The sequence below is a fragment of the Eleutherodactylus coqui genome, chromosome 5 (genome assembly GCF_035609145.1).
Source record: "Eleutherodactylus coqui strain aEleCoq1 chromosome 5, aEleCoq1.hap1, whole genome shotgun sequence".
Classification (NCBI taxonomy): Eukaryota; Metazoa; Chordata; class Amphibia; order Anura; family Eleutherodactylidae; genus Eleutherodactylus; species Eleutherodactylus coqui.
The window spans coordinates 217,695,835-217,767,923 of NC_089841.1; the positions used below are offsets into that span (position 1 = coordinate 217,695,835).

General features: G+C 43.1%; 2 protein-coding genes across 4 annotated transcripts in view; both read left to right on the forward strand.

Moving 5' to 3' along the window:
- Positions 1–28,453: 28,453 nt before the first annotated feature.
- Positions 28,454–52,398, forward strand: VLDLR (very low density lipoprotein receptor). Of its 3 annotated transcripts, XM_066604228.1 has the most exons (19): positions 28,454–28,855; positions 38,737–38,856; positions 39,214–39,336; positions 40,259–40,381; positions 41,134–41,505; positions 42,570–42,692; positions 42,802–42,924; positions 43,904–44,023; positions 44,237–44,362; positions 44,483–44,654; positions 45,731–45,955; positions 47,007–47,125; positions 47,476–47,615; positions 47,691–47,832; positions 47,919–48,062; positions 48,869–48,928; positions 50,102–50,179; positions 50,343–50,512; positions 51,668–52,398. In XM_066604228.1, exons 1-19 carry the CDS (start codon positions 28,783–28,785, stop codon positions 51,701–51,703), a joined length of 2,589 nt encoding a protein of 862 aa, XP_066460325.1. In that variant the 5' UTR covers positions 28,454–28,782; the 3' UTR covers positions 51,704–52,398. The 3 variants fall into 3 exon arrangements, with proteins under 3 accessions (XP_066460325.1, XP_066460326.1, XP_066460327.1); XM_066604229.1 differs by lacking the exon at positions 48,869–48,928; XM_066604230.1 differs by lacking the exon at positions 40,259–40,381.
- Positions 52,399–65,043: 12,645 nt separating this feature from the next.
- KCNV2 (potassium voltage-gated channel modifier subfamily V member 2) overlaps positions 65,044–72,089 on the forward strand; it is a 13,043-nt gene continuing 5,997 nt past the window's right edge. The window contains exon 1 of the mRNA XM_066605010.1: positions 65,044–66,441. Within this exon, the coding sequence (XP_066461107.1) occupies positions 65,044–66,441 (1,398 nt within the window). The remainder of the gene's footprint in view (positions 66,442–72,089) is intronic.

The window sequence follows — 72,089 nt, forward strand, 5'->3', positions numbered from 1 at the left end:
ATCTTATTGAAACCTATACAGATCTACCCAATTTTAGTTTTAAGAAAGATGAAAATAAAAATCATCAACTCACCACATTTGCCGATATTCCACCCGGGGTGCTCGGTAGCTTGAGTACACTAATTCAATCCAGAGTCGTAAAGAAGAAATCCAGCACTCCACGAAGATCAAACATAATCTTGCAGTTTATTAATTTACACAGCACATAGAATCATCTTCACCCTTAAGCATCTTATTGTTGAATATGATTCTATGTGCTGCGAAAATTAATTAATTGCAAGATTGTATTGGATGCTGGTGGAGTGCTGGATTTCTCCTCTATGACTGTCACTTTTAGTCTTGTTTCCTCATATAATGGAAAGATATCTGATTTATGCCACTATGTTACAGCACATGCCCTTAGTTTGTACCATTTTATGACTCCATTGACTCTCTTTTCCCTCTACTCCCTCCTGTTCCGCTATATAGGCTCTTCTTAGTTCTGGTGTGAATGTGTGAGGTGAGCGGTCCCCACTGCTTAGTGTCAATCAAGTCTGACATCACCCAATGGCAGTGAGAAGTGGGGACCGACCACTTGACACATTCATAGCTCTGGGAGCAGAAAGTAAGGAGAGCCTTTATGAGGGTATGGGAGAGAGTAGAGGGAAAAGACGTACATCACTGGAGTCAGAAGGGTCGTGACTGCGAAGGTATGCAACTAATCCCGCTGACTTGAGAGCAATGACAGGTCATCTTTAAAAGTTGACGAGATATAGACTATAGCTCATTCATTTCAATAGATCACAAATAAACATGCTTTATACTTATAATATATTGGGGTATGGCGACGCAAGGCTCAGGTTACGATGCAGCAGGTGGAGTAACCAAAGTGTAAAATATTTATTGGAGAACACAGAAATAAAATTAAACCATTGGATTTTTCTTCTACGACTTTCTAGACACTCTCTGCTATAACCTAATGGTCCACTTTGATTGAATGATTAATTGTTCACAAAATCATTCAAACGAATGAAAATGAATGATAACCGTTCAATTTAAACACAGCCAACAACTAAATAACCATCGTGAGGTTCTCGTTCGTCCTTCAGTTTCAGCCGGCATAACAATCAGCGCGACTCGTGCATTTTTTGGGCAGTTTAAACACTGATCGTTCCGTATTTCACATAGGAATGTGAAACACTAAGCGATTAATGAATGAGAACTGCATGATTCTGAAAGTGAATCGTGCAGTCTAAACAGGCTGCCCAAGTGCGAACAAGCTGGTGATATCAATAGCTCGTCCCCTTGGGCAAACGAGAATCATGAGATTCTCGTTGAGTGTAAAAGGGCCAGAAAGCACAGTAATACTTTTGAGCAATAGCAATATGTTGCCATGATCAATACAATCCCCTTAATTAGGATGCCTCAGCATTCAATTTGGTCCATTTGTGCAAAGCACTCGTTTGTGCGCTTTCTGGTTTTGACCTTTTGCCTGACTCAGACTATCCTGATTTCTGACCTCAGTTCTGTATTAACCCCTTAATGACATGGCCTATTTTGGCGTTGAGGACCAAGCGATTTTTTGGTATTTTTCCATCTCCATTTTTCAAAAGCCATAACTTTTTTATTTTTCCGTGGACGCGGCCGTGTAAGGGCTTGTTTTTTGCGTGGCGATCTGTAGTTTTTATCGGTGCCACTTTTGGGTATATAGACAATATCGTAAATTTTTTTTTTTTTTTTTTAATGATAACAGGGAGAGAAAACGCATCAATTCTGCCATAGATTTTTTTTTTTTTTTTTACAGCGTTAATCATGCAGCATAAATGACACACTAAATTTTTTCTGCGGGTTGGTACGGTAACAACGATACCAAAATTGTTATATTTTTTTTGGTTTTTACACTTTTTTGCAATAAAACCCCCTTTTTTTGGAAATCTTTTTTTTTTCTCTATAGCTGCATTCAAAGTCCTGTAACTTTTTTATTTTTCTATGTACGGAGCTCTTTAAGGGCTTATTTTTTGTGAGACGAGCTGTAGTTTTTATTGGTACCATTTTGGGAAATGTACGGCTTTTTTGATCACTTTTATTGCATTTTTTGTGAGGCAAAATGCTAAAAATTAGTATTTTGCCTCTGTTTTTTAGCGTTTTTTTTTACGCTTTTTGTCGTACAAAATAAAAAGCATGTTCAACTTTTTGTACACGTCGTTACGGACGCGTCAATACCCAATATGTGGGGTTTTAGTTTTTTTTCCCTTTTTTTATGCTAATATTAGAAAAAGCATAAAAAAGGGGTTTTTTACATTTTTTTTTTTACATTTTTCTTTTTTTTACACTTTTCTTTTTTTTTTTTTATACTATTTGAGTCCCTCTGAGGGACTTACATCACTGTGCCTATGATCGCTGTCATAAGGCATGGCAGAGCTACTGCTCTGCCATGCCTTATCGCTTGTACAGCGATTATAGGCACAGGCAATACAGGACGCCAGTGTCTGGCGTCCTGTTGCCATGGTGACAGGCCGGGCTCTCGCGATAACATCGCGAGTTCCAGCCGGAGACACACAGGGATCGCGATCCCTCTGTGAACTCTTTCCCTGCCGCGATCTACTTAGATCGCGGCAGGGAAGGGGTTAACAGCGGCGGGCGCATCTCCGATGTCCCCCCGCTGTTGGAGCGGGACGCCGGCTGTGACTGACAGCCGGCTCCCGCTGCGGGATAGCGCGGGATCTTATGTGATCCCGTGCTATCTCCAGGACGTACCAGGTACGTCATGTTGCGGGAAGTACCAGGCTGCCATGACGTACCAGGTACGTCCAGGAGCGGGAAGGAGTTAAAGATTCTGGAATTGCTTGCTGTTTTCCCTGACCCCCAGCATGGACCTCGTTATTGCACCTTTGCTGCCAGCCCTGATCACAGCCTGTATTCTTGCAAGGCTCCAGTTTATACCTTCAGGAACTGCGCCTTGGCCAAGTGCAGCGTCAGCAACATATTACTAGGACTGTCTGTGTGTGTAATGGCTTGTGGACCCCACAGCAAAGTCAGTAAAATACGTTTGTGTGAGCTAGTGAGCACCGGGCCAACATAAACATGACCCAGAGTGAAAGGGAACACCAGGTGAAACTACCACACACGGATTAACACCTCTCCCTATCTTCTACTAGGGTAAGTGTTACTGACCTACCTGAGCGGGGGCATCACCCCAATAAAGGGTGGCCCAGCGGCCTTCGGATCTGGGCCCTTGATGCTCCTAGGAACCCACGCACCCAGGCTAGAACGCATATGTATGCCACCACCAACAGGGACAACTGGACAGGATAAGCTGACAAGGAGCCAGAATCACACCATACAGCAGTCAATACACAAACATTAGTTGCAGATGTAAATGCTATAAATGGCAGGTATTTGTTGACATTTGGGCTAAAATATGGAAGTTAGTGGCCCATGTCATGCCTCCTGGCTATACCACTAGTCCCCACACTAACAAGGAGTCCAGCAACATAACCAAACAAAACCCAAGACACAAACCTTTCTTGCAGCCACCACACATAGAACCTGCTCACACCACACACAGAGAGAGAATGAGAACAGAGAAAGCCGAACACACTGACACCTGGGAAGACAGCTTTATGTGTTCTGACCATGAGTGATTGGCTGACTGGAGACACACACACACACCCAGCCAGCACAATCAGCACCACCTGTGGAGCTATGCTGCTAGAAACACTGTGGTACAACAGATCCCAGCCAGCACAACCCTAACACAGTATTACATTTAGAGGTATCAAGTGTGAAAAATGGGTTTTCACTGGTGCTGGCACCTCAAATAGTCCAAAGTCAAACTGGTGAGTGGTAAAGCGGATCCATATCTGTCTGCGTGACAAACAGATTATTGAACATAACACACAGTTTTTCTTCTCTGGCTGTGACTTGTACACCTCTAGAGTCAGTTTCCTGCTTTTTCCTTGTAAAAAAGGAGCTCAAGCAATGAAACAGTTTCTCTAACAGTCTGTTCTCACTAACTCAATCTGTAGATAATGCAGCAGGCCTGGTATTTGGTAACTCTCTTTCTTTTTGTGTGCACACATATAGACCTTATCAGAGGCTGGCCTCACTTACATTTCAATGCTAAGAACGTTCCATCTTGTACTGCTCAGAGCTAGTCCGTTGCTTTATCTGGTCCTAGGAGCACTTGTGCAAGTGCAGTTTCTTCAGCTTCTGTCTCTGGCATAGCACTCTACCCACTTGGAGCTGCATTGGTATTGCTTCTCCCAGGTCTCAGGCAGCACAGGCTTCTGCACCTTTGGTCTTGTGTCAGCTCACTATGCAGAAAAAAATTGTCATTTTTCATAGCAGAGCAACAACCAATCAGCCAGTGTCCAGTGAACGTGTTCAGTTCCGTTTCACCAAACTTTGCCACACGCTATGATTTTAGGGCAATTTCTAGCACATATTTTCCATTATACCTCTGTGGTCCCAATATACATTAGTGTAGGTCCTTACATACTCATACATGTTGTTTATAAATGAATTGAGCTTTGATTTTCCTAACGTTTTTGCTCATGAATGTATCCACCCAGTATTTATTTGTGTGAATAAATGTCTGTTTATCACCAACAAGCATGTTTTTTTTTCTTCATTTCCCCCCAAAATCGATGATTTGGGTAATATATTAAAATTAATGAGCTGTTGTGTCATTTCTGGTGGCTTCTCTTAAAAAAATTTTGTTCAATGGTATATCGTGATAAGGGTGGATCAAGAAGCCACTCTTGGGCCAAGTTCACCCAATCTATCTCTACTGCTATTATGCATGTAAATTGCACATATTATAGTGATATATGCGCACATCCATCGACATCCAGCACCATCCTATACATAATGTAATATTGAGAAATCATCTAAAGGACCTTAAATATGTCACTAATGCTACACTTACCATACCAACTATGTGACAATGATTAGCTTGTAAGACATATAATTGAAAGTACCAAAATACACAAAGAACAAACCTACCAGTTCTACCGGCTCCCTCTACAATGAAAGGCTACAATGTTGAATGTACAGAAACCTCACGTATAATTTAATATAATTAGTAATTAACTTCAGCCTCTAATGACATTACAGAAACTAGCAATTTCAGCTTCAACCAGAAGTCATTTCATTTTTTTCCGTTGTTTACAGAACTGCTGTGAACGATTACATTGGAAAGAACAACCTCAAGACATAAAATGACCATTGTGAAACAGTTTGCAATAAATAGCAGTAACCTACCTCTATAATAAAGAAATAAAGAATAGTACCATGTAACTACTTGTAGTGCATGAAATATACTTTGAGCCGTTGGAGCTATATGAACTATAAGACATTTAGCCTTGTAGTTAATAGTCCTGTTTTTGAGTAATAGTCTAACAATTTCAGGACTAGCTTTGCAGTCCTCATCTAAAGGTTATTGCGTTAAAGGGGTTGTGCCAAATTTAAAGTGTGCTTAACTTTCAATATGACATTTCAGAAAAAGCTGCTGTGCGTGTATGATGAGGAATAACACTGTATCTGGCCATTATATTACTTGTATCCTGCATTATTTCCCCCTGCAGGGTGTACATCTGATTCTTAATTCTCTCATGATGGTTAAATGAGTCTGATGTGCTGTGTTCTAAAGACTGTAAAGAGAACTTCAGATTCTGGTTTCCAATTGTCTGTAACACTTACCCTTTTCATCATGGAGGACACTACAGCAGTACTGTGCAGTGGAGATGTGATTTTAGTAGCTAAAACAATGTAAACAGTCACTTACTATTAGTTGCAGGCAAACCTACGTGTGTCCTTTCTCCTCTCTCCTATACTTCCTATACATTCAATGGACAAAATGACGCATCCCTTCCTCTACCTTTTTGGTCAGATCTTTACAGTAATTTTCCAACATAAAAATGTAAGTTTAGGTAAATAAATAGCAGTTTTGCTAATTATCAAGCTGCTGTCATATAAGTACAAGTTGTTTGAAAAGTTAGTAATCTTTTAAAACTTCTTTCTATCACTTTTACTGGATCAAATTGTTATGCGGTCACCATGATTTACTAGGGCGCGAAAGGTTGTAGAAAAGAAACCTCATTACAGGAGGAACAGCTGGATTTAGAATGGAAGGACATGTTTTCGAAAATATCTCTGAATATGCAAATAGAGCTCATTGCCGAGCACTGCTGGTCCTGGAATAGAACGTATACTTTATGTATGGTAAAAATAATGAAAAAAATGAGCACAAAAAGTAGAGAATAGTGGGACTGCATGAAATAACAAGTGCAATGCTAATACAAATGAGTTATGTAAGGTAAACTAAATTATATATCTAATAATAGGCTGTAAATATGCAGGGAGTCTGCTGACACCAATTAGCGTAATAAAGGGTTTGATACTGGCAATGTCACAGTCCTTGTTTGTGTTGTCTAGGGCTTTCAAAATACACATTGCACTTCATGTTAGCTAAATGAATTGCCCTTCGGATTCAAGAAAGCCTAAAAATAACAAAGTATAAACTACATACAGTAAATTGCCGCTTTATCAGTTGATTTAAAAGTCACAATATCTACATGAGAAGTAAAAATCACATTGAAAACCATGACAACCAAAAAGAAGACAACTATATACTGTATATAAAACTGATTTTATACTAGATTTTTTAAAACAAGACACTGTAAGGGCTTATTCACACGAGCGTATATCGGCAGCCGTTTTCATGGCCGGTCGACGTACACTACCATCTGATGCATTGGATTCCAATGCATCAGATCACACAGGCGTATTCCTGCGGTGTAAAAGCGCGCGGTCGGCAAATATAGCGCTGGGTGCTTTTATGCTGGGTAGGAAAGATAGTCCTGGAACTATTTTCTCGGACGGAATACATTGGCCGCTGCATAGACTCCTATGGGAGCCAATGACAGCGGCTGGAGAAGGGAGGTGAGAGGGAGTTTAGCAGCGGGACTGCTAAACTTCCTCCCCCTTCTCTCCTTCTCTCTCCTCCCTTCCGGCTGCAATATGCAACTAAGCTCTGCCCCGTTCCCTCCCATTGCTGGCTGCGGACAAGGTGAGGGGGCGGTAGTTTAGCTCCGCCCCCATTTCGCCTCCTCCCATTGCAAACAGCCGGATGGGAGGAGAGAGGCAGAGAGCCGGTGAGGGGGAGGGAGGCATTGCGGCCTCGCGTTTATGCGCTGGGCTCGGGCCATCTGAATGGGGGACAGATGTTAGATTTTGTTCATGCACTTTTACAGTGCCGGCAGGTGCCCATAAAAATGCCTACGGCCATGTGAATCCAGCCTAAGGTAGTAATTCCGAGCTGGGGTGCCGCATCACACTGGTTGAGAATCACTCAGCCGACATTAAATGGGACCCCAATCTGCAATTACAAGTACAGCTGCCATTGATTTCAATGAGAGCTGCGCCTGCAGTTATGAGTGTCGGCCACTACACAGGGGTCAGAGCAGCTCTCCCACTCTGACCCCGGCAGGCACTGCCTGGTAAACCTCTTTAGGCTGGATCCACATGAGGCAGATTTGCTGCAGCATTTACAGTAGCAGCACAATGGATGAAATTTTGAAAATCTCACCAACAAGTTGTGGAAATAATTTGCAGAAAACCTGTGCGAAAATGGAAATGCGGTACGGAATTTAATTCCGCAGCATGTCAATTTAATCACTATTTCTGCTGCGGAATACTTCTCTCGGCAATGAGGGGGTGAGTTCTGCACAAAATACACGATAAAACCTGTGTCAAAACCCACACCAAATGGTGTGGGTTTTGAGGCAGACTTTTCGCTGCTGATCTGTGTAGAATATCCTCTGAGACACAGAGTCAAAATATGCACCATCGGCTCAGAAGATACGGCTCTCTCTTTGACTGCATGCTCTCGGCGCCTCCTTTACTGGGTACGTGTTGGGTATTATTGTACGTTGTCACCACCAGAAAAATTGGTGGTGACAAGATACATGCCCACAAGAAAACACCTCCAGTGTGATTGGCTGTGCTGGAGAATGGCAGGCCATGATCTCCCCTTCTGTGTCGTTGCACTCAAGGGGAAGAGGCGGGACGGGACGGGAGCTAGTTCATTGAGCTCCCGCCCCCTCTCCGCCCCTCACCACTGTTTGAAATGGGAAGGCCGGGACGGGGGCAGGGCTAAGTTAATTGCAAACAGTGGCAAGGAGCAAAGAGGGGGCGGGAGCTCAATGCACTAGCCTCCGTCCCGCCTCCTCCCCTTGCAGAGAGGGGCAGCGTATATCGGTCAGGAGTGAAAACCCGATTGATATACGCTCATCTGAATAAACCCTAAGGCCTATTTAGACACAGTGTTATCGCTCAAATTCGCTCAAAGACATCTTTTGAGTGATAATCGTTGTGTGCATTTACACGGCAAGATAATCACTCAAAATTCGCTCCAACGGCAATTTGACTAACAGTTTTGAGCGTTCACTTTGCATAAGTGTGTAAATGAAGGCCCACGCTGTATGCAGAAGACAAGCGGGACCGCTATCTTCTCCATACAGCTGTTGTCTTCTCTGAGCTCTCAGCTGGAATACAGCTGAGCGCTTCGTGCGGGGTATGCAGAACACAGCTGGATCACTGTTTTTTGCATACTCCTGCTGTGTTCACGGAGAGCACAGCTGGTATACAGCTGAGTGCTCTGAGCGGGGGTATACAGAAGACAGCTGGACCGCTGGTTTTCTTCATACTCCTGATGTGTTCTCCGAGCGGGATACCAGCTGAAACAATAGTATCAGCGGTATCCCACTGAGAACTCAGTGCACGGTCCTGATAAGACTCATTGTTGTCTTTCAGCTTGCTGAAAGACAACGATGAGTGAATTGTTAACGAAAACTGCCTGATGTCCGTGCGTTTAGACCCAACGATTCCCACTCAAAAGAAGGCTTTGAGCGAATTTAGAGCGAGAATCGTTGGGTCTAAATGGGCCTTTAAATTCCTCTTTCCCATGATGTATATCTATGTTGTGAGGTGTGAAGGGTTAAACAATACTTTTTTGTTACAAAATGGTAACTTGTGTGACCCCGTGTTGATCAACTATCATCTATAGGTGAATCTGGCAGCATGTCTTCAATTTCCCCGCATTGTCAGCACTAGGAAAATTAAGCATTGCACAGTGAGTGCTCATTGAAATCGATAGGCGGAGGTCAGAGAACTGACTCAGCCATCGAAGAATATCCCATTTCTTTTCCTTAAGAAGCTCTTAGGTTGCTTTCACAGTATGCTCTGGGTCACTATTCATCTACAGTGTGAAGTGCTGTTCTATTATTTTTGCAAGATTTAACTGAATCTGAGCGAAAAGTCTTTTTCTACATCTTCAGAGTTCACCCTGCCACTTCTACCCGCAGTCACGTCATCCATAGACACCAGTGAGCCATTAGCAGCCACACATCCATGCCATAGCACAGCCTCTACCATGTCTGATAGATGATGTGGTATGCTTCAGACTCTGAGCCCGTCCTTTCCTTCTTCATACTGTTCTTTACCCACAGTTCCGGCATAAGTTCATCTTGATTGTATGTGTCCACCGAATATTGTGGCTGAAAATATATTCTGAATATAGCTCATATTTGTAAGTGTGCATTAGTCATGGGAATGCTGTTGATTCATTCTTCTCCTATCTTTGTCTTCTTCTATGCATTTTTTACTCTTAATCATTCAAACATCTGTCATTAAAATGCTAATCCTCTTAACAGAAGAATCGCTGTGATTTTCTTCACTGCTGGAACCAGGGGCTGGCTGGCAAATTTTAGCCTGGGGGGCAAGCTCACATCACTAGCCCATGAGTAGTGGCCCATACTTATAGGGATTTTCCCATCTCAGGGCCTTATCCTGTCTCTCCGTTCTCATCCTGCTGACTGCCACATGCAGGCTCCCAGAGGCGGCCTGGTTTTACGGAAACAGCCAAGCACCCAGTGTGATATTGTTTCCATAACTCTCATAGAAGTGAATGAAAGTTAAGTAACTTAGCACAGCATAACTGGTCAGATGTGGAGACAGTGTAGTTAATTTTGTTATGTTTTACACATAACTTTCATTCACTTCTATGGGAGTTATGGAAACAGTATAGCACAGACGGATAGGCTGTTTCTATAAAAGCTGTCTACCGCTGGGATCCTGGATGTGGTGGCCTGCAGGGTAAGGACAGGGTAAGGCATGGAGATGGAAATACCCCTTTCCCTGTTTATCTTCACCTGCTGCAGAAGTAACTGGGATTAAGGCTTCCACGGGCCATGAGCTGTATAAAGAGTTTGCCCCCTCCAAATGATCTAAATGACGATGATCTGACACTTAATGAATAGATAATGCAACAGAGCCAGAATTGCTACATAGATGTGAGAGCAGATCTGAGTTTAGTACATAGATATGAGAACAGAACCAAGTTAACTACATAGATATCAGAACAGAACCAAGCTTACTACATAGATATCAGAACAGAACCAAGCTTAGTACATAGATATTAGAACCCAACCAAGTTAACTACATAGATATGAGAACAGAAACAAGCTTACTACATAAATATGATACCCAAACCAAGCTTACAACATAGATATGAGAAAAGAAAGTAGCTTAAATGGGTTGACCGAGATAAAAGTTTTTTTGCCAAACAGGTCTCCTAGTGTATAAACATAATAAAGACCTCATACTTATGTCTCCTTGCTTGTTCCTCACCGGCGGATTTGGGTCCTCCTGTTGAGGTCATGTTTGCTGGTTGCAGTCAGCCTGTGCCATCACGTAAACAGGCTGCTGCAGCCAACGGCAGAGCTCAGTGATCATCGCTGATCTCTGTCATGGACTGCAGCAGCAGGTTATGGGACAGCACAAGCTGACTGCAGCCCATAAAGTAAACAGCACAGCAGAGACCCAGAGCTGTCATTGGGGGATAAGGGGGGAGTGGTGAGTATGTGGTCTTTATTATGTTTAGTGGAAGACCAGTTTGTATACAACTTTTTTTTAATCTTAGACAACCCCCTTAAGTTTGCATCTGTGAGAAGAAAAATACACCGACTACTAGTGTAAAAAAGTAAAATATTGGATCCATCGAAAATAGCATATATTTGGCATACAGCTGTGTCCGCTGTTTATGCATTCCTGTCTGCGGATTTTGCTGTGGATCCATGGTAATGAAATATAAGCCCTACCCCGAAAATAATCTCTAAGGCTTCATGTCCACAGGGAAAGTCAGGCCCGCTACGGATTCTCCATGGAGAATCAATAGCGGGTCCCTCCTGCCCCGCGGACATGAGCGCTAAAAAGAAGAATTATTAACTTACCCGCAGTGGACCGGGAAGGTCTTCTCTTCTTCACGGCCGGATCTTCTTTCTTCGGCCGGCGGATGTACTCGGCACGTCAGCGGCGTGCCGCGCGCATGCGCCGGGCACATCCGCTGGCCCGAAGCAAGAAGATCCGGCCGTGAGGAAGAGAAGACGTGCCCGGTCCGCTGCAGGTACGTTATTCTTATTTTAGGTCACCCGCGGATCTGGACGGCTTCCATAGGCTTCAATAGAAGCCCGCGGGAGCCGTCCCCGCGGGAGACCCGCATGAAAATGGAGCATGTCGAGTTTTTTTTCATGCTCCATTTTTTTTTAATCCCCTTTTATTGACCATCCGCAGGTATTTATCTACCCGCCGGTGGTCAATGCATCCCTATGGGGTGCGGATCCGCAGGCGGGAGAAGAGTTAAAATCCGCTGCGGATTTTAATTCTTCTTTTGTCAGTGGACATGAGGCCTGAGGCCTCATGTCCACGGGAAAAATCAGGCCCGCTCCGGATTCTCCATGGAGAATCCGGAGCGGGTCCCTCCTGCCCCGCGGACATGAGCATGCGCCGGCCCGAAGAAAAAAGATCCGGCCGCGACGGAGAGAAGATGGCGCTGCAGCGAAGGGAAGAACCGGAGCGGGTGAGTAAAATCCGATTTTTGTCTCCCGCGGATCCGGACGGCTTCCATAGGCTTCAATAGAAGCCCGCGGGAGACCCGCACGAAAATGGAGCATGGTCCAGATTTTTTCATGCTCCATTTTTTTTAAATCACTTTTATTGACCATCCGTGGGTATTTATCTACCCGCGGGTGGTCAATGCATCCCTATGGGATGCGGATCCGCATGCAGGAGAAGAGTTAAAATCCGCTGCGGATTTTAATTCTTCTTTTGCCCGTGGACATGAGGCCTAACTGTAGAAAAAAAAAAATAATAATAATACATCACCTTAGAAGCGCTGTCATCTCCGGCATGTCTTTTAGCGGGTCCCTGGCACTCTTCTTCAGCTTCTCTTCTGGCTGGGAATTTAAAAAATCCCTGCCTCCTGAAAGCGCTGCCTCTGATTGGCTGAGCGCTGTGACCAATCAGAGGCAGTGTTCAGCGATTATATTATCCATCTTGCCTTTGTTCTCTAATGTTTCTTTTTTGTACTTTTCTCCGTATCTTCTATTTCAACAAATGTCCAGGTGCCCGAATTTATGAAGGAACTCAAAGGAATGCAAGGTCACTGTGAAAAACCTCCCTTATAGAAATTATTTTTGTATAACTAGATTGGAACTACCTACAGCCCACTGGAAAAGAAGGGGAAAGGAAACGATAAGTGATAAAAGCAAGGAATAGATATCTGCATAATTAGCCAGAATAGCGAAACTGGTGAATTTTTTTTTCTATTTGATATGTGAATCTCTCTCTCTTATATACATTAGGGTGAATGTACTTTGTATCTATATATGTGTTTGTGTATATATGATATATATAAGTATCTCCATATAATACTTTATACTAATTTAACCATGTAAATCCTAACTAATAGATGATTGCTAAATATTAGCAGTAACCCCAAACCAACAGAAGATAGATAACATATATGTAGTATGTGACTGGAAATAGAATTACCTCTGGAAACTTATACATTAACTAATTATGTATCAAGCCTAGAAATAGTTAATATAACAAACTGTGCATGACTCAAGGAAAGATTTGCTTGGACACTGATGTCACGGCACTTGCTGAGTTTTAATAACAAATGATAACAAATGAATTGTAATAAGCTAGACAGACAAAAAGAAAATCACAGAAAGCGGCCATATACTCACTGATATGCTGATGCGAGAGGGCAGGCAGGTACACCGCTTATTCTCAGCATGCAGAGAGCCGGACTGTTAAATGGGCAAGCAAGAAACACATGTGAGGACACTAATGAGCCAAAAACAAACCCTCTTTAATACTGAGGGGGGTGGCTGCTTATTGTTTACTCCTGCAAAGAAAAGTAGATACAGGGTGTCAGACCGCATAGTATTTGTACTGCACCAATGCAGGCTTACAACCTATTAGTGATGCTCTATCTGAATCCAGCAGGTTGCCCTGCACCCCAAAATCAACCCACACCAGCACTGGCACCCTGGGCTCCCCCAGCATTAAAAGCCGCGCTGCATGTTATAAACAAATACTGATAAATGCGAGGTATTAGCTGATAATTTGGCCAAAATATGTGAGCTCACAACCCTTGTCCTATGTTGTGAGCTCACGTATTTTATATTTTTGTAATAGGCTATACATATTTATAAGTAAAGTGTGTTGATAGCTTGCATTCAATGTTTTTGTCTAGAAAATCTCTAAATATGCTGCTGGTTCAAAATAAAGTAGAAATTGTCTTGATTACATAAAGTTCTGTGTGTGACCAGTCAATCATTCTGTGAGCAGCTCGTACTTAACCCTTTTGAATTCGGAGTATATATATATATATATATATATATATACACATACACAGGACATACACCCTGACATATTTTAGGCATACCTATACTGCAACAGTGCAGCATTATGCTCAGTGCGGCCTGGAGAAGTGACGAGCTGAGAGAGCTGTTTTTCTCTGTTGGCGAGCTGAGGAGAGGAGCCGCTGCCTCCAGGAACAGCCTCTCCTTCCCCAACATAACCATCACTGTGACCCGCCACATGAGAGCCACATCTGTGGGGTGTTTGGGCAGCCATGTGCTAATAGACTGAGGGCACCTGCATCTTACTGATGAAGCAGCTGAAGCTCAGTCAACCCAGTGCCGCGCCAGATCCACATCAGCGAGGGTCAGTCAGGAAGAGCAGCCCTACACATCTTCTGGGGCACCTCTAGTGTTAAATAAATGTATCCCATTCACATATGTAAAATGTGTATACTCTTTTAGCATAAATGGGGTTCTGTTAGGCAAACGCGCGGTCTCTATAACAAGATCTATGTTTTTCGAACTTGTTTTATTGAAGAATAACATATTCCACTTACACAAACAAATACAGTTACAATGCATCATTTCAAAACACATAATATGTTCAGTATATTTAAAATGATGAAATGTATTATAACAATTACTAAAATCTTAAAATATATTAATTTCTTTGTGGAAGCCGATATATTGATTTAGTCATAACAAATATAGTTCAGATAGTTTGTGTTACTTGATAGTATTATGAGAATATTAATTGGTCTAGTAGGAATTGATGAGCATTTTGAGTGAAACCACTATTTACGGAATTACACCATTTATCACATACCTTGAGAAGTTTTTCAGGGCATTTTCAGTTTTTGTAATTAGTTTTTTTCATATGAGATGATTGTATTTACCATGTTTTGCCATTCTGCCATTCAGCCACCATTGGATGTCACCTGTCCTTCCCTGTCAAACGCCGATAACTGGTTGAAATCTCTTCTCTGCGTCATAGAGGCGTCTAGTGGCCAACAAGATCTACACAAGAGGAAGAAGAGGCCACTACACACAAGGAGCCTCCGAGAGCCTTTTATAGGCCAAGGGGGGAACCACTTTTAGGACCTCAGGTGGAAAGGCTGTTCATCTAATCACTCTACAACTCTAATCACTTGTATATCTGCCTGAGATGGAACTGCATGCCGAGTTTTGCAGCAAAACGACAACTTCTTCTAGGGGCTTGATTTTTTTTTTCTCACAAAGAGTGTATATTAGAGATGAGCGAGCGTACTCGCTAAGGGCAAATACTCGAGCAAGTAGTGCCTTATGCAAGTACCTGCCCGCTCGTCTCTAAAGATTCGGGTGCCGGCGGGGGAGAGCGGTGAGTTGTGGGAGTGAGCAGGGAGGAGCGGGGGGGAGAGAGTGAGAGAGAGATCTCCTCCCCGCTCTGTCCCGCTCCCCGCCGGCACCCGAATCTTTAGAGACAAGCGGGCAGGTACTCGCATAAGGCACTACCCGCTCAAGTACTTTGCCTTAGCGATTACGCTCGCTCATCTCTAGTGTATATTACAGGAATGCCCACCACACTGATGTGAGGACCAATGAGTGACAAGAGTCCCTGAAAACACAGGGTGAGCAGATGCTCCAGCTACTGAACTACATATTGATTTCAGGTTGTAGTGTATTGCCAGCACAAGACAGATGCTAAGATTGACTAATCTACTGGTATATTTTTAATGCAAGGACAAAGTCGTGCAGATTTACTAATAATAATAGTTAGACTTTACAAACCTAGACTAGACAGTCTTAAAATGCACCACTTTATCATAGATGACCCATGCTGGATGGTAAAGTGGCCCATCTTTAGGTTTCCAAGTCTTACTTTATAATACCTATCAGTTGGCTTAGTTTTGCAACACTTTTGGCACATTAAATTTCAGTTAGACCACACCCTTTCATGTGGAGCCACACCTCTTTCTTGCAAAGCCACGGCCCTAAAGTGAGTACACGTGTCCAAAACATATCATAAAGGTGGTGCAAAGTAAGTTAGACAGTTTTCTGGTGGAATTTGTGAAAGAAAAGGTGTGCATTCATATAAGGAAGTAAGCATACCCAGCGGATTCACCAGAACTTACATAGCGACTTCCAGCTCTGACTCATACTGGGGAGTGCAGTGGATACCTCTCTACATCGTCCAAATGCCCTAATAATACATATAAACTGGGGTTGCCATTATGAGACAGACCCTATAAGATTTCCTAATTTCCAAATGATTGTTGTAATATGCAGTATATTATTATTTTAGATGGCCAGCCTCTTATGATGGGTGGAAGATGTGTCATGTACATGCAATGGGGTTTTGCAGAGAGCAGGATGAAGAATAATCCATACAGCAAGTACATTATATTGAAAATCCTTATATGTACAGAAAAAAATGTCACTAAAATTGCATAATATGGTACAACTTTCTACACTATAACATGCAATTTACAGCAGCTGTACACTGTTGTCATTTTTGTGACCAGATCTAATGTTTTGCCGGCATGATCCCATTGGTGCATTACTGATATTGTAAGTTTCTAGTGATACTTCAGATCTCTGGTGTATGGTTCGATAATTCAATAAGTACAAGTCTTGCTACACTATTGACATTCTTCTGTTTTGGTGGCTGCTTGCTGTTCTAGTACATAAATACTAGAATAGAAATAAGAATGTTAGTTCTTCAAATGTTTATTTTCTGCTCTTCTAAAATTCTGTAAATGTTAAATTTATTCAACATAATATAATATTAATCAAACAATTCAAGAAAGTCATTAAAGGGAACTAAGTTATGGGGCCTTTAGGAGACATGACAGAGAGCTGGGTGATGTATTTTTTATACTCGCCGGCTGCCAAGATCCAGCACTGTCACCTTCTGAAGTCGGCGCAGCGCAAGAAAATCTGACTGTTTTCAGATAACCATGCACATGTTCTCCCATACAAGTCTATGAGAGAGCATATACATAGGACTATGAAAAGTGTCAGGTTTTTCTACGGCTTGCAATCTTCAACAGGGAACGGCGCTGGACCGTAGGAGTGGATGAATATAAAAAATACATCATTTGGCTCCCTGTCACCTCCTCTGGTTATAACCCTAGATAACGACAAGGCTATGTTCACATCTATGCTACAGTCTGTGGCGTTAGTCCAGCAGAAAATCCCAGGCAAAATAGCGCGGCATGCTTTGCTACTTTGTTTGTGAAAATGGCAGCAATCTCTGTTTGGCGTTGTCTGTTTCGGTCATAGGCGTGATTCAGCTTCCACTTTCCTGCTCTTGTAACAAAGCAGGAAAACAGAATGCCAAACATTGGTATAAACCTATCCTAATAGGCCATTCAGACTTAGAAGAAAGTTGACGGACGTCCCGTTTGGTCACTCTTATGGCTACCATGCACCTGGGTACGAGACTAAAGCTGCCCTATACACAAGAGTCAAGAGTAGCAAGGGTCAAAAGTAGTATTTATTTAAATATATTAATACTAAGTGGGGCCCACTTTGCCTCTCCGTGGCATACTTTCTGCTAATATCTGATACACTTCAGCTGGTATTTCCTTCCATTCATCCTGCAAATGATTTCAAAGAAGATCCACTGGCCTGTCTACAATGCTGAAAGGAGCGTTGTCATTGGACAGTTGTGCACTGGAAAACTGCTCCATGCAGTGACAAATCACACTACTCCATCTTCAAATCAAATGGACGTACCTGGGTGCGGAGGATGTATAGGGAACGCCTTTTGCCTGAGTGCATTGTGCGAACAGTTAAGTACAGCAGAGGTTCCGTTATTGTCTGTGGATGTTTATGTGGCATGGTCTTGGTCCATTGGTTATGGCAAGAACCATGAACTCAAAGATGTACCTTGACATTCTAGACAACAATATGCTGCCGACGGTGTGACAATACTCTGGTAATGGTCAGCAGTACTATCAACAAAACAATGCACTTTTTCACAAGTCCAATGCTGTTCTACTTTCGTTTGAGGATATAGATGTTCCACGATTTGACTAGTTTGCACAGAGTGTTGACCTGAGCCCTATTGAGCAGCTTTGGAATGAACTGGAACGTTCAGTCAGGAAGTATGAACAGCATCCATCTTCTTTGAAGGCACTTGACAGACATTTGCAGGATGAATGGAGGGAAATACCAGCTGAAATGTATCAGACATTAGTAGAAAGTATGGCATTGAGAGTATCCAATGTCATTAGGGCCAAAGAAAGTCCCACTAAGTATTAACATATATAAATAAATAATAGTTTTGATTCTTGCTCAGGTGTCCAATTTCTTTTGGTAGGATAGCATATTAGACAATCAGCAATTTCAATGGGATCCACCAACAACCTAATGCATATGTAGACATTCCAACTGGATTCAATATTCCCCATAATCATTGTCTGGGATAAAACTGGCTCAGTAGGTGTCAAGTAGCCATTTATGCCCTCCTTATGACAGTAAACAAGCACCCTTGGACACTCATGCACGGTTAGGAGGCAGCAGGACAACTGTGCTCAGCCCGCATAAGAATTGGAAACTACTGAAAGGGATATTACTAGTCCCCAAAAACAAAACTCATTAGAGACTTACATTCATTAAAAAATATAGTTATTGATTTTAAAAAATGCCCTAAACCTAACTTGTAATGTTTTATTCAGTGCCATGGAGTTAGAGTCCCTTTCTAAAGGAGTCGGAGTCGGTAGAAATGCACCAACTCCAGCCTATATATATATATATATATATATATATATGGTATAATTAATTCAATGCCGTATTTGTGGCATCTTTCACTTCGCAGGAATTTAGCAAAGTTTGTGTTGTGAAATTGTATTGCAATAAACATTTTATGTTCTATCTAAATAGCTTATTTTAGGTAATGGTGATGAGAAGCCGGATGTTACCATTTTAAAACAGTTATCACTTAAAAACATGAGTCATATTTGAAGGAGTCGGAGTCTGGGAAAATTGAGGAGTCTGAGATTTGGCTTACCAACTCTACAGCCTTGGTTTTATCTCGCCTCTACGTCTGATGCCAATCAGTTCCTAATCTGTTTTGTATCATTGTCTGCATTTAATGCAACATCTAATTGCTGAATATAATATCTTGATTATACATTGATTTCAAAGCACGCTAATATGGAAAACAAAGCCACAGCTCAAAAAGCTATAGAGAGCAGACCCTGTATGGCCCACCGGGAGCATGCACGCCATTTCCAGCTATTGGTCTTTGTAGGACGTGATCCTGGTCAGGCACCAGTGTGTAAAGCAGCAGCCCCTCGCCTCTGGTAACTATGTGCTTACAAAGAGCCCCTGTCACCTTTCAATGCCCAATAGGAAAATAGGCATTCATTACTATGCAGCCCTGTGTATAAAGCCCAGCCCTCACACAATGCTCCCCACACAAGCAGACAGTCAACATGCCGCGCTCTATATACAAACAGCCCTACACCATAATGAGCCATTCACATCAACCCTTCTAATTATGCAAAAGTGTGTGCATCATGTCCCATGCCACAAAAATAGTATCAGTCTGCACAATATCTGCCACCCAACAGGGGGGTGATCAGATGACAGTGCTGACTAATGGCAGCATTTATCACTTACTAGGTAAACAATAGCTGGCATTTCAAGAAGAAATCTTAGCTTTTTTTGACAGACAAGATTATGGTACATTGTACGCTCTCGTAATTACAATGTATCAAACAGTCACAATGTTGACACCGCAGCATCACCTTGTACCCGATCATTAACTTGCAAATGTGCCTTCATATCTTCTATGTCATAGCTGCATACATTAAATGGGAGTATGTGCACTCTTTATTAAATGTCTTCTGGCGCATCATCTGTGTTCCAGGGAGGGATGTACGACGCACAATGTATCATTTGGCCATTTTTGTGAATAAGGCTGATGGCATTTCAGTTCCGTAGATGTTGAAAGGTCTTCATACATACTATACGACTGTCTTAGGGCAGCCGCAACGGGCGGGAGCGCATTTAGGTGTTTTTGTACATTGCATGTCACGTCTTTGCACGTGCAACTGTGTTTTTTGTGTACCCAAATTGTACGCATGCAAAAAAGAAACCGCAGCCATGGTCCGCTACATTGCAGTGATTAATTAGCCTAATTAGTTTCATTTGTTCTATTTTCCTGTGCAAATGCGCACCAAAATGGGACATGCTGCAGATAATTTTGCATAATGGAATCGAACATGCAAAATACACACTACTGAAGGAACTCATTGAAATCGTGCTTGCACAAATACAGTCATGTGAATTTAGCCTAAGGGCTCATGTCCACGGGCAAAATGAGATTTAAAATCCGCAGCGGATCTCCCGCGCGCGGATCCGCACCCCATAGGGATGCATTGACCACCCGCGGGTAGATAAATACCCGCGGATCGTCAATAAAAGTGATTTTAAAAAAAAATGGAGCATGAAAAAATCTGGACCATGCTCCATTTTCATGCGGGTCTCCCGCGGGGACGGCTCCCGCGGGCTTCTATTGAAGCCTATGGAAGCCGTCCGGATCCGCGGGAGACCTAAAATAGGAATTTAAAGCATTTACTCACCCGCAGCGGGCCGCGAAGCTCTGCTCTTCCTCACGGCCGCATCTCCCTTGCTTCGGCTCGGCGGATGTGCCCGGCGCATGCGCGCGGCACGTCGACGACGTGCCGGCGACGTGCCGCCGGCGTCAGGAATTCATCCGCCGGCCGAAAATGAAGATCCGGCCGTGAGGAAGAGCAGAGCTTCGCCGCCCGCTACGGATAGGTAAATGCTTTTAAATTGCTATTTTCAGCCCTCATGTCCGCGGGGCAGGAGGGACCCGCTGCAGATTCTACATGTAGAATCTGCAGCGGATCTGATTTTCCCCGTGGACATGAGGCCTAAGGCCTCTCTCACACGAACGTATTGTCGTTGTGCGCCGCATCCGCAACACGCAATGCCGATAGTCCACTGATTTCTATTGGGCCACCACTCACACTTGCATTTTTTTGTGCGCATATTAGGGCTCATGCCCACGGCATTTTACACATTACAGCCCATACACTATGCCCGCAGAGAGACAGCAGAGACCGTGTAATGGCGGAGTATGGCACCGCGCGTGCCCGGGAATCTGACGTCACTGACATGCACAGTGTGATTAATTTTGTTTAAATTCCCCGCTCTGTTCAGACTGTATTGCGTAGTGACGAGACAGGAGAGCCGAGTGTGGAGGCACATCGGCAACTACAGCGTTTCTTTGAAATATAACCCACACCGTGAAAATAGTCCATAACTGCAGTAAAAAAAAAAAAAATAATAATAATACATCACCAATCAGAGGCTGTCATTCAATGAATGGCTGAGCGCTGCCTCTGATTGGTCACAGCACTCAGCCAATCAGAGGCAGTGCTTTCAGGAGGCGGGGATTTTTCAATCCTTGGCCAGAAGAGAAGCAGAAAAAGAGTGCTGGGGACCTGCTAGAAGACGCGCCGGAGATGACAGCGCTACTAAGGTCATGTATTATTTTTTACAAAAAAAAAATTCTACAGTTATGGACTATTTTCAGCGTAGGAATTATATTTCAAGCCCCCACACCACGCAAAAATCCTCGCCGCGGGGAGTTCCCTGCCCCTGCTGTAATGGAAGAGGATGGCGATCATTGGTCTAAATTCGGACGGTGCTGCTGCCGCCGGCCCCATTGGGAACAATGGGTGAGATCACAAAAAAATGGATATACTGCAATTTAGTTTTAATGCTGCATCGCAAGCGATAAAACATCGCAAATGTGCATGGAGCCATTGGAAGCCATCGGATTCATAATTTTGCAATTTTAAGCAGCCTTGCAGCGCTGGGAAATCGTGTGTTTTTTATCGTCAGTGTGAAGGCGCCCTTACCGTATGGAGAGTTTTTCCAAATTATTCTCATCATAGTAAAAGTGATTCCAGATAAGGCTGGGTTCACACGGGGTGACATTGCCGCACAGAAATTCAGTACGCATTTTTAAACCTGAGACTAAGCAGCAAAGTGGACAAAATTTGCAAAAAACTCGTTCACACATTGCTGACAGTTCCCTGTGGACAAGCCACACGTAACCTGATATGCAGTGTGGAATTCAAATCCGTGACACGTCAATTGTATCGCCGTTTCCACTGCAGGCTCTCTTCTTTCTATAGCGAGAGATTTCCGCAGTGGAATACAGGCGGAAAGGCCGCTTCAAACCCGCGTCATTTAGCGTGTGTTTTGAAGTTGTCTTTCCGCTGCAAAAATCTTGCGGAATTTCCTCGTGCTCCTGCTGCGGACATCCCGCGAAATTTCCGTCCCGTGGGCACCCAGCCTACAGCTGTGTGACGCTAGGGCATAAGCGCATTTACACAATGGGCGCTGCATATCTGCACTTCCATGTGCGTATTTTACTGTACATGTGCAAGCGCAAAGTCCGCGCATTTGCAAAAGATGATGCAATCATGCTCTCATTTATTGAAATGGGCAATTAGTGTAATTAGTTCAATATGTGTTCTTTCCCTGTGTGAGACCGTTATCACACAGCCGAGAAATTCGCGCGAGATTTTGCGTTGCAAGACGTACAAATCTCGCACGAACATGAATCCCATTCCTTTGAATGGGGTCATATACAAATTGTGGCGCGTCCTATCTTTAGGCATGCCCTCGCATCCGCGGGAAAATCGCATGTTGGCGAGTGCGATATTACACTTGCCCATGTAAAATCAGCTTAAATACAGAGGAAAATAGAGCATGCTGGATTTTGTTTACGCGAACAAGATGCATGCGCAAAATATGCTTATTTTACCAAACCTATTGAAATCAATTGATTCTATTCACTGCGTATAGTGCGTGCAAATTTATCGTGTGTAATACGCTGCGCAAATAGGTTTGTGTGACTCCGGCCTTATATTGTACAGCTCCAGTGTTAGGTCCGACTCACATGAAGTAGAGCTGCTGCAGAAATGTCTGAGGTTGGGCTCATACTGCGCTTCAGCGTATGCCCACATTTTCTCAATCCCCAAAAATGGCATTCAGATGAAACCGTGAATGGAGCCGTAGACTCTAATCAGTCAGAGACCAAGAGGTTTCCATTCCTTCACTCCTCCTTTCAGGACAGAACAGTGATAGTCAATAGGGATGAGCGAGCATACTCGCTAAGGCAAACTACTCGAGCGAGTAGTGCCTTATGTGAGTACCTGCCCGCTTGTCTCTAAAGATTCGGGTGCCGACGGGGGTCAGGGAGCGGCGGGGGAGAGCGGGGTGGAACGGAGGGGAGAACTCTCTCTCACTCTCTCCCCCCTGCTCACTCCTGCAACTCACCGCTCTCCCCCGCCGGCACCCGACTCTTTAGAGACGAGCGGGCAGGTACTCGCATAAGGCACTACTCGATCGAGTAGTTTGCCTTAGCGAGTACGCTCGCTCATCTCTAATAGTCAACCATCCTCTTCTGTCCTCCAAGATAAAGGGAAAGGAGTGAAAACCTGTTCAAATGCAGACTGCTGGTCTCCGACTAATCCGAGTCTCTACTTCATCTGGCTCCAATTTTCAGCGATTCAAATGGAACTCAAGGACAGAAAGTCTGTCCACACAGTGAAACGCGGTGTGAACGCAGCCTTAGCTGTGCCAGTCACTTGATTACCGCGTGCGAAAATCAAGTATATGCTGCAAAAAACAATCATTTACACGTATGGAATAAAGTTCTGCATAAATTCACGCACAGCCGATTTGTTACGGAAATTTCACTGACTGTCCCATTCGTCTGAGTAGACCTTAGGGTGTGTTCACACGGGCGAGTTTCACATGCGAGTTCCATCCAACAGCAATATGGACTGTACTTACACGTGCTAATGACACATTGATATCAGGGTGCCTTCACACTTGCGATCGCGATATCGCTGTGTTTTTTTAAACGCAAATGTCAATAGGATTTTCTAATGTTAAAAACGCATCGCCCAAAAATCACGAAGCACAAACTTGCAATTTTTGTGCGACGTGTTTTTAACATTAGAAAGTTAAAAAATGCAGCAATATCGCGATCACAGGTGTGAAGGCACCCCGAGTTATTTTTCTCTTGCAGTGATGCTGAAAAATTAAAAACTTGCTGCTTGTAGTATTTTGGGGCGATTCCTCGTTAGGAGTCGCCCATTATTTCTTTTTTTTTTTTTAATCACACCACAGTCGCTTGCCATGTGATTTGCGTGCGAATGCGATTTTTACCACTGAAAACTTTGGAAGCACTTGCGATTTTTTTAGGCAAAACCGCATGATGCTCGCATCCAGAGTCACAATCTTTAGAAGTGCGCTATTGGTCAGAGTTTCTCAGAGCGATATTGCGCTCACCCGTGTGATTGCACCCTCAGGGCTCCTTCACACTGGCGAGGGTGATATGGGGCCATGAATCACAACCCTATATCGCCCTCGTAATTCTTCTGAAATCCCCTGTATGCAAGGCGTTTTCACATGGAAACAGCCATGCATCCCCGGCACGGCTGTCACAGCTGCGGCAGGAGACTGTGATGTTCTGCCACCGACCCAATGGAAAACATGTGGTAACCCATGGATGTGACAGCCTGACATCTCTGCGGGGCTGAAGGAATTCCCTGCTGCAGCTGTCAAAGCCGCGGCAGGGGATCGCGATGGTCTCCCATTGATTTCAATGGGCCAGTGCTGCTGCCGCCGGCCCCATTGAAGCCAATAGGAGATATCGCAAAAAGAAAGGCGATCCTGTGATTTTTTTTCACGCAGCATCGCAGGAGTGAAAACATCGCATATGAGAATGAAACCACTGAAAATTTATGGTTTCAGAATAATGCAATTTCACCCACTCTTGCATTGCGCAAAAATCAAGCGATCTTCTCGCCCGTGTGAAGGCACCCTTACAGAGATCCATATCCTTACCACTGAGAAAAAAACACATCCAGGTGGAGTGAAGTTATTTACGGCTGCAGACATTTCAGTGGCATTCGATATGCTGCCAGCTTGCATTATTATCCGGAGCTTCTTTCAGAGTTCTATGGACTTCGGAGCTGAAATCTGTCTCAAGACTCTTCGCTGGTTCGATACTGATTTTTCACACAGCTCATTCTGGTGATTTGCATTCTGGGAAGTGTTAGGTTATACAGACATTATATAGTATGGTTACATTCACACGGCAAGCGCAATATGAGGCCAAGAGACTTGGCCCACTATTGCGCTTCCCAACATGCGATTTTCACAGCGATGCAAAGAGTTTTTGATTAACAAAACGTTGATGTGAAATTTTAATTTTCACGTGTGTGAAAGGATCGCAAGTGTTTCCTATTGACTTCAATGGGAAGCATCGCACACGCATGCACATTGCGCAGCATACGAGTGCCATGTGATGTCTTTTATGGTCCCGGGAAAAAATAAATCGCACATGCGAATAAGTCCTTTTAATAGATGGATTGCGATTTTCATGCGATGGGATGAAGTTCTATTGATTTTCAAACTACAAAATCGCGGCAAAATCGTGTGAGAAAATTGCAAGCGGCAGCGATATTTATGCAAGAAGAAGCAGCGTTGACGCTCAAAAAAATGCGGGAAAAAAGGTGCGATTTTGCAGCGATTTTCTTGCAGTGATATTGCGATCGCCTGTGTAAAACTACCCTTAAATTGGGTGTTACATAGGAGAACTATCGCCCCAAAATTTGCTTAAATTAGCAATTTTCAGCAACAGTTATCGCATGCAAACACGCGACCCTGAGCGAGAAATTGTTCAGTAGTCGCTAGTCATTGCGTTTCAGTCCACCAAGACGTAGCGACTAGTGACCGATTTCTCGCTCAATATGAACAGGCCAGACTGCCTGTTCGCAGTGAATGGAGACTGGCGGCTGGAAGAGATCTCCAGCACGCTCCGCCGTCATGCACTGTGTGACCATCAGTCTACGGATGACTGTTGGCCCCTTATTCACCTGACAGTCGTCCCGTGAAAAGCCAGCCTAAGGACTTGTTCACACGAGCCTATTTGCATAGCATATTACACGCGCAAATTTTGCATGTGTAATACGCAGTGAATAGAGCCCACTGATTTTAATGGGTTTGTTCCCACATTTTTTTCGCAGCGTATTACGCACACAGTTTGTACGTGAGTAGAGCCCTTTGATTTGAATGGGTTTATTCACAGAAGCATAATTTTTACGACAATGTTTGATAGCATGAAAAAATACGTGCCATGTCCTATCTTGGTGAGTATTACATCATGCCCGCTGCCTTGGGGTCACACTGGATTCGGACCTCTTCTTTACCCCCATACCAAATCTCTGGCCTAAACATGCCACCTGCATCTCACGAATATTGCTATAAGCTGAAGACACTCGTTGTAGCTTGCATCTTCAAAGGAGCAGGCTCACAGCCGAGGAGATAGAGGGGTAGATTGAGGCCTTGTCACCGGGCTCTACCATCTCCTCCCCTGGGGGTAGCACAGGACCCGTCTAAGTTACTGCTGGGAGAGTTTCACAGGGTAATCCAAGATGTGATTTATCTTTAGTCCTTGTTGACAAAACTTCTAAACACTTACTCCCCCTCTGGTTGCTTTTCAGGGCTTACCCATCCCGGTGCACTCAGAATACCTAAGACATCACTTTCTTTGAAAAGCGTGTATGAAAAGTGGTACGGCGATAACCACTGGAGAATACTGTTAGGCTGGACAAAACCCAGGGTTCACTAACATTGTTATGAGGTGCTTACATAATTCTTCTCCCCAATGACTTAAGAAGACTGACAAAAAATAGAAGAAAAATACTTATGGAGGTGCCCCATTAACTCTGGGCCACTACGCGCTCTCATCCATTGCTGACTCAATTACTGCAACTCGCTGTTCATTGGCCTTCCCCGCACTAGACTCTCCCCTCTCCAATCCATACTAAACGCAGTAGCCAGGCTCATCTTCCTATCCAGCTACTTCTCAGACGTCTCTGGACTGTGCCAGTCATTGTACTGGCTACACATCCACTACTGAACTAAATTCAAACTTCACACTCTCACCCATAGTGCTCTCCATGGAGCCGCGCCACCGTACATCGCTTCCCTCCTGTCCGTATATATCACCATTCCTGTACGGTCCGATCTGCCAACACACTCAGACTAAACACTCCTCTAATACAAACCTCACATGCTCGCCTCCAGGACTTCTCTAGAGCAGCACCCATCCTCTGGAACGCTCTACCCCAAAACATTTAAACAATCCCAGACATACGGAACTTCAGACACACCTCTTCATAGAAGCATACCAACCCTTAGGATCTAGTTCCCCACCCCAATATGCCCCCTGCCCCTCCATATGGCTTTCCACTTTTGTCTATCATGTACCCTTCCTGCCTGGCACCTCCTGCACTACCCCAAACTGTATATCACGTTATCATCGCATTGCTGTGTTCCCCCTTGCTCCACCGCCTATCCTTGTACCTTCTGTATCGCCCCACCCCCTTTGTTTCCAAATAATTGAATACCACATGTAACTTGTAATTTCTGCAATTTTCGTATTGTTTGCATGTGCCTCGAAAGCGCTGCGGAATAAGTTGGCGCTATACAAATAAAGGTTATTATTATTACACATGGTAAAACCCCTGAGAATTCAATGGGCATGCGCAAATACACGTGAAATACACGGGACATCTGCGCATTTACGAACAGGATCAATGTGATTTCTGGGATTCTTTTTTGCGTGCGCAGGTATGCAGTGTATTTGCGCATACAAAAACGCCAAAGGGACGGAATTCGCTTATGCCGGTGTGAAGCGTGTCCCCTCGTTAGCGAGCTTTTAGACGGAGTGATTTATTGTTTGCACGCGAGCGATGTCAGAGTTCGCAGATAAATTGTTCGCTCGCTAAATCGTTAACAGGCGCTTTATAACACCGCTTTCACGCGGCCGAGAAAATCTCATACGAATATGAACCCCATCTTTCATTCATATTAGTTCCCACAGGGAAAAAAATCGCGGCACATCCAATGTTCGGTCGCTGCCTCGCCTATTGTTTTCAGTGGGGCGGCAAAAGCATCAGACGGCCTGCGATGAGCACGGGAGTGCGATCCGATGAAAATAATGGCAGACGCTTCCCGCTCCTCCCTCCCTAAAGTGATGCGCGGCGTTAACACGAAAACACCTTGCGATCGCAGGTAAATTGCGCACGCGCCATCGGGTCGAGTTTCACGGCCGATCTCGTGCTCGTCTGTGTGAGAGCGCCCTCAGTGCTTTTTTTTTAATGTAGCGATTTAATATTTGCACGAGCGAACTGCGCCAGAGTTTGCAGTCGTTCCCATTCGCTATATAAATGACTAAACGATCGCTATTTACCCCGAACGATTCGCGAACGAGCAACGATGACTTTCATGCCGTGAACAATAAGCGGCCGATTTACCGTTCACCATCGCCGCGTTTATCCCGAACGATTATCGCTCAAGTACGAACGATCCCGCGATTTACTTTTGTTTTAGCGCTAATCCTTCCACGTAAACGCAGCATTAGCCTTTTAGACGGGCCGATTTATCGTTTGGTCGTCCGCCATGTTTTATTCGGACAGGTACGTCGTCGTCTCCTTCGTACGCGTCGTTCGTATTCGCTGAAGAGCGCCGTTTCAACTAACGATAAGCGAAACGCTGATTTCTACGGCTGCGTAAAGCGAAGCACTGTGGCCCCCCAAGGAGGGGTACTGTGAGGGACGGCCGCCCTGCAGTCCCCGCTGACCTTGCCTGTCACACACCGCCCCCGTCACTCCCCGGCTGTCAGCCCCGCCATGTGCTCGCCCCCTCCCCTCCCCGTCAGGTGATGCTCTCTCCCCGTCGGGCCGGCACGTTTCCCCGGATCATGCAATCCCCGGCCGAGCGGGATCACAGAGACGTGCGGAGCGGGTGCAGCGTGCCTGAGCTCGGGGGCGCCGCCTGCCGCTCCAGCGCCTCATCTTCACGCCGCCCGCCGCCGCCGATATAAAGCAGCGCCGTGCAGCGCCAGGGAACGCACGGCTCCTCCTGCCTCACCCGGATCTACCGCCCGGCGTCGGACCTGCTCTGCTCTCCCCGAGCACAAAGAGGTGTTCCCCGCTGTCGTCCTCCCTCCTGCCGGCTCTCTGGGGGCTGCAGCGCGATGTGTGCGTCCTGCTCGGGGGGTTTGGTGCTGCTGCTTGCCGCCTGCTGTCTTCTCCAAGGCTGGGTGCATGGTGAGTAGCGGGCACAGCCCTGGCATGCTGCTGCATGGTGGCACCTGGGGAGGGTTAATGGAGTGGCACATGAGGATGTCATTTTATAGCAAGCCTCCATTTATCCTCAGCGATAAGGGAGACCACCCTGCCCTCTGCTAGCTGCCCCTCTCCACACTGCTCTTGGGGGTTTCCCTTACCAGCTTGGTACATATGCCAATGACTGTGCCATCCCCTTTGTACTTAGCACTATTTCTGCAGGTACATGCTACCCTCCAGGGGCTTCATTACAGAACTTGACCTAAATTATTGGAAGATCTTCTAATTGTGGGTCCTGTCTGCACAAAGTTCTACCAGGGAGTTAACCCTCTAGCTCCCAGCAGAGCTGCAGCCACATCTTCCTTTGTGTCCTCCATCCTTATTGTATATCAGATGGGTGACAGACAATGTAACGTCTTTCCTTCCATACATCATCTGGCTAACAAGCTTCCTCCATGACCTGGCTGCTGCCTACTTGTTAGGTGCCCTCTTGGAGGCTTGCTAATGCCCTTGGTATCCCATTGGGCCTAGTAGGCCACTCTTGGTGTAGGCCAGCAAGCCTAAAGTTCTTCAAGGGGTTGTCTGGCCTAGGAAACCCATTTTCAAATATCATATTTGGAAACTTAAAATTTTAGAGGGGTTTCCATGGAGGACTGGGTATATCAAGGGCTTGGCATTCATGATGTAATGGGGGGCTGTAGTAGTTCCAGGCTGAGCCTTCATGCATGTTACAGCTGATTGCTGTAGGGTCCCAACAGTGAGACTCCCTGAGAACCCTTATAACCTAGGCATGGTCTCAAGTGGGGGACCCTTTAATTGACCTCTGTATGAAGACTTTATATGGCTTTCTTAGTATTTAGTCATGTTTGTATACCCAGAAAGTTTATTATAGGTAAGTGTTCAGAATGGTAAAATGCAATTGCTATCGAATATGTGAGTTGACTTCTCCTTGGAGTCAAAACTGAAATGGCAATGGCCTATTTTTGAGGTATGTGTAGGGCTAGAAATGAGTAACATTATATGCTAGTAATGGGGTAAGTCTATCAGAAGTAGCCATGTGCTCCACTGGTCTGTCTAGGCATGTGCCAATCTCTATGTATTGGAGATTTTTGACCCCCTCCTGTGCTATAATGCTAGGCTTAAGGTGAATTAAGAACTTTAATCCTGGCATTGACTGATCATTGGTGGTGAAGCCCAGACATAACCTGTTCTACTGAGGGCATGTTAGAAAGTTGGCCCTGGTATAGACAGCAAGGACACGTAAATGCAGCAGTTCTGTTACAGGTATCTCTGTGGTTGTCCTGGCATCATGCGTTTCTGCAGGCTTTAGTTGGATGAATTTGGCAAACTTTTGCATGTGTCTAGACCTTTAAAACCCTCAAGCTCATCGACGATCACCTGAACGACTTGTATGTATTGCACTGACTCTCTTCCAACAGATGTTGGGGATAAGTATTAAGCAGTTGTATTCCAATATGTCTGATCCCCTCGTTCCCACAGGAGATGAGCTACTGGTAGAGATGGCTGGCAGCAGCTTACTCCCCTCTTCTCATCCAGAACACACACTTGGCTGAGTGTACATGCCAATGGGTGCTGCTGGTGTATGGGCACCTTATGATTTCTTTGGTCTGACAGGTTTAGCAGTGGACAGGCTTCTAGTTCTGTTAGTGGCCAGCCTACTTAAGGGGTTCTATGTTTGACAGTCTTCTTGCTCACAGGATATAGAGATGACTTTCAGATCAGTGGGTGTCTGATTGCTAGGACCCCTACCAACTTCAAGAACAGGGCACAGCACATCCTGAAGTGAGGAGTAGCAGCAGGCACACATGCAGAGTACTTGAGCTTGGCCATCTCTTAGGCTTGCATTGAATGGAGCGATGTGACTGCTTCTGTCCTGTTCTTGGGATCAGTGGGGGTCCCAGTGGTTAGACTCCCACTGATCTGGATGGAATACCCCCTCATCATGCAGATGGGGCTAAACTCTCAAACACAGCATAACCTTCCTTCGAGACAACATATTAAAAATGTCTTTGCTTTCAGGGAACCCTTGCTGCCTGTTCTCCCTCAAGAAGCCTTGTATATGGGAGCATTCTACTGTTTCCCCCAAAATAAGACAGTGTCTTATATTTTTTGTTCAAAAAGGTTTAACTTTTTTACATGTATAGCTGCCTGGACACTATTTAAATTGACTTTTCAAATTAACGGTTAGCAGGGCTTAATTTTGGAGTAGGGCTTATATTTCAAGCATCCTTAAAGCCTGAAAAATCACCTTGCATCCTCAAATATTCTGGAAAATCAGGGTATGTCTTATTTTCAGGGAAATGGGGTTTTGCTCTGTATTTGAGTACCTTTCCTATACCCATGGCTGGGTATAGATGTTTTCTGGGGGACTCTAGACCAGGTTTTCGGGACTTCTGGTTAGAAATCACTGATGTGTACAAAGCCACTTTCTAAATGAGTAGTGATGTACGTCTTTGAACTGAACCATTCAGAAGCCTAAACATTGTTAGTGGAGTGCTAAAGACAACACCAAGTACTCGCAGCTTGTCACATCTGCCACGAGGGCATTCATTCAGGGAGACTGTTCATTGTCTCAAAGGCATTCATCTGAGTGCCAAGTCACCTGAATGTCACCTACTAGAGTACAGCCTACAGCTGACCTGTTTGCAGAAAGACTGGTTCATTCATAAGTGTAATCTCGAGAATGAACTCAAGTGCTCGCTGTAGTGATCAAGTTGTTACAAAATATGCAGACTTCAGTAACTATTGTGCAAAAGGTCTTCTAGCCTCCTCTCATGGGAAACTATGTAGCAGCTCCTCATACACACTGTAGCCACTCTGCAGCATAACACAATGAGGACAGGACTAATAGATCTGCTCTTTAGTATTAAACTCGATGGGGCAGGTAGGAACGGCACCAAACTTATTAGTAATCAACTTATTGGGGCTTGGGCACTCTTAATTGCACCACTGTTTGGCTTTACTGTATAAAAAAAAATAGTGCATGCCATCAATTGACACCCTTCTGATACCACCGAGCTGCATCTTTCCTAGCAAGCACCAAAAAGTTGTCTAAAACATACACTTCTAGTACATACTAAGTTTAGTTAAAACTTTTACTGGAATTCTGTTATACTTTGGTAAATCTTCCCATGTATATTGGGGTATGTTCACATGTAGCAGACAATGGTGGTGGTCCGCAGACTTCACTCCAACTGAAAGGGTTAATTCAGCTGCAGATCAGTGTCAAAACTGGCTCCCTCTGTGTTGATTTGCTACTGTAGAAAATCAGCACCACGCTTCACTGTGTGAACATGCATTATAGTAGTAGTTCTTGACACCTGTTAAACCTACACCCACAAGTATAAAGGGCTTTTAAGAGTCAGTTTTCTTATCTCCTAATATAACCAGTGGGAGGAGAGTAACTTCTGAGGTCTAGATGACCCAGCTGCTTGACAGCCTCTTGGGCTGCTGAATGTGTCCTAGAATTCCCTGGGAAGGGGCACCTTGTAGGAACTGGCCATAAACTGAGGAAGTTGTGAAGTGTCTACTACTATACACCCCTTATATAGCCAGTAGAACGTTGGCAACTGTTCTGTCCAACACTTGTAGCAGGATTAACACATTATGTATTCAGCCATGGTGCTAAATAAGATTAGACTTCTTTGCTGACTTTCTTTGCAAGCAGACGGAAGTTCTGCATCTAGGGACCCTTCTACACTGAACAACCGTTCAGATACAAAATTGCCGGAGTCTGAACCATAGGCTGGTGTAAATGCCGGCATCAAACAACAAATTATTGTTATGCCTACAGAAACTGAACGATCGGTTGGTGTAAACAGTCGTTCATCCATAAATGAAGGTGGGTGTCAGGAACAATCTCTGGCCTGATCTGCATTCACTTAGATACATTAAGACAAAGATAATCGCTCAAACAGCAGTTTGAGTGACAGTTTTGAGCGCTCATCTTCGCATAACTCTTAAGTAGCTAATTGGCTACTTTAAGAGTTAAATGCAGGTGGAGTGGGACATCTCTGACTGAGGAAAATGGCAGCTGTTTGCATATACAAAACAGCTGCTTTGTTCTCGGTGATCAGCAGTGTCTTGCTGAGCTGATGGCTTTGAGAAACAGCAGGAGTGCTGACAGCATCTTTGTTCTCAGAGCTTTCAGCTTGTATCCTGCTGAGAAACTCCAGCGGGATACCAGCTATCAGTGCCGCCTGCTGAGAAAATCAGTGTGCAGCGCTACATCAGTGATTTTTCTAGCTTGCTAGAAATAGATGACTAACAAATGGTGCACGATGGGAGCGCATTTAAACACAATTATTGCTCAAAAGATAGCTTTTGAGCGATAATCTGTCTAAATGGGCCTTTACTGAATTAGCCTTGCATAGGAGCAACTAAGGACTCAATCGTCTTGTGTGAATGGACACTTAGACCAGGGCACACTTGCATTAAATACAGCCAGTTTTTGCTGATATAACAGACTTTTTCTTTCCCCACTGAGTTGACTAGGTGAGTATAATCCATAATATGGATTGGAATAGTGCATGGTGCTTTTTTATCTTGTTTGCAGACTACACACAGATAAAGAAAATGCTAGAGGCTTTCTGCTGCTCTAAAGTTGCTTTATTTCTTTAGTAGTGTTCAAGTATATAAGTCGGTGTTCCAAAAATGCCATCCATAGCCAAGCTGGGGAGCGCTTGTATTGGCATAACCGCAGCATACTGCCATAAGGAGCTCCAAAGGTGACGTGTGAAACTCCTTTCCAGTCACTTCTAATTCACTTGAAATATACAGCTGTAAGGGCTTATTCAGACGACTGTATATTGGCCGGGTTTTCACACCCAGCTGGTACGGTGTCCCTCTCTGCAGGGGGCGAGCCCCCTGTCCACGGCTGTTGCAGAATATTGCCAGCGATATTCTGCCATGAGGGGGCTGCTGTCAGGCTCACCGCAAAGAACTATCTGACAGATGGGCATGCCACGATTCTCCACGAGCCACACTCTAGATCCAACGAGCAGAGAATCACTATGGTCCTCGACTCGTGGATGCTGCGGATTATCGTCACGGGTAACGCAAATAACAATCACCCATGGACAGGCAGCCTTAATCTGTGCATTAGGGCTCAGTTCAGGGTTTCCATCTTTGCTCTTTTTTTTTTTCTCTGAGATGGAAACCTGAATGCAGTCTAAGGCTGCGTTCACACAGGATGGAAATCCAGAATATCTGCAGCAGGACTGAATGGAAATTCCATGAGCTTTTTGCCGCTGAAGTCTCAAAACACTTTGTGTGGGTTTTGACGGTGCCTTATTCTGCGGTGGCCATCTCTCCCCATAGAGAGCAGAGTGCCCGTAGCGGAAACAGCGATGAAATTCACGTGCCGCGACTTTGATTTCCACGCGGTTTGTCAGCAGCGGGCTGTCTGCAGCATGTGGACAAGATTTTTGCAAATCTCTTCCACTTTACTGCAGGTGGAAGGTCTGCATGGAAATCTTGTAGCAATTCTGCTCTGTGTGAACACAGCCTTACATGTGCATAAATAAACAAATCCTATGTATAAGAGAAACAAAGGAAATGCATAAATCATGGAATCAATAGATTAACATTAATAAATCCCAGTTATGTTTTTACATGGCCACAAGTTATTAAATACTTTATCCTCAATCATGTTAAAACAGGTGCATCGCAATGCATATAAAACCATTGTGTATACTGCCTTATTTTGAATTATGAAACACCTGTTTTTAAACAGCTGGCTTGATGTAATCGTCTCCAACATTCACTCACACCAGTGCCCTCTGAGAACTTGGTGCACTTCACCCTCCCCTTTACCTCTTTAATGAGAAACTAATACAATGGCCAACTCTTATAAGGTTAACATGACTATGGAGACTGTAGTACAATAGTACTACAAGGGATCTCTATTCATGGACTGTTTTGAGTCTTGACCCTTAAGGATAAGAGGATAATAAAACTGCATGGATGGTCAATTAAGTCATTAATAGAAGCATTATTAAAGGGCTCGTCCCGGTCACTGTGTCCCCATGCATTAAAATAAAATGTTGGTTACTTCTACTCATCCCCTGTTGCCAGCTCCAGTCTGTTTACAGCCTGCTGTGATCTGTACACCTGCTGTAGCAGCCAATGACAGAGCTGGGCCATGATGGGTGAGTACTGTCGTTGGCTGCTGCAGCTTGTCTATAGACAGACTGCAGCCTGTAAAGTGGCATCACAGAGTTGCCAGTGGGGAAGAAGTAACTGCTGACTTGTTAAGACATGGGACTCGGGGGTAAGAGTTTCCTTAACTCGGATAACCCTTTTAATCAAAAAGGTAGCAAACTTTATTTCTGCTCATGTAGAGGTCTAACTTAAAAAGCAAGAGAAGGGATCAGAACAAGTTTTAATAAGTTATACCAAATAACTTATTAAAACAAAAAAGGGATATCCATCTACTATTTAATCTCCTGTATATTTTTTTTTCTCAACGCAGTGCTAAACTCTGTACAAAAACACCTGTGAGGCCGGAGTCTGTGCTCTCAGGACTGGCATAGCAGGCTATGGAACACTCGATCTTTGCATTGAGTCTTTAAGCTGCCAATCAGAAAGTATTCTTTAATGAGTCATTAATTGCTAAATATCCTTAATGACCTTTTGACTATATAAAATGAACCTGCTTGACTTGTCCATTATGGTTCTTTAAACCTCCTGCAGTCTCATTGATGACTTACAAGTTACTTTAAATGCATTCTATAGCTTGCAGATCCCTTTGTAGGGATTCTCGGGTGAAGACACTTGTGTTGCAGTTGACCAAAGTACTTTCTTTAATAGTTGCAGTAAATCTAGTCAGATGTCCTTGTTACATGAGGGTTACTGTCTCTTTAAGGAAAATACTGGCACCTTGCTTTACCTTGGCAGTACTTCTCTATGAAACAATCGATGGTTGAAGAACCTTGTTTCTATAGGGCAATGCTCTGATACACAGGAGGCTTGCTACTGTTAACTGGCTATTTATCTATTGGCAAGACAAAGGCAGTTGGCAGAGTACATGCCAGGGTCACATGTGGCTTTCTGCTACTTCATGACAGGCAGACAAGTTGTAGCAGCAGCTTTACACTCTCTGCTCCCAATTGTCCTGTCACCTCTACTGAACCTTGACATCTGACTGCAAGTGGAGTCAACAGCCAAACTTCCCTGCTGCAAAATGCTCTTCAAATTGACTTTACAATTAAAATACCATGTGTGGTGGGCACCCTGTATACTTAAGGCCCATTTACACGTAACTATTATCACTCAAAATTCATTCAAACAAATTTTAGCATTAATCCTTCAGTGTGAATGCAAAAAAAAAAATCGTCTGCAGCAATCTGTCCCTGGATGTTGGGCCTAAATGCATACCATAGGAGGTGAAGCGGGCAAGAAGCCCACAAGCCGGCAGCAAGTCTTTCCATTTGATTGCTCTGCACGAGCGCTAACTTCATTAGCAGTGACATTGGTGCTTGTACAGTCACTTGGCCAACTGTTGGCCAGTGTAAAAGGCAGTGTAGCCTGCATGGCCAGTGTAAAAGGGCCATGCAGGCTACAGTTAAGTCAATTACTCTATCCAAGGCAACAATTAATGAAAAATGACTTGGTGGCTTAGAGGGTTTTTTTTGGCATTCTGAAAAGTGAAGCTCACAGGATAAAGACAAATCCTCTGGTGGGTCTGAACCCATATAGGTAGTAAGTTTTACATTGGCTGCTGAGACTGTCTAGATGCATGGACAGTCACCCTCCACTTCATGTCCTATTGTTACTAGAGAGGGCCCTCACTAAAAGGACAATAGACCGGACAAGACTCCTCATGGCCAGCACGTTAAATGGATACTTTGTGTTGAAGAATAGGGAAACCTTCACCCTTTTGCTAGATAATGACCTTGGCCATCATATTAACACAAGTTGGTTGATTTAAATGTCTTATTTCACAGGTACATCAAAACCTAATTTGTGGTGCTGGTGAACTTCATGTTTGAAAGAAATAGTTCAAAAAAAGATATATAGTATTGCATACTCTTGCATCAGTAGCTTTTTACGAGGCACTCTGGGAAAACTCGCATCAGCAAGTATAAGCTGCCATTAAATGACAGATGTATTCATATGCTGTTGGTTTCAGCAGGTCACTTCTCTGACAATAGGAGTATATTCATGGGTGAATGAGACTTGCCTGCTGCGGCCATGCTGATAAGGTGCCATGCTGGTTAATCTGGTCAGGATGATTAGTACTGAATGCTGCCAGCTGTTAACCACAGTCTGCAGAAGTTACACTTATTGATTCATGTATATCTTAAAACTTCTCCTTGAACATATGGACCACTTGTGTATGATCTAAAATGTTAGCACAAAAGCTGAAGAAATATTTTTTTTTTCTGTAAATGCTTGCAAAGAATTCATAAAGGATCACCAAGATACTTTTAATGACTCAACTGTCACATAGAAGAATTTTTTTCCCCCCAGATATTTCAGTGTTCTGACGGCTTAAAGCCATTTTATTTTGACACTTCAAGAATGATGTAACGAAATATTTAGACTGTATCACAATGATCAGTATAAAGTGAATTAGACTTCATTAAATCATTCCCCTCTTCAGTGTTCTTCCAGTCAAAGGAGTAGGTGACACTAAGTATTCATGTCCCTCTAAAGGGTAACATTTAGTATCAATGCAGACAAGCATGAAATGGCCAAAATCTAAACTGTAAATGGTAAACCCTGTTAGAGGAAGGTCTCTACATTGTAGTTAGTTCAGGTCCCCATAACATGACACCTGCATATTAAAGGGGTTGTCCCACGGCAGCAAGTGGGTCTATACACTTCTGTATGGCCATATTAATGCACTTTGTAATATACATCGTGCATTAAATATTGGCCATACAGAAGTTATACACTTACCCCCTCCGGTGCTGGCGTCCCCGTCCCCATGGCGTCAACTGAAGCCTTCTTCTCCTTCCATTAGACGCGCTTGTGCTGTCTGCTCTTCTGTTCTGTTGAATGGGACCGCACTGGCGTGCTTGCGCTGCACAGGTCTTCTGCGCATGCGCAGACTAGCTCTCCGGCGCAAGCACGCCAGAGTGGCCCCATTGAACAGAACAGAAGAGCGGACAGCGCAAGCGCGTCTAATGGAAGGAGAAGGCTTCAGTCGGCGCCATGGAGACGCCAGCACCGGAGGGGTAAGTGTATAACTTCTGTATGGCCAATATTTAATGCACGATGTATATTACACTTCTGTATGGCCATATTAATACTTTGTATAACCCCACTTGCTTTCACGGGACAACCCCTTTAATCTATTCCCTACACTGGTGTCAAACTTAATACTGTAACTTTTTGCACCTATCACCTTACTGCTACCTACAGGAAGAGCTGCCTCAAAATTAGAATAAAAATACATCAGTCAGTGGCTTGAGGATTGAAGTTCTGCAGTAGTTTAATCAGTCTATATGCTGTTAAGTTTGCAACTTACTTGAAAGTCACTAGTCTACAGGAATCTCTAGGAATGAGTAGCCTCACCTACAGGCCCGCTCAGTATGACTTCTAATGGACCAAACTCTTCCTGGACACAAGTCATTTGATATAAAGACCATATATCTGAATTGTGTTCCAAGCTTTATTGTAAATTGCATTTAGTATGTGAACCTCTACCTACTGTTCACATTGGTGACCCCTTCTGAATAGTCTTGTTATAGGCATCTTCAGTTCTCAGTCTAGAATAGCATGGTTCAGGCTCTGTGCACACAGCAAAATAGTTGAAAAGACCTCTCTAACTGTTGTAAATGCATTATCTTTCTCTACAGGAGACAAGGCAATAAAACTGTATTGTATTCTCTTAGGCGCAAAGACACTTTGTGAAGAGTCTCAGTTTCAATGCGGGAATGGACGTTGTATTACTAAATTGTGGCAGTGTGATGGTGATGAAGATTGTTCAGATGGGAGTGACGAATATTCATGCAGTAAGTCTCACTGCTAATATTACTTTATTGGTAAACTCATTCGGTCAAGGCTAAGGCTATGTTCACATCTTCACTGGAGGAGTCATTCATAAGTTTTGCACAGATAGGTCAATGGCAGACAAAATGGGCCAGCATGCTGTACTATCTGTCCAGTGAAGTATTGGAGGTGAAGCCGGACTGACCCTCTTAGAATGAATGGGGTCTTAGTGCCATTCAAACTGGAAAGTGCCAACTTGGGTCTTCCAACATGGCTGCCTAACAGAACAAGCACTGATGTGAATCCAGCCTTAACCTGGAGTTCAGTTTTATATATTAGCAACTTGCACTTAAACCAATCCCTTGTCTTTCCGTTCCCAGTAAAGAGAACTTGTGCGGAGCAAGACTTTGTGTGCCAGAGTGGCCAGTGTGTTCCAGACCGTTGGCAATGTGACGGAGACCCGGACTGTGACGATGGCTCCGATGAGACTCCTGAGTTGTGCCGTAAGCGATGTTTCATTTAGAGAAGCTGTAACCAGAAATGGCTATAAAACGCCTTGAGCTGTAACTGGACAAATTGATGGTGTGACTAAAGCTGCTGTCATTAGCTTGTCAGAAACGTTTAGATGGCTACTTGACAGAACATGCACTTTAACTAAAGCTCTGCTATACAGTAAAAACTGATATGCCCATAATTTAACGGGAGCTATCGGAGTTTACTGCAAAAAGCATGGCTGCCATAAACGGCACACTCAGTCTAGTATGAACAGAAGCTTACAGCTCCCATCTTTCAAAGTGAACCCAGAAACTTTATTTTTTTTCCTTTCTTGCTGCTTGCTCGCTTTACTTGAAGCTTCCTACTTTATTTAGAGCTGTGCAAATAAATGGGCTAGGCTGCAGCTTGGCACGGTCTCCTGGCCTCTTCCCATGTGGCAAGTCTTCTATGTTCTTTTCTATGCAAAAGGATCCACAACTTTTCCCTAGCATGATTGCCATAGTACACAAACTATTGATTAGCTATATACTATGTAATGGCCCAGGTGATGAACTGCTTATAAAAATGATGGGTAGCACCACATATGTTCTAGAAGGATTGGTCATCCATGTTAAAACATTGGAAGGTGCTTTTTGAGTTGCACACCATCGGCTCAAGTGTTCGTACCTGAGCAGTAATCCTCCTGCTTGACCAAAAAGTTAGTATTGTGACAACTCAACCAATGTCCTGCAAACTCTTGACTGTAACAGTTACATAGTAACACAGTATGTAAGGCAAAAGAAACATGTCCCTCCAGTTCAGCCCATTACCCCACCACCAATGTTGATCCAGAGGAAGGCAATTCAGTATTGTACTGTGTAGCTTTGTTGCTGTAAGCTCTGTAGCCACCTTCCCGCAAAACTTTTTATTAATGTACAAAACTACTTATAGATATGAGAGTATGCAGACGGACTGAAATCAGCTGTGGGTCCAAGTTATTGCAATGTATCCCCATCTCTTGGGTCTGCGATGGTCATCCGGACTGTGACACTGCAGAGGATGAAGAGAACTGTCGTAAGTGCATGACTTTAGTGGATATCTGATGGCTGTGGGCAATGGAGGAGAATTTGCTATGATCTCTTGCCAAGCCTTAAACGTCTATGTTGCATGCGCTTTGTGTTCTAAAATTCAAATAGGTTAACACCACAAAAAGTAAAATGCACCAAGATTAAAGAACCTGGTCTCCTTACAAGTGGTTACAAATGAGCATTGTAACTGGGCATAATTTATTTAGCTGTCTTCGCTGCCAGCAGGGTCAGTGTGTCGGTGGAGTGGAAAATGATTTTTGCTGACATGGTTTTAATATATTCTTAGACTCCTCGGCTGACTTGGCGACAACATGAAATAATGCAGCGCTGCCCCAGGGTCTGCATCCAGCTGGGGTTAAAATTGGGCCACTTGCTAGATGCCTCTTATTGAAGAGACTGATTTGGTAGCATCTGCAACATTTTTGTGGTGGTAAACCTATGTGTCTGCAAGCTTAAGCTTCTCCTTAGGGATGCTTACTCACTTCCTCTTAACTTTTTCTTAGAATTGAGACTTAGTTCTGACTTGTTGCCATTTAAACCCTAGTAACTCTCACATGTTCAATAACTAGCAAATTATTGCATCATCTCTATACAAGGCATTCCCTTCCTCTGCTGCTTCACTAGCACTGCTTGGGGAGTTTTAATTCGGAATGTATTTACAAGGTGTTGGAGGTCTCTTCTGCATAACTTGCTACACCAACACGAGATCAGCACTTAATCTTCTCCCCCCCTCTCTAGGGAATGTGACCTGTAGTCCAGCTGAGTTCACTTGCTCCAATGGTCGCTGTATCTCCAGCAACTTTTACTGCAATGGTCACAAAGACTGCAGTGATGGAAGTGATGAAGTGAACTGCACCTCTCCCACATGTGGGGCTCATGAATTCCAGTGCAAGAACTCCTCCTGTATACCTCTCAACTGGGTGTGTGATGACGATGCGGATTGTGCAGATCACTCGGATGAGTCTCTGGAGCAATGTGGGCGTCTGCCAGTCACACCCCAGAGGTGCTCCGCTGGGGAGATTCTATGTGGTTCTGGGGAGTGCATTCACAAGAAATGGCGCTGTGATGGTGAAGCTGACTGCAAGGACAAGAGTGACGAAATGAACTGTCGTAAGTTTCCACTCCTTTCATATAAAACACTGTACAAGGTACCCTACATAGACAAAGCTTACTTGATGCAAGTTGTGAATGTTGTATAACTGAAATCTTTAAAGTTGTATAGAAAGGCAATGGGGAGGGGGTTCTCAAACTTGTCTAGGTTAAAAAAAAACTGCTGCAAGTTTGGGAAAGATCTTGGTATACCACTTCAATCATGTCTTTCTAGGGAGCATTACCCAATATGGCTTAACACTAGCCCAAAATTTCACAACTTCAGGTCTCACTTCAGCTCACTGCAATAGCATTTTATGGACCGTTTTCATAGACTTGTGTAGTCACTAGTGGGTTTTCCTTGTTCCGCAGGGTTGAGGGCATTACCAGAACAGGCCTATATAAAAGTGGACTAAACAGAGTGCACTGTCAGAATCTTTTTGCATGTCTTCTGGAGAACTCAAGGGGTGAACTTCCATCTGATCTCCATTTTTGCCTACCGGGCAACTGAGACGTGACTTGGCTCAATGGCAGGGCTTTACTTTTTTATTATTGAAGACCACAGTAAGGGCCCTTCCAGTGAAGGCCCATGCTATGTAGCCACTATGGGCATAGTATGGTCACATGCAGCCCACTGCATGGCCTGGCTTCACCCTTCTATCTTGCTGCCATATCCAAGAGGAGGGAATGGCTAATCTGTTGGGCATTGCACTACTCTAAAGGTTTTTATTTTTTGTCTAAACCCCAAGTAGATCTGTGCTGGTTGGGATTGAGCTTACATGGTCAGGAAAGTGGCCTAGAGTTTCAGATAAAATAACACCAGCCTAACTAAATTGCTGGTGTCACCTTTTATTCTTGGTACATCTTTGACCACTTTTTACACCTTTTGGCAAGACAAAATGAAGTCCCATTTTTGCACAATTATGTTACAAACATACAAATTTTCCTCTTGGAATTCTGTAGGTCCCTTTTTGGGCTGCTTGACCTTATCTACTCCAGTCCTACTCTGAATGTACTGTCATTGTATGCGCTGCATAACTAGAATCCCACAAGTAACTTTTTTTTTTTTTCCCCTTTACTCTTAGCTTCTCGTACCTGCCAGCCAGATCAATTTAAATGCGTGGATGGGAACTGCATCCATGGTACTAGGCAGTGCGATGGTGTGAGAGACTGCCTTGATGGTACTGATGAAATTCGCTGTAAAAATGGTGGGCACAATAGTGACTTTATTTGCAGTGTTATGTCTGTCCAGCAAAAGCAATAAGCGCCTGTCTCATGGTTCTTCCTCATTTCCCTTGTACTGACTGGCATCTTCAGTCAACCAGTGTTCAGGACCTGGAAAATTCAAGTGCAAATCTGGAGAATGCATCGATATACATAAGGTGTGCAACCAGCAAAATGACTGCAAAGACTGGAGTGACGAACCTTCAAAGGAGTGTAGTAAGTAGCATCACTACTTTGGACTTTATTTTGTTGCAGTTATGCTTATAAGGGCTCGCTCACATCTGCATTAGGGGTTTACATTGAGTTCTGGTTTTCCAGCAGAAGGCCCCCCCACCCCCCAAACAGAACCAAGTTTCTGCTTTTCCAAGTGGACTTCAGTGGGTCTTCAAAAAAGCTTTGGTTTGGCTCCACTATTTTTTTTTTTTATGGGTTTTCAGGAAAAACTTTATGCCTGTAGATTAGGTTTGCAGTCCACTCCAAAATAAACCTTGCATTGCTGTCTCTGGAACAAAATGTAAATTATTTGAAATGACTGTCCAACACTATTTCAATTCAAAAGGGAAGAGGTGTTTATAGTCTTAAGGGTATGTCTAGATAGGAAATGCAACAGCTGCAGCTTGCAACCTGGACTTGTGGCAAGTCAACATGCATTACATGCTGACTCTAATGAGCATTGAGATCCACAAAGGGTTAACTTGTGTCTTGCACTGCTTATTTCCAAGTCTTCCTCACTGTCTGGGTATTGATGACTAAAGCAACCCTCTGGTTCTGAACAAAGTTGCCTGAGCCACTTCTGACTACCTGATTTACATTAGCATGCAGGCCCTCTTACAATCCTTCAGTGTAAATGCTGCCAACAATCTAACAAATTGGGTTTTTTTTTGGTTTGTGCTGCAAAAAAAAGTGTCTTGTTTGCTTTAAATACCGATCATCCAGTCATTCTCAATCCCTTATAGTGGATGAACAACTTGTTTGAATGAGCCAACAATGTAACTGCATCTAAACGGGCTGCCTTCAAATGAGAAATTGGTGTCGGTTAACACATGTGGTCAGATGTGGTTCTGCCATCTTTGGTCAGGGCTAGCTTCTCTGTGGTAGTCCAAAGAACATGTTCTATAGTCAAAATAAAGTTCTAGCAGGTGATCTTGAAATGCATCCAGGCTACAAGTGTCCCAACTCTTTGCATCTGTTCTAGATTTAAACGAATGTCTGGTGAATAACGGCGGCTGCTCACACTTGTGCCGTGACCTGGTGATTGGCTATGAATGTGACTGCCCAGCTGGCTTCGAACTGATTGACAGGAAAACATGTGGAGGTAAGTCAGTTGGCCTTGAAGAAAAGCCATAGGGTATAAAGTGAACCCAGGACATTGCAGTCCAATCACTGAAGGTGTGTTGAGAAATCAAATGGTTTCTAAATCCTGTGATGGACAAAATGACAAGACTTTCAGGAAGGTTCTCCGTTGTTGGCAGGCTTTTTCTGTTTGCACTAGTAACAGTGATCATGTGAAGTTTATATCTGTTTTTAGATATTGACGAGTGTCAAAATCCAGGAATTTGCAGTCAGATATGTGTCAACCTAAAAGGAGGATACAAATGTGAATGCAGCAAAGGCTATCAAATGGATCTGTCAAGTGGTGTCTGCAAGGCAGTAGGTGAGTTCAGGAGGCTGATGCACAAACTTTCAAACGACTGCTAAAAAGCCAATGTAGTTGCATACATCAAGAAAAGTAACCAAGCGCTTTCACTTTTTTTTTTTTTTCTCACCTCTGTAGGAAGGGAACCTTGTTTGATCTTCACAAATCGCAGAGATATCCGAAAGTTTGGACTTGAGAGGAAGGAATACATCCAGCTAGTAGACAAACTGCGGAACACGGTAGCACTTGACGCAGATATCGCAGGGCAGAGTCTGTTCTGGGCTGACACCATTCAGAAGGCAATATTTCGGTATGCTAACTGCTTTCATTAAAGAACTGTTTATTCCACATGCATGCCTAAGATAAGATGGAGACTGATAACGGTGCATTCTATAATTGTCTGATTAATATTTAGTTCTAAGAAATCGTGGGAAGGTTAAATCCCATCTACTGATGTAAGGAATGGGACTTTGTCTTTTACCTTGAGCAAATACAAAAAAAAAATCTTCCACAATAAAATGAGTCTCAGAGCTCACTAGTTATATGCAAAACCCCCCCCCCCCCCCCCCCCCCCCCCCCCCCCCCCCCCCCCCCCCCCAGGCACCAGTTGTGACTGGTAATCTGGAAAGTTTCTATGCAGATCACATCACCACTGTGGCCTGTCTAGTCTGGCCAGGATAAGTTGACAGGTTGCCTTTAAATGGCCTTTACACACTGATGCTGGCTGTAATAAGGCTTTCATATGACTTCTCAATACAGTACCACTAGCGGCATATTTTACCTCCCATCACATGGAGATTTGTGTTGGCGAGAACAAGGCTGGAAAGAAAAAGACATAGGGTGACAACTTGTCAGCTGATGATTGAAACACTTTTATGGTTGCTTGGGCCCAAACATATACTTGTCAAATCTGGCCATGTAAAAAACCCTTAAGCATAGACCAATAGCAACTGGATTCCAGTCATCTTGTATAGTAAACTTTGTAAGGCTGAAGGATATCAATGTTGCCTCGGAGGAAGGCAAATTCTACCCTTGAAGTAGAAGCCAACGTCTCTAATCTCAGGAAACAAGTTCTTTCCAATTCGGTCAACATCCTTCCTCCAGTAACCTAGTGATCGTAACCTAATCTTGCTCTCAAAGACAAGGTTTTTTTTGTTTTTTTTTTTTATAGCAAATTGGTTCTTTGTACAATGTCTCAGCAAACTAATGAACAGTCATTGTTCTGTATACCAGCAAATTAACTATCATTGGTACACCAACTCCTCTCAGCAGCTATCTGAATAATTGCTTCCATGTAAAGCTATCCTAATGCAACAAACTGGGAAATGAAGTTTGTAGCTGTTTATTGCAGAAAAATCTAAATACACTTTACCCCCTATCTTGTAGTGCATCACTGGACAGCCGTGGTGGTATAAAGGGCCATACGAAGGCCATTGATGTGTTCCACAGTCCTGCTGCCATCGCTGTTGACTGGATCTACAAGAATATTTATTGGACAGATGCTATATCCAGGACCGTGTCCGTTTCAAACTTTGATGGGTCAAAACAGAAAGTCTTGTTCAACACTGGCTTGAAGGATCCATCTTCTATTGCTGTGGATCCAATTTCTGGGTAAGGACCAAGCAAAGTTTATTAAATGCATAGTGTCTAACATGACTAATGAGATCCCTCCGGCTGCCCCCCTCCTGGTTACACAAGCAAATCGTTGGCCTCTCAGTTTTGAGCAGGCATAAAAAAAAAACCAACAATAAGCTAACTATCACTCGTTCATTCGCTGGCAGCACTTACACTGAACAATGATCGTTCACACTTGCATGAATCTGAACGATTGGTTCGTGGGCAGCTCTTTATTAGGAGGGGTTTCTAATAAACGGTGCTCATTACAGTTAACCTTATGCAGAATGGTGACGTTAAGGTAAACTCTCCATATAAGTGACCCAACATTCAACTAGAGACATAGATGGGTTTTTTTTCTTAATATATACAAAATATTCAAAAAATTTTCATCACCTTCACTTAAACTAATAACATGGTATGTCTAGAGGATTGCATTTTTAAGGGCTTCAAAAAGTGACACGGCTCAGTCCAGTTATCACTTAGTTTTCTAAAACCTAATCCAGAATTCTGGATGCTGCTTTGCCAATCACAAATCAAAGTTTAGTTCTCTTGACGCTGTGATGTGATGGTTACTGCCAAGTCATTAAACCTTGTGCAAAAGTGGCAAGGAGCCAAATGACTTGTATGCAGTGGTAAAGCAATGGGAGCAAAAGATGTGCCTCTTCAATATTGCAGGTATTGATGTGTAATGTATGTAGACACTAGGGGACTTATGAAACTTTGTTGCCCATAGCAAACTTTCTTTTTTTCCTCTCCCCATCACACACACTATAGACAAGAGTAGCTAATAGTTCTCGTTTTTTAAACAAGCAACTGATGTCCTAGTTCACTCACACAACCTGGTATCCAGACATATACATCGTTGGCTCGTTTAAACAGGAAATTGTTCAGTTCGCATTTATTGAGAAAGTGATAACGACTAAGTTGATATTTAAACCAAATGATTAGTAGAACAAACCGCTTTTTATGCCTGCATGAAATGGAACATTGAACAAGACAAACTCTTTATACGTCTGTAACATCCATACAATCTTTACTCTTCCAGGTTTGTCTACTGGTCAGACTGGGGAGAGCCTGCAAGAATTGAGAAAGCTGGAATGAATGGCATTGACAGACAGCCACTAGTGCAAACTGACATCCAGCGACCCAGTGGCATTGTGTTGGGTACAGTAAACCTTGTTTGTCTTTTTGTAGATTACTACTAAATCTGTAATGGGTGTCCTAAGTTAAGGTGCTTTTACACAAAGTATTATCTGGATTCTCACAATGCTGCAACTGAATGACTAACAAGAACTTACTGCTTATTTTGTCATTCAGTTTCTGCATACAGTGAACTGCCTGATTACTGTGAATGCAGGCAGGCAGGCTAGAAGATTAACTAGCTATGCTTATTCCGGTGTAAAGACATAAACTGTTGCTGTGATGCCTGACAGATTGTCCCATGTAAAGGCACTGAGCCACACAAGCTCCTTAAATCGTCTTTGGCTAACTTGGGGTATTTCTTTCATTCTTAGACTTGGTAAAAAGCCGCCTATACTGGCTTGATTTGAAGCTGCATCAACTTTGTAGCGTGGACCTTAATGGACAAGATCGCCGGATCATCCTAAAATCTCACGAATTTTTAGCTCATCCTCTTGCGCTTACGATATTTGAGGTGAGAACCAGCCCTGCAATCATGGCCAGAAAACTTCTCTATTGCTCTTGGTGTATAAATGTCTTCTGTTTGTAGGACCGGGTCTACTGGATCGATAATGAGAATGAAGCTGTCTACGGTGCCAACAAGTTTACCGGCCAAGAGTTGGAAACCCTGGTTAACAACTTGAATGATGCTGAAGATATCATTGTCTATCATGAACTTGTCCAACCCTCAGGTAATCTACTCTTAGGATTCCAGCTCTATGAAGTCCGACTGCATTCATTTTGTAGTATATTAACTGAAAGTTGCTTTTGCCAACAGGGAAAAATTGGTGTAACGAGAGAATCTACAATGGTGGGTGTGAGCATCTGTGCTTGCCTGCCCCACAGATAAATGATCGCTCTCCAAAATATACCTGTGTCTGCCCTGATGGCTTGCAAGTTGTTGATGACCGAAGATGTAGAGGTGTGTGCATCCTAAACACTATGCATTAGACATGGAGACTCGCCAGATGGTAGGGTTGGAGTTTTCTAGGGTGAAATCGCCATATGCTGCATAACATCACAGGATTTTGACTTGAGATCTAAAGAGATCTCTTGTAAGAGCAATGGGTGGGCATAGTGGGCATTCTTATAAAGCACAACTCTGTAAATTATAGTCTACAATACATGACTTGGTGTATTTTGCTACATCTAATAGCAGTCACTGAGCCTTGTTAAAGAATTGTTCACTTCTAAACACGCCCTTAGGGCTTATTCAGATGACTGTATATCGGTCGCGTATTCACGCCGGCCGACATACGGCTGGAAGAGCCAAGAGCAGTGCTTTGAGCTCTTGCCCCCTCTCTGCCAGCTCTCCTTTGTAAAGTGCATACACAAAGCCCAAAGTTTAATGGGTATAGGAGCACTTTCAAACTAACTTTCACTAACTCTACTACATTGAGTATGGCTTGCAAAGGGGTTTTGGTGTCACGTAGACTGTCGGTGTCGCTTCTGACTAATCAGTAACATGAACGGCTTCATTCTCTGAATCACTTGTTCTCATAAATTAGTGTTTAATCACTGTTCCCATATTGATGAACACTTCACTGTTTGTTTAGAGGTCTTTCAATATGTCTTGTGGCTCATCAAATCATGTGACTGTCAATGTGATAACGCCTAGCCAGGTATGGAAATGCCTGCTGGTACTCTAGATGCAATATCTTAAATCATCTCAACTGAAGTTACTTTAATTAAAAAAAAAAAATCAGTCTTACAATCTTGTCTGTTTAGGTAGTGAAGAACGTGCTACTAAACCTGCATCATTACATCCTGAAAAAGCACTTCCAGAGGGTAAGTGCTTGGTATGAATCTTATAGGTAGTTTGGCTAAAAGTAAATCTGGTTTAATGTTCCCTTTCTGAGCAGAACCTTCTCTAGTGATATGACTGTAGCACCTAATTCAGGCTTGGACCAGTCTTGTATAATTGGTACACAGGACTATTCCTTTAAGGGATCCTGGCTTCTGTTCTAGAAGCGGTTCTACTTCCTATGCCACCATAGACTAGCAATTTAACCTAAGGGTGTGTTCACACGTTGGTGACTTGCTGAAGATCTACACTAAAATCTGCAGTAAATCTGCTACATGTGAACACTCACAAAAATCCTTTTGAGCATGTGTAAAGCTAAGCTCATAGGTCCTGAGTGAAAATCTGAATATGCAGAAAACTTTATATTTAAACAGTTTGCAGCCTCTCAATGCAGGAAAGCTTTAGTTGTAGTCTGTTGCAGACCCCTCGAGTTTTAGATAATCTCTCACCCATTCAGAGTGCCACATTCTTCTAAAAAAATCTTTTTTTTCATTTATTATAACTTGTTTGTCTGTTTATATGTACATACGATTTAGTGTAACTTGGCATAATACCCCAACTCTTGTCAATCCACTTGTCCTGTTATCACTGTACATTGTAGCTCACAAGTCAAATACCATCTCATTCAGACATCAAGGTTTAATGTTCACCATGCCATTTCTTCATTTTAGTTATGCATTTAGACTAAAACTGCTAATGGATTGTCCAGTTGTCAACTATTGGCCTAGCCTTAGGAAAGGCCATCAATGGTAGATCATGGGATCCACCACCTGGAATTCCTGCTGGGCCAGTGTGCTCATGTGCGAAGCTGATTTTTGCAGGAAGCGGACAGCTCTATTCCTACTGTGAATTTTGGCCAATACAGTAACTCCAGTGAGGGTTTGTCTGCAATGCCTAGCCACTACAGTGGGAATGGGACTGGCTGCTTATAGAAATATGCTTGGTGCATAAGCAGACCAAAGAGCTGATCATTGGGGGTCCTGGACAACACTTGCTAACAACTGCAGTTAAACCAATTTTCAAATTGGTCAACCCCCTTTAAGATCATACAGCCCTGTGTAAGTTAACAAGTGAAGTTTGTACTAGTCTGACAATTGACTGCTTGTCATGCACAACTCTTAGCCTTCCAAAAAGTAATCTTATGTCTCACTTTTTAGATGGCCAAAGTAACACCTCCATATATGATGGAAGTGCCACCAAGGGTACATCTGCAGCTTGGGCAATTCTTCCCGTCTGTAAGTATATGTGGAGACTTGGATTATACAACTGAGTTATTGAACCACTTGAGCAGTGGGGCTGGGGTCCTCTTAACTTCATACTTGGCTTACCAGGGTGTAGTTGGGTAAACTAACAGTCTTTTAATGCATGCGCACATATAATAATTTTTTATTCTTTTAGTGATACTAGTTATGGCAGCAACAGGTGCTTACCTTATGTGGCGAAACTGGCAGCGGAAGAACATGAAAAGCATGAATTTTGATAATCCTGTGTACTTGAAAACCACTGAAGAAGACCTCACGATAGACATTGGAAGGCACAGCGGCAATATAGGACACACATACCCAGCTGTAAGTGCCTTAATACCCTTGGGGGTTCAGCTTTGAACTGTTTAGCTTTGCAAAACTGAAGAGTGCTCTACTTGCCATAGCAGTGAACATCTGGCCCAACTGCCTCTAAAGCCATTTCAATTCTAGTTTCTACAATAGTAGTGCTGGCAGAGCCCTTCATCATGAAATGCTGCTTCAGCTATTCCACTGACTTGGTTAATGGAACTCATCAAGAGACTTCATTCACCACCTTTCCTTTACGCTCCACTAGTTGGTCTGCTGCTGTTACATTTTCTACAATAGTAGTGCTGGCAGACCCCCCTCGTCATGGAATGCTTCAGCTGACAGCCATTGCACTGACTTGGTTAACAGAACTCATCAAGAGACTTGCGTTCACCACCTTTCCTTTACGCTCCACCAGTTGGTCTGCCACTCTATTGCATTTTCTGTATAACAATGCAATAGTGATATGGGGGGTGGGGGCTTTGGGTTAGTTTATTAATCCCAGTGATGCTTTAGACTCTGCACCTTCCCCTTCCTCTTCATTCACAATGTACAGGATTATGCAGGAACAGCTTTGATGGGTGTTATCCTTGATCTGACTAGCACTACAGAATCATGTTCAATGCTGAGATCACTTGCCTACCAACTTCAGTATTGCAAACTTTTTTTTTTTTTTCCTGCATCTGAAACTTTTCTTTTAATAAATCTTACAAGTGTGACTCCACAAAACAACTTGACCATTTCAACATTCTAGAAATGTATGTTAAATGTTAACCACTTCATGTACCAAGAGGTAGGTTTTTTGTTTTTTTTTTTTGCCTGGGATTCAAACTCCTAACTGTAGAGTTGCACACTCAGACTTGGCCAGTAGCCACCACTGAACATTCCTACCAGACTTCAGCTAATGTGTGACTTTGCATCTGTAATGACTGGGCATACGCTGAAAGCATTCAAAATGGTAACTCCCTTTGCATTCAAACTTGCACAAATATTTGGCCACAACACCTACTCAACATGAGGTTAAAGACCTGGTGCACTGCTTGGTATAGGGCAAAGTGACCATGTTGACCATGTTTACTTCCTACAGAAATGTGGTTTAAAAAATGCAGGCTATGAACTAATCAAATGTTGCTTTTAGCTAAGTTAAACTAATATGTAACTTTTCTCTTCCAGATATCTGTTGTAAATACAGAAGACGACATGTCATGAGCCCGGCTATACATAGTTGGCATTCACCATCCTCCTTCAGTCTGCACTGCTTCAACAGGATATATTGGTTCCAGATGGTAACCAGTCCAGAAGCTGAACGCATCCTGCCCCTTATTATGGAAGTGACTATTTTGTATGACCCAGCTGTTACGAATGGAACCTGTTATGGAGACCTTTTTGTATATATTTCTTAACGAGCTTTGTTCAGCTTTTGAAAAGGTTATCATTTCACCCATGGCTCCCATACCTTTAATTTATTTTTTCAGTATTAGCAATCTCACTCCCACACAGGCCAAGTACTGTATAAAAGCACTTTCCATAAAAGCCATATCCCAGCAATGAAATCTTGTGCTATATATAGTGAATTCACCTGTACATACTTGTATAGGCAGCTGTACATATCTCTGAAGACACAATCACTATTCTGAAGCACTTTGAACTTTAGATTGTAAATATTTCTGTACACTATGGTTTTTGTTCTCAATTGGTTGGGGCGATGGCAATAGACTTAAACAAAACGGGTGATTCATATAAAATTGCCAAATAACTTCTTAACCTTAAACAATTTTGTATGCGTGAATGCAGCTGTAAATGTGTATTGACTGTGACCTTTTTCTAGAGGTATACAGGGGGTAAATTCCCTATCAGAACCACTGGAGATTCTCTTGAGAATTAAAGAAATGATTTACTATAAACCTGGTGTTGTGGATTGATATTGCAGATGTGAGTGGGACGTTAATGCTGTTGGCAAGCACCATGAAATGGGCACTATAGATGGCAGGTTCCATTTAATAGTTGGGTGTCTAATTACCGAGCTCCTGGATTCACTGCCCTCTTCTCTGATCTTTTGTCCTTCATTCCACTTGCCTCAACGTTGCAGGAGTGATTTCTTATGACAAGTGTAACAAATCTATCAGTAAGCCACATGAATAATTCCAGATTTCAAAACCTAAATATCACTACAATTTTAAGTATCGGCACATTGAAGCTTTTACATGGTAATAGCCAGTTGAGTGCCCAAACGGGTGAAGAACCACAATGTAACATTTTTACTTTGGAGTGAAGGGAAACGTTTACTCTCGGGCTCCAACTACAAAGCCTGCCTTCGTCTTAAACGGGGTCTCCAACAAGAATAAAACTTTATTTTTCCTTCCGGACTGAAACTCAAATGCTGGCATTAAAGGTTACTGAAACGGGAAGCAAACTTTTTTTTTTGAAGACTTTGAAAAACCTTCAAGCAATTCTGCTATAAAACCTACTATACATGCTGTATTTATACAGGAAAGTAATATACAGATCCAGACAATCTATAAACAATGGTGAAGGAACACTTTCTTAAATTAACTCAAGTCTTCAGGTCAGATGAACTGCCTTGGGGTACCAAGGCAAGCAGCAGAGGTAACTGCTAAACCACTTTCTGTAGACTTTGAACATATCTGGAGAACAGGGGGAGTCCCAGATGTTTGCCCAATGTACAGGAGCCCATAGTGCGTGCTATCTGTCAGTCTGAAATCAGAACTCGAAGACACCTACCCTTAGTCTAAAAATTAGGGGATGTAAGTAACGTGACAATGTGTTATCTCCTGTCCATGGAAGTATATAGATGGTATATGCCTTCTGCAGTGCCACCTATATGGAAGCTGCTTTCCAAGAAGTCTGTCAAACATTTGCCCACAACTGTCCAAGTGCTGTAAAAGGTCAAGTATTTGAAGAGTGTTTTTTTTTTTTTTTTTTTTTGTAGTTTTTACAACTTATTGCAATTCATCTGATCGCTTTTAATGGCAAGGAATGGCTCTGCATTAAGTTAATCACAAACACTATCTCCACTGAATTTCAGCTTTGCCACAGTGGCCTGCTAACATCTCGGTGATCTTGACTGAAGGGAAGGTATTAACAAGGACAAGACAGCTCATATGTTATGGCGATGACTAATTAGAGCAGAATGGTTGCTTTAAAAGGAGGATGGTGCTTTAAATCGCTCTTCTGCTAACTGGTTACCTCCAAGGAAATGCATGCAGTCATTGCACTGCATCAGAAGAGTTTTATAGGCAAGGACATTGCTGCTTGTAAGAGCTCCCCTAAATCAACCATTTATTGGATCATCAAGAACTTCAATGAGTGGTTTGAATGCTGTGAAGAAGGCTTAAAGGGGTTGTCCCGCGCCGAAACGGGTTTTTTTTTTTTCAGCGCGAGACAAACCCGATGCAGGGGTTAAAAAAGAAAACGGGATAGTGCTTACCTGAATCCCCGCGCTCCGGTGACTTCTTACTTACCTGGTGAAGATGGCCGCCGGGATCTTCTCCCTCGGTGGACCGCAGGTCTTCTGTGCAGTCCATTGCCGATTCCAGCCTCCTGATTGGCTGGAATTGGCACGTGACTGGGCGGAGCTACAAGGAGCCGCTCTCCGGCACGAGCGGCCCCATTCAGAAAAGACAGGACTGCGCAAGCGCATCTAATCCAGCAATTAGACGCTGAAAATTAGACAGCACCATGGAGACAAGGACGCTAGCAACGGAGCAGGTAAGTGAATAACTTCTGTATGGCTCATAATGCACAATGTACATTACAAAGTGCATTAATATGGCCATATAGAAGTGTATAACCCCACTTGCTTTCGCGGGACAACCCCTTAAAGGTGCCTAAAAAAAAAAACAGCAACTGCCAGGACAGTCACCTAAAGAGGATTCGGCTGGTGTGGTTTTTGATGTAGAAATGCTGCAGATTTTTCTGCAAATAACTCAGTAGCTCGGTAAACAAAAACATTCAAAGTTTGGGTCCATGGTCAGGAAAGTCCCTGGATCTTAATCCCACTGAAAACTGAATTTGGCCCAGAAGCTGATATCTGGCATGCTAGAGCAGATGGGTAGACATTTTTGAAAAGGGGGTCAACCCTGAATATGAAGTCTTTGCCTAAATGTGGTGCCTAAATGTGGTGTATTATCAATGGGTTCAAGTATGAAATGCTTAATTAAACTTCAGTATTGCATAGGTTTGTATGTTTCAGCATTTTAAGATTTCAGATTTTGGTTCAGATGGAGACGGTTGACAGTCTCAAAACTACCTACAACTGTTCTATGAATAGAAGCCAAAGCCTTCAGAAGTAAAAACCATAGACTGTTTCAGGGTTTTTGCTATCAGTCTACATTAGGTTTGTCTGAGGCCTATGCTGTGTGCCATGAAGGGTTTAGTTTTGCCTTTTTATAGTGCACCTAGGTCTGAGAGCACTTGTAAGGCCATGCATGCTCCCCTTTGAAACTTAGTATGGGAAATGGTATGCACAATACCTCTGCAGTGCCACCTTATTTCCAGTCAGGTTAGGTCTCACGCTTGCAGAAAAGCAGACTTCAATAGGTGGCACTGCAGAGGCATTGTACCAGATCTCATTTGCATACAAAATCTCCCATGGAAGCATGTGTTATACATTGCAAGAGCTCTGCACAAGCAGAAACTATACCCTTCCCAACTTGTGTCCTGACAAGATAACAAAGCTATCAACAGCCAGATCAGATGGAAGCGACCAAGTGGTGTATATCTCCTTTCAGATCTATATGCCCTAATGGAGTAAATGGACCACATGGGTAGTCTATATTGGAGAGCATTTTTCTGTGTTCAGAAACTCTTTTTTGTGAACTTTCTTTAGCCAACTATCCTGGACCACGTGGGTGATAAAATATACACACCACACTGCCAAAGGGAGGCTTCTAAAGTAAATGCTGAGAGGGGTATTCTGATATCTTTATGCCATTTAACTTAAAGGGGTTGTCCCGCGAAACCAAGTGGGGGTATACACTTCTGTATGGCCATATTAATGCACTTTGTAATGTACATCGTGCATTAATTATGAGCCATACAGAAGTTATTCACTTACCTGTTCCGTTGCTGGCATCCTCGTCTCCATGGTGCCGTCTAATTTTCAGCGTCATCGCCCGATTAGACGCACTTGCGCAGTCCGGTCTTCTCCGTGTTGAATGGGGCTGCTCGTGCTGGAGAGCTGCTCCTCGTAGCTCCGCCCCGTCACGTGTGCCGATTCCAGCCAATCAGGAGGCTGGAATCGGCAATGGACCGCACAGAAGACCTGCAGTCCACCGAGGGTGAAGATCCCGGCGGCCATCTTCGCAAGGTAAGTAAGAAGTCACCGGAGCGCGGGGATTCGGGTAAGTACTATCCGTTTGTTTTTTTTTCAACACATGCATCGGGTTTGTCTCGCACCGAACGGGGGGGCTATTGGAAAAAAAAAAAAACCCGTTTCGGCGCGGGACAACCCCTTTAATTAGAGCTGCACGAACTATGACAGCACCCCTAAAAAGCAGCTAGGACCCAAGGCGGGGGTCCCCACTAGTCATCTAGTCCCAGAATACCTCTAACTCAACAGAATCCACAAGACTGTAGGAAGTAGTAAAGCCTGGTTAAACTAGGAACACACCAGTATGGTAAGTGGTAATGTGGTTGAAATTGGAATACAATAGTGGAGCAGTCCACTCCTTCAAATATGGACTATACCCAAATAAATGGACTGGCCTGGTACAAAGCAGGACCCCTCAGAAAACAGGTACCCGTTTGCACTGGAGATCCTGGCAAGCTTATAATACGTGCTAAGGTCCTCCAACGATCCTGGACAGGCAGGAGAGCAGCAGATAAGGGTACCCCAAGATCGATGACTAAATTAGGAAAATGTGTCAAAGCAAAGATGGAAGACTTCCTTCCGTGCTCGTGGTGTTGGCTTTAAACAATCTTGTATTAGAAAAAAATCCCATGGGATCCAAATCCCAAATAGTTTGTTCGATATTACCCTATATTGTCATCAATGACAAATGCCCTAACAAACAGTCTAAAATGCAACACGTTTCTGTGTTCAAATGATGCCCATATGTAAAAGAATCCCACATTTGTTGTATCAATGACCTGTACCATAAATTGAACACAATACCCTGCATGCCAACCCCCCCCCCCCCCCCCAAAAAAAAATAAAAAATAAAAGGCAAACTGCTTATTTTATTCCTTCTTGCATCTCAAAAAGACACAACAAAAGTGATCAAAAAAGTCCTATTTACCCCTAACATGGTACCAATAAAAACTACAGCTCATCACACAAAAAACTAGCCCTCTCGAATCGCCGTCCGTGGAAAAATAAAAAGGTCATGGAACTATGAAAAGTATGTAAGAAATTTCCAAATTTTTTTGTTTTTTTTATTGTGGAAAACCCCCTACATTTGATATTGTTGCAGTAAAATGTGTTTTGTTTTTTGTTTTTTTTTGCTGTTAACACTATAAAACAAAAAATGGCAGAATTGATGTTTTTCTCTTCCTGCCCTCAAAAAATTACATTTTACAATACATTTGTACACAAATGGTACTGTAATGGTACCATGCAAACTACAGTTCGCCACTCAAAAAACAAGCCCTCATACAGCCATGATGATGAAAAGTAAAAAAAAGTTATGGCTTTTGAAAATTAGAGATGAAATTCCCCCAAAAATCATTGCATCCTTATGACCAAAATAGGCCGGGTCTTAAGGGGTTAATAAAGTGTTGCGGTTTCTTTTGCATTTCATTTGTTTTAGCAGTCATTCAATCATAATGGTTCACTGTAAAAAGACAACAGTTTGAAGGTGTTTAGCAGCTTTGATTCACACTGGAATTGAGGCGCTGAAATCAAATTACTGGAAATAAATTAGTGCCGTCACATCTGCTGATAATAAGAGCCGGGGAGCCGAGGATGTCACACGAGTGGCTTCAAAGTGTCACTGTCTGCTTTGAAAATATTACTGTAACTGTTAAAAAAATAACTGATTTCATAGTTTTTCTAGGATTAAATGGAGCATTGAAGGAAAACACGGAATAGTTTTATCTTTTGTTTATGTATAGTATGTACAAACCCCTCTATCAGATGTAAAAACAGGCTAAACATTACAAGTATTAGGCTCTGTTCACATCTGATTTCCATCTTTCTGCCGGCTGTTCCGGCACTCTTGGCGACGACATCATACTATGACGTAAGGGGTATAATTGGGATGTAGAGACTGCAGTCACACCTAGCTCCATCATATGTGTGATAGCTATCGGTAATAACCGTAAGAGCTCAAAACGCGGCAGAATCTTGGTGCCGACTTTCTTCTTTTAATAAGAAATAAAGCTTCAAGATGTTTTTATATACACGCACGCGCGCGCACACACATTTTATACTTTATATACTTGAGAATAAGCCGAGTCAATAAGGTTTACCATGTAAAACTTATTGACTCGAGTATAAGCCGAGTTATACTGGAGTATATACTAGGTAAAGAAAAAAAATGCATTACTCGCCTCCCAGCCGGCATCTGTGTCCCTGGCGCGATGGTCTCACCGGCGGTGTTGCAAGCTACTTGAGAATTCTCCCCGCTGTCATCTCCCTGCTCGGCTTTGAATTTATCTGCCGTCAGCACTGTGTAAGTAGGCGCTGTGATTGGATCGAGCACCAGCCAATCGCAGCCAGCGTTCGATAAACCAATCAGCCATTCAGTGATGTCATCCACTAAATGGCTGTGAATGATCGAACGCCGGCTGTGATTGGCTGGCACTACACCCAGTCACACTGCTGACGGCGGGGAAATTCAAAGCTGAGCAGGGAGATGACAGCAGGGAGAATTCTCAAGCAGCTTGCCACACTGCCGGGGAGACCATTGCACCAGGGACACAGACACAGGCTGGGAGGATAGGATTGCGGGTTTTTTGTTAGTTTCTTTTTACCTCACTCGAGTGTAAGCCGAGGGGGGCTTTTTCAGCATAAAAAAAATACTTGAGTGTATGTGTGTGTGTGTGTGTGTGTGTGTGTGTGTGTGTGTGTATATATATATATATATATATATATATATATATATATATATATATATATATATATATATATATATATATATATATATATATATAGATAGCCAGAGTGCTTTATTATCAATAGGTGATTGAAGTTTGGACTATAGTGATGATTTGCATTTATCTTACCATATAAGCAAATTAAAGTGTTCTTATGAGGACTTTGTTTGGCCATACACATTAGATATAGATTGTCCAAGCCCACCGATTCTGGCAGGACCGACCCATCATATAGTATATAGGGATTGGCCCCCTGACTCTTCCCCGACGGTAAATGTTGAACGAGAAAATGCCTGGGCAGTTGGATTTCAGTGTCTGATCCTTATTCTTAGGAGGAAAGCTACAGCCTGAGGTATGTGCTAGCGGGTATCACCCCTCACTACATTCAAAGAAGTGTACGCTGGGCTAGATGAATCAGTAAGTGGACACTAATATGCCCTTGTAGCCTAGACTGATGTATCAGACACTAGAGCTCTTTGCAAAATTTTATCAAACTTCAAGGGTGTCCAAAAAGAATGAATTCCTATCAAGGAGTTTGCATAAGACTCCTGTACAGAATGCTACACTCGCTGAAGAAGATAGGTTAGTAAGGACAAAGAAGAAAAGGAAAATTGGCTGAATAATGGAAGATAAGGTAAAGTTATGACTGACTCCTAGGGTGATGTCCCATTGTGATGTTTTCTTGGCAGACTGTTTTGACATTGCTTGCCCCAGTCATCTTTTTAACCCCCAACAGGCTAGGTACTCATTTTATCAACCTCAGAAGGATGGAAGGCTGAGTTAACCCTGAGCCGGCTACCTGAACCAAGTGGGGATTGAACTTGCAACCTTCAGGTTGTTAGAGGGTGCTTAGGACTGAATTTCTGCTGCCATAACACTCTGCCTGCGAACTGGGTGATTGTCCCAATAGGGATGGCCCCACACTGAAACCTAGGGGCCTGGCTGACTCTAGGTGGTAAACAGCATACAAGCTGAACAGGACACTATCCACACCAACAGACAAGGAAATCCCACCCAGAACCTCATGCATGCAGCAACATATGCATGACTCCAAACACCAGGGTCCTGAGAGGAATGAAGAGAAAGATAAATGATTGGCACGCACTAGCAAGGGGGGCTGGTGTTGATTGGCTGACGGGAGCAATACTCACCTAGTCAGCTCAGTCATTTTACACCTGTGGCAGTATGCTCCTGAAACCCATTGAACTACAGTCCTGGGAGCACAACATGACAGCAGCATCCCTTCATGTCAATGTCAGACTTTTTAACAAGCCTTGTAACAAAGACTGGAAATTGTGAGTCAAAGCATGGTTATCTTCTCATTGTTGTTAAAGGGTTATTCCCAACTCTGCATTTCATGGCCAAGATGGGAAAACCCATAAGCTCTGCTCTGAACACCTATTGGAAAAAGCAAAACGCTTAGTACAGCGCTGTTTCTATAGCGCTCATTAAAGTGAATGGGACCTACGGAAACAGTGCCACATTAAGTGCTTAGGTTTCTCCGCAAGTTTGGGCTGGATGGCCGGTAGCCATGGCAGTGGTTTCTCATCTCGGTTATTGAAAGCCGAGAGGAGAATATCCCTTTAACTGAGACTTATGGTGAAGTCTATACAAGTTAGTAAATTGTATAAGGAAAACAAAATTGCAGCAACACAGGTGTTTTCAAGAACAATTGTGGGAAGCCATGTCTGGAGTGATCCGGAGGGTAGGCCAACAATTGGATGTTTAGACGTGCTCAGGACATAGTTAAGGAATGAACATGAGAGAAGCCAACAGGGGTCTTAGAAATAGTATAAGCACTCTTTCTTTCTGGCATCTCTCTGCATTGCGGGGAGGTTCCTCTCCACCTGCTGGCAGCCTCAATTTTCTCGAGCACTTTTCTTACAGCAGATTATGACTTAAGAGCGGCGACATTGCTTGAAAATAACAAATTTAAATTGGTTTCAGTTTAATCTTATGTGATATCGTTATTCGAGTTGGATTTAATAATAAAACAACGTAATTCAATCATGAAGCACTGTACTACGCTATTTACATAAGTTATTAATTGTTATTATATGCGATGGGCGATGCTAATCTGCAGACTATTACTATGTGGATCTTAGTAGTACTACGAGGGTACATTCACGTTTTAGTTAAAGGAGTTTTCCAGGCACAAATACTCTTAAAGACCTATCCTCAGGATAAGTCATCAATAGTTGATTGGTCGGAGTCCACGAACCGAGCCGATCAGCTGAAGCAGCTTCTTTGACCCCTGCATAGTGGCTGGCACTCATTGAAATCAATGGGTGCTGTGTCTGCAATTACAAGCGACCTCTGTGTGTAGCGTCGCTGAGAGCATGCGCCCATTCAGCTGGTCCCGAGCGGCAGACTACCGCTGATCAACTACTGTTGACCTATGCCGAGGATAGATCAACAATAGTATTTGTGCCTGGAAAACCCCTTTAAGGGATGTTTTCATGTAGCAGAAAATGTTGTAGCATGTCCACAATAGACATTTCCTGCCAAATTCTGCATCACAACCACGATGGAGAACCTGTCAAAATTCGCGCCACAGGTGTGGTTTTTTTATGCGTTTTATTTCTTGCGGATCCACAGCAGATTTCACCCATTCAATTTTTATTTTAGAGACACTGGAGCAATAAAAATGAATTATTAAACACATTGTGTCCCCTGAAATGAAAACCAATCAAAGCCATTCAATGACGTTATTAAGTGGCTGTTTTGATTAACCCAGTGCCGGCTTCTAATTGGCTGACGTCAGCGCTGGCTAGCCAATCAGAGCATTATCTTTTCTGGACGCGGGAAATTCAAGCCCCGCTTCCAGAAAGAAGTGCTGTGCCTGGCACAGAGGATATTGCGGCAGCCTGCAGGAGGGACTGGGACCCGCAAGTGCACTGGAACGCCGGCGGTATTAGACTCCCCAAGTGTGATTACCAGTGGGGAGCTGCGGCACCCCGGTTGGGAATCACTGAGAATACCAGCCTCAGTGTCAGATGGGCGGTCGGGGCTGGTATTCAAAAATACCAGCCTCTAATATGGCCGGTAAAAAAAAGATAAATACCAGCCAGGCTGGTGAATTACCATCCAGGTGGCAACCCTAGTTGCCAATAATGCTTTGGTGTACTAAGTATATCAAAGCACTACTGGCAACTCAAGCATACAACACGACTGTACCATCTTTCATTCTACTTCTCTGTTTTTCGTCCTCTTTCTTAATCATTCCCTCTCTCTTTTCGTCTCTCTCCTGCTGTAGGTTAGTCATACCCTGAGCCACGTCCCAAAAGGCTACTACAATTTTTGCCATGACCTACAACTGAAGTATCACCCCATGAAAGGCTCTCCGAGGTTGACATCTCTGATCCTTATAGGTATGGGTGCAGGATGGGATGTCAAAAAGAAAAATTGTTGCCATACAGTATTTTTTATGTGATTTAAGCAATATAGTATCTCAGTACAAAAACTTCTCCATACAAACATGGTCAACCTCTCGGGAATATTGTTTCGGTGCACATATATTGTGTTATTCACCATTTAAGTTTGTGTTTTCTTTGCTTTACATTGATAAGACGACTCCCCTACAGCAAGCTTATCTTGCCATTGTTGTAGCTCATCGGTTCATGCACCGAGGGTTCTACTTAGAGAAATATATTCTTCATTTTCAGCTAATTTATTCTATTACTCCTCAGGGACCTACACTCTATCTGACAACTAGACACCTGCTCTAACGTGAAAGTGAATATGCATTGCAGTGTCATTTCTACCTAGGTGCTACTCACATTACATTCTGGAAACATTACAGTAATTCTCTTTAAGGGATGATAACAAAGAACACCTGTCCTCATTTTAGACATGACTAACCCAAGAAAGCCAGGGAAGGATGTACATATGGGACGGCAGATGGCATGAGAATTTGCAGCCAAAACACAGGGTTCCTATCAAATAGCCCAAAAGAAGAATATCAGACATTTATATTTATTACGGTGACTGAAGATGCTGTAAAATTATATAACGCTATGGTGAAATATACATTTAGCATTTATCGAAAGATTTAATATAATTCATTGAAAACACACAAGCAGGGACATTTTCTAATGGTTGTACACCAGAATTCTGGCGCAGAAAAGCCGCAAATTTTTGTGTAATTTCCGCTTGTGCAAAAAATTTGTGACTTTTCTTCTTTCTGTGCCCACCCCGCCACTTTATTAAAAAAAAGTGGCGAGGTGCTTGTCGGGAGGGGGTGTGGCTGCATAGTGATTGCCACTTAGAAGTAAATTACCCCCATAGTGATAAATAGCTTGCATGTGGTGCATAGTCGGAGACCGGTCAAAGTGCCGTAACTGGTGTCTGTCCATGGCCTAAAATGGCCTTTTCTCATGAACCATGTTTTCCTGTACATCATATGGATGGCCAAGTCAGTGTCTGTCACTTTCCTGGGAATGAGAAGGTACCTGGCTGGATGCACTTTAGGAAGGAGGCAAGCCAGGGGAGGCAGTATGACACTCCAAAGTTCTGCTCGGAAGCCTTCAATCATGGCATTCATATGGAGATTACTTTGACATTTTTGCAAGTACGTTCTCCCATCTCAGTGGTATTCCCTAATGCAAGGTAGCACAATATTTCCTGGTCTGAGGGCCACATTGTCTTATTGAACAGCTCCCAAGAGGTGCAATAAACTTAAAGAAGCATTACAGAGACATTTACAGTATATCAAAAGCATACAATATGCCATAAATATCTGATTGGGTGCAGGTTACACTTCCAGGACTCCGACCTATCCGTAGAATGGGAACCCTTTTTTCACCAGTCAGCACTTTCAAATAGGAGGAGACCATGCGTAGGGCTGGTGATCTCCATTACTGATTATAGGTTTTGTGGGAACAGCCTAACAACTTCCAAAAACTACAATGGAGAGAGCCACATGCATAGACATTCACCTCTCTGACTCCTATACTCCTCTGTAGAGTACCAAACATGGGCCAAGGAACCTCATTCTCCTGAGATTTGGAGGACCTATAGATGGCTACACCATTGCCTGTCCCTGTTCTTGACTGTGCACCACTCCTCTCTGCCATGGAAACTACATATGAACATCCACACGGAGAAAAGCATTTGCGCGTGCAAATAGTTGCGACCACACAGAATGGCATCATGGGCTACATGTGACTCCCAGGTCATAAATTATGCACCCTTGCCCTAATGGCAATAGCCTTTTCCAGCAGGTTAATGTACCCTGCCACACTGCACAATCATTCATAAATGCTTGCAACCAGACAACTATTAATCCATAAAACCTGGATTGTTAGGGCTGATAGACATCTTTTAGTCTGCCCCCATGCATATAAGCATGTTGGAAGTACCAGCTGGCAATAATGCCTATGGCTAGGTTACAGAGACCCAATTTTGCAGAGCACTGTTGCTGGTAACCATTGCTACACTGTCAAACCTCAGATAACATAGTGTCTATATGTAAAGTCTAAAGTCTTTTTTAACTCTCATGGTGTAAATCAAACTCAATACCCACGGGCATACATGATTACATTCAGTCATTTTATATGTTTTAGAATTAAAAAATGAGCTAATTTTGGGTTTCTAAGATTCACTGCATCAAAGGGCCAAAGTACAACTTGACAAACTGCGCAAACCTTACTATCTGTAGGAGTCCAGCTCGGAAACAGCAACTATTTATACTAGAACCAACTTTGCAAATTATATTCTACTAATTACTAGGACTCTGTTGATACGTGTGTTGAGAACCTCAGTTGGGGGTTGACAGCAAAAATAGAACAGTCTGTAGTGCTATTCTGTCAAAAGTCATGTAAACCCAACAGGCTCCATTAAAGTCAACCATCGGGTCTGTCTATGTTCCTTTGGATGCATCATAAATGTAATCCATTGGAGTGTTCCATTTATAATGGAAGTCATTATACTAGTGGACGCAGGGTTTCTAGCTGCCTAAACCCCTGTTTCTCAATATAAGTCTACTTGTTAGTGATTTCTGATTACACGATCTTGCTTTCCTTCGTAATAGTCACTCATTTGTCATTTAATCTCTTCTAGCAAAACATATTCAGGCGTACATAATATTTCACTTGAAAGTATCCATAATGTTGTCATCCTTTGTGATAAGCGGTGCAAATATTTGTGACATTTATCTTACTAATGAAAATTTTCAGTGAATTGGCCATCTGTCTGTAGTTTTTCTTGTGCTTCATTTGTTTAGAGTTCAACTGAATACTGTAAGTTTTAGGCTGAATGGGATAATAACCTGAAAATCCCTTCTTAAGTATTCAAATCTTCTTTGTCAGCAGGACTTAAAACTGTCAGTGACACATACAGGACATAATGCTTTGTTATTGCTCGGCACAATGGCCATGGGATCTGCTTGCAATCGGTATGTACTCTGTAACACAGAGGCAGCCAAATCTTCTGTTCCTCTTCAATGAATCTTGAACATCTTCCTCCAAGGGACATACGATTCTAGGCAAGAAATGCCGCAGTTTAGGCAAAGGCCGAGGGCTCCACCATTGTCATTTTTAAAAGAAGGATCTGGAAGACCTCGAGGAGATGAGAGTAGATTTAACTTCCCCAGAGACTCCTGCAGCTATCAGTGGACCTCCGAGACCAATTATGTTTACTACATTGAAGATGATGATGATGACTTAGAGGAGCTAAAGTGGGCAGAAAAAGAAGAGAAACGATTAGACGGATGGAAAAGGCAATTCATTACAACACGCGACCATGGATCTTCTGAAGATGAAGATGGGCGCCTGCCTTCACCCTCTTTTTATGGAAAAACTCGAAGCACTTTGCTGCACATCAATGTTGGTGGTACAAGCTATTATATATCCTACATGGTTGCGGCTAATTATCCTAAGACTCGAATAGGTCGCTTAGCTACATATACTGACCGGCAGCGCAAGCTAGACCTTTGTGATGATTACAATCCAACTGAAGATGTCTATTTCTTTGACCGTGACCCAGCCATGTTCCATCATATCTATAACTTCTATCGCACTGGCGTGTTATGGGTAAGGGATGAGTTGTGTGCCCGCAGCTTCCTAGAGGAAATCAATTATTGGGGAGTAAGAATAAAGCACACTCCCCGTTGCTGTCGTATATCCTTCGAAGAGAGGCAGGATGAGTTGAACGAACAACTAAAGATCCAAAGAGAGCTCAGAGCTGAAATGGAAACCGAAGAGAATGAGGAGCTTTTTAGAGGCCTACTTTATGGACGTTTGAGGCGCTGTATTTGGAACTTGATGGAAAAGCCCTTCTCTTCAATTACAGCCAAGGCCATGGCAGTGGCATCTAGCTTCTTTGTTCTTATTTCTATTGTGGCAATGACCCTTAACACAGTTGAAGATATGCAATACAAGAATCCTAGTGGGACAGCGAGTGGTAGACCTTACCTGGAGCATGTAGAAACTTTGTGTATAGCGTTTTTTACATTGGAGTATGTGCTTCGTATTATCTCAACACCAGATATCCATCACTTTGTCCGCAGTGTTCTTAATGCTGTAGACCTGATAGCAATACTGCCACTGTATTTGCAATTGCTCCTTGAGACATTTTCAGGGGAAGACCCCACCGATCATAAATCCGCCCATGGACATGAGATAGAGGCTGTGGGACGGGTTGGAAAACTTGGACAGGTCCTCAGGATAATGCGACTCATGCGCATATTCCGCATACTTAAGTTGGCACGTCATTCTACGGGGCTTAGAGCTTTTGGGTTTACCCTTCGTCAATGCTACCAGCAAGTGGGATGTCTACTGCTCTTCATTGCCATGGGGATTTTCTCATTTTCTGCTATGGTTTATACAGTTGAACATGATGTTGCAGGCACTAACTTCACCAGTATTCCTCATGCCTGGTGGTGGGCTGCAGTAAGTGTTTTATTATACCTCCTGCTACATGTTAGTTTTTAGAGCTTACTATTTTTACAATATTTTATGCAGATTTATAAAAAAACTTTTTTACAGAGTATCACGTTGTTTTATGCTACCACAGTTTTTACAGACATTGGGGCAGATTTAAGAAACTATCTTAGCTGCCCATAGCAACCAATCAGAGCCCAGCTTTCATTTTACCAGAGCAGAATACAAAATAAAAGCTGTGCTGTGATTGGCTGCTAGAGGCAACTAACACAGTTTTTCTTTTTAGACATTTTCATAAATTACTCTAAATATCAGTGGCAGGTGTAGGTGGTCACTAATGTCAAAACCAGTGCTGTGTATTGAGCTATACAAACTACTACTTCCCCGTTGTACTATCTGTTTTGAGAGGTCTTGTTCATTCAACCAGCTACAGTACATAAGCAAACTGAAGGTTTCCAAGTGGTTTGTATCGGCCCTTTCATACAGAAGCGGTTGTAAAAATGAGCTGGTTTTGGTGGTGAACTCCACAGTCAGCCAGAAATGTTGCATTGAGCTCTGGTTCATATAAGGGGTTGTTTGCGGATGACCCCACTCTATGACATCCGATTGTGTTCATAAGACAAACTATTTAGCAAAATATTTCAATATGAAATTTTATTCAATAGTTATTTTTAAAAAAAAGGCATGCTGGTATGTCATATTTCACAAATATCTTTAACCTACATAGCCTATGAACTCTATTATTTTTAATTTGACCCCACACAGATGCGATGTTTTCCTGCATTGCATCTTCTATCTTTCTGCATGCTCTAGCATCACAGCGCCCATTGTTTTCAATAGGGCCCGCGGCAGCAATTCCCCACGTGCTAGGTGCACACAATGCAAGGTCTCCCTTTGAAGACAAACGCTACATTCCTGAAGTGATGCAAGGCTGTTTTGACATAAAAATGCCTCGCATCCACGGGGAATTCATATGCTGGTGAGCGTGATATCAGGCCACGAATCTGCTGGTGAGCATGATATCGGGTCATGAATCTGCTGGTGAGCGTAATATAGGGCCATGAATCTGCTGGTGAGTGTGATATCGGGCCACGAATCTGCTGGTGAGCGTGATATCGGGCCATGAATCTGCTGGTGAGTGTGATATCGAGCCGTGAATCTGCTGGTGAGCGTGATATCGGGCCATGAATCTGCTGGTGAGCGTGATATCGGGCCACGAATCTGCTGGTGAGCGTGATATCGGGCCACGAATCTGCTGGTGAGCGTGATATCGGGCCACAAATCTGCTGGTGAGCGTGATATCGTGCCATGAATCTACTGATGAGCGTGATATCGGGCCATGAATCTGCTAGTGAGCGTGATATCGGGCCAGGAATCTGCTGGTGAGCGTGATATCGGGCCAGAAATCTGCTGGTGAGCATGATATCGGGCCATGTATCTGCTGGTGAGCGTGATATCGGGCCAGGAATCTGCTGGTGAGCGTGATATCGGGCCATGAATCTGCTGGTGAGCGTGATATCGGGCCACGAATCTGCTGGTGAGCGTGATATCGGGCCACGAATCTGCTGGTGAGCGTGATATCGGGCCACGAATCTGCTGGTGAGCGTGATATCGGGCCATGACTCTGCTGGTGAGCGTGATATCGGGCCATGAATCTACTGGTGAGCTTGATATCGGGCCATGAATCTGCTGATGAGCGTGATATCGGGCCATAAATCTACTGGTGAGCGTGATATCGGGCCAGGAATCTACTGGTGAGCATGATATCGGGCCAGGAATCTGCTGGTGAGTGTGATATCGGGCCACGAATCTGCTGGTGAGCGTGATATCGGGCCATGACTCTACTGGTGAGCGTGATATCGGGCCATGAATCTGCTGGTGAGCGTGATATCGGGCCATGAATCTGCTGGTGAGCGTGATATCGGGCCATGAATCTGCTGGTGAGCGTGATATCGGGCCATGAATCTGCTGGTGAGCGTGATATCGGGCCATGAATCTGCTGGTGAGCGTGATATCGGGCCACGAATCTGCTGGTGAGCGTGATATCGGGCCATGAATCTGCTGGTGAGCGTGATATCGGGCCATGAATCTGCTGGTGAGCGTGATATCGGGCCATGAATCTGCTGGTGAGCGTGATATCGGGCCATGAATCTGCTGGTGAGTGTGATATCAGGCTATGAATCTGCTGGTGAGCGTGATATCGAGCCGTGAATCTGCTGGTGAGCGTGATATCGGGCTGTGAATGTACTGGTGAGCCCCATATCGCGCTCGCACTTGTACAGTTAGCCTCAGTCATGCATTTCTGTTTCTCTCTTCTGTTTGAGGAGCAGAGAAACGGAATTAAATAATTCTATTTTGCTCCCCACTGATTCTAATAGGTTTTCATTAAAAAAGGAAATATTTCAGTTTATTTCTGTTTAATCCCACACTTTCATTTCCCAAACAGAGAAACAGAAATGCATAACTGAGGCTCACGCCAGAGTAAAGGGCCCTGACACACGCAAATTCTTTATTTTATACAACTTTCTTAAAATTAAGGGTAAGAAATATACAAGCAAGTCAGATGCAAGCAGCCAGTATTATTTTCGTTTATAGGAACAAATTATATTTATCCTTTATATTTATTCATTCTGTATTTAAGAATATAGGTGCCTATTTCAATGCATACATTCACACGGGCAAATATATGGTGCGTAAAAACATCGGACTGTAAAAAATGGAACATATGTGACCGAAATATGCGTTGCGAATATACGGTGGGTAAAAAGATAGTTCTGGAACTATCTTTTGCACGAAAAACAACAGCGGCTCCCATAGACTCCTATGGGAGTTGGACAAAGAAAGGCAGAGGGAGGCAGTCTAACAGCGTCCAATGCTGGGAAAGGCTTACAAGTGCCTCAATATAGGCATTGGAAGGTATCCCGAGGATTTTTGCAGAGCGAGGGATTTCCAGGGTACGCCGTATTTTCTTTTAGTAAAAACATTGCTCACATTTGTGTGAATGGGCGAGAATACACCGGCCACGATCGTGGAAAAATGTAATTCATGTGAATATACGGCGTGGATGAGAAAACGTAAAAATGCATACGGTCGTGTGAAAGAACCCTAAGGGAGAGAGAGACTCACACACATGTGGCTGCCACCACTAGTAAGTGATTTATTGTGCTACAGCTGTTGATATCACATATACGCTGCTCAGCACTTCACTAGTGTCCTCCATGATACTGTTATTTCTCTGTGCGTGCTACGGAGAGTTATGGAGCAGAGTCTGCTATTTTCTCCATGCCCAGTGTTAAGAAGACATCATCGCAACTAATCTTCACCCAACAGCTGAGAACCGAAAAACAGATACAGCAAGCAGAGGGGAAAACTGGTGAAACATACAGGACACAAGTTATATTTTGGCAGTAAACAGTGCTGATCCTCATGTACACATAAATGGCAGCTTATTCTGAAAAGTCATCTGAAGGTGCGATTGTGTAAGAAGGATTAGAAAAGTTAATCTAAGTAAGTAAATACATACTGCTTGAGTGTAGCTGTACATATTTATTAGGATGCTGTTAATCACTAAGGGAAATGTTAGAACTACTCATGTTAATTAACTCCATTATTGTAGGGGACAGTATGACTAATTATTATGGAGGCCAGTGCAGTTTATTAACTACTCTGGAGGCCAATGCAGTTTATTAATTATTCTGGGGGCAGTATGATCTATTAATATATTTGTTACGAGCTTGGTTCTGGTGCTGTATTTATGTACTAAGTGTAGTTCTTGTAAGTTATGTATCCCTTCACAGATATAGATTAAAATATAATGACATTTATTGAAAATTTCTAAAATTGTGGGCTCACATATAACACTTATAGACAATACGTAAAAAGGACAGGTAACATATAAGCAAAGAATAGGCCCTTATGGATATATGTAAGACAACGTATCTCTCGGATAGATTTTTAGAGATAGCTGCCGCTCATACAAATGAGAGAGGATAGAACTCCAGAAGGTGAAAGAGTGATATCCACGTCTAAGGATAATTTGTACTTAGATGTTGATATGGTACAGGAATTGGTGCCTGTACTAGGGCACAGTATTCTTATGTGTACTCTTGTTGCTAGAACACTTTATTTAATAACTTCCCATTGGTAGCACAGTTATTGTGTATACAGGTGCTAAACACATGGGCTCATTGTGTGTCAGTGATGCTGACCAGAACGTTTCGAAAGCTCGCTCGACGCGTTTCCCTACCCATGTAGGGGGCAGTTCCTCAGGAGCGCGGGTAATTATTGCCCAAAAAGTACGTAAAGATAATAGAGCAACAGGATTAGTGCATCAGGACATAGTCCTGCTGCAGTTTGATACTGCTAAGGTGATGCCACCTGTTCGATAGTATGTATGTACTGAGCTTGGTCCTGGTGCTATATATTTTTTGTACTGAGTGTAGTTCTTGTAATTTATGTATGTACTGAGCTTGGTCCTGGTGCTGTATTTATGTACTGAGTGTAGTTCTTGTAATTTATGTATGCACTGATCTTGGTTCTGGTGCTATGTTTATGTACTGTGTAGTTCTTGTAATTTATGTATGTACTGAGCTTGGTACTGGGGCTGTATTTATGTACTGAGTGTAGTTCTTCTAATTTATGTATGCACTGAGTTTGGTCCTGGTGCTGTATTTATGTACTGAGTGTAGTTCTTGTAATTTATGTATGTACTGAGCTTGGTCCTGGTGCTGTATTTATGTACTGAGTGTAGTTCTTGTAATTTATGTATGCACTGATCTTGGTTCTGGTGCTATGTTTATGTACTGTGTAGTTCTTGTAATTTATGTATGTACTGAGCTTGGTACTGGGGCTGTATTTATGTACTGAGTGTAGTTCTTCTAATTTATGTATGCACTGAGTTTGGTCCTGGTGCTGTATTTATGTACTGTGTAGTTCTTGTAATTTATGTATGTACTGAGCTTGGTACTGGGGCTGTATTTATGTACTGAGTGTAGTTCTTCTAATTTACGTATGCACTGAGCTTGGTTCTGGTGCTATATTTATGTACTGTGTAGTTCTTGTAATTTATGTATGTACTGAGCTTGGTACTGGTGCTGTATTTATGTACTGAGTGTAGTTCTTGTAATTTATGTATGCAGTGAGCTTGGTACTGGTGCTGTATTTATGTACTGTGTAGTTCTTTAATTTATGTATGTACTGAGCTTGGTCCTGGTGCTGTATTTATGTACTGAGTTCAGTTCTGGTTGTGTTTATGTTATGAACTTTGTTCTAGCATTACATGCAGTTATAACTATTTCCTATTAGAGCTCATCTAAAAAAAACCATCTTTAAAAGACAAAAATGAACTGCACCATAGAATTAGTAAAAAACTAGAATGGACCGCACAGAGTACGAAGATGCTAGGTTCTGTCAGGAGTTTTCAAGCTTCTGCTCTTATATGCTAGAAAAAAAAAGAAAGTAAGAGAAATTATTTCTTGGAGTTGGATTTACCATTTAAGGTGGTTCCTGGTAAATTTACTATAGAAAAGCTTTTGGATTTTATGGGATTTCACACTGATCAAATTAAAACCAATGCAACATAAATCGTATGGCTGCGTCTGTTGTGTGAGGGCGCTGTCACTGGATGCATTGGTTTGTAGCCAGAGTATATCAATGCT

Bases quoted from the DNA above. Each gene is read 5' to 3' on its own strand.
- VLDLR (XM_066604228.1), top strand. From the start codon at position 28,783: ATGTGTGCGTCCTGCTCGGGGGGTTTGGTGCTGCTGCTTGCCGCCTGC. The intron at 44,363-44,482 runs GTGAGTTCAGGA...TCACCTCTGTAG, and splicing joins TGGTGTCTGCAAGGCAGTAG to GAAGGGAACCTTGTTTGATC. The intron at 44,655-45,730 runs GTATGCTAACTG...CCTATCTTGTAG, and splicing joins ATTCAGAAGGCAATATTTCG to TGCATCACTGGACAGCCGTG.